This window comes from Phocoena phocoena, chromosome 2 (genome assembly GCF_963924675.1).
Source record: "Phocoena phocoena chromosome 2, mPhoPho1.1, whole genome shotgun sequence".
In the NCBI taxonomy this organism is placed as follows: Eukaryota; Metazoa; Chordata; class Mammalia; order Artiodactyla; family Phocoenidae; genus Phocoena; species Phocoena phocoena.
The window spans coordinates 115304770-115374941 of record NC_089220.1 but is presented as its reverse complement, the minus strand read 5'-3'; the positions used below and the strand labels follow the sequence as shown (position 1 = coordinate 115374941).

Here is a 70172-nt window from a genome sequence, read left to right as displayed (position 1 = left end):
AGACACAGACAGCATGTCCCAGAAAGCTGGGGCAATGAAGCCAACCAGAGGGGCCCAGGTGCTTGATGGTGAGATAGGGCCAAGTGCAGGAGAATCTCAGGCCTGGAACAGCTGGCCCTAGTTCTGGGTGGCAGAGCCCTGGTCAGAAGCCAATCTTCTGGGCCAGGCTGGCTCCTGGTACCCAAAATGGAAGCCAAAGGGGCTGGGCTTAGAGGTGGCCTCTTTAAATTTGTCATCACTCAGATGCCTGAGCCAGAAATGATGCTTTTCCTCTGACCTGGGCAGCAGGGCTGAATTTCAGGGAATCACTGTGAAGTGCTCTGGGCTTTCCCTGGGAGTCCAGGGCCTGGACAGATCCCTCAGGAACTCCTCAGCCAGAAGTCCCTCAGAGCCAACATGGTTGGGAAGCAAAGAAAGGATGGGAGGGAGAAAGGCAGAGAGGAGAGGAAGAGGGGAAAGAGGTACTCTGAGTAGGGAGAAGAGAAGAGAGACAAGGAAGAGGAATCTGCAGAAAAATCCATCTTTATTTCTTTTATCAGCAGTTCCCAAGAGGTGCTTCCCCCTTTCCTTCCTCCAGCAGACACCGTGGACCTTATTGCCTTTTAAGAAAGAGCTTTTCTGCTCAGCTAGAAGGAGTGGTCAGGAGTGTAGGGCTGAACAGCAAGGCTCAGCAAAGCTCCTGAGTACCCCTCTGGGTCTCAGCTACCCCCAGAGGCTTTAGGTCCTAGGGAAAGGTCCTAGAGGATGCCCATCTTAGGGTGGAGAGAGCTGGACCCTGAGACTCTGCAGCTGGCCCTCCTGTCCATACTGGAGACAGAGCTGAATATTTTGGCCTCAGTTTGCTGCCTGTGAAATAGGGATGGTGTGAATAGGGTCCAACCGCTGTTGTCCTAGTGGTTCTCCTGTTGAGGGTTCAGGGCAGTAAAGAAGTGCCTTGCCATCTCCCGCATACTCACTACCCTACCCCAGTCTCCTTTTTACACTAAACTTTCTGTTGTGTTTTCTCATGGGAAGGTCACAAGAGTCCCCAGGGGAAGGCCAAGCAATAGCCAGCATCTCTCCATTTCTGGAAGGATAAGTAGCCAAAAATGGGAGGCTCCCTTGTTCAGAGCTGCTCAGCACATCCCCAGAGAACAGAGTTCTGCCCACTGCACAATTCTGCCCTCTCCTGCAGCCCTGTCCCCACCTCTCTGCGGTCCCGCAACTTGGCATTCCCGACCTAGTCACACATCTTTCACCGAGCATTTCTAGCTTTTGTCATGGGCTAACTTTTTACGCGTTATGCTCAGTCTCTTTGACTAGAGTGCGCTGGCAGGGGTTCGAGGCTGTGTTTCATCATCTCTCTGTTCCACTGTTTTTCTGTGCTCCCACCCCTCACCCCTTCCCCTCCAAGAGCAGCCCCTGCCTGAGGACACAGTGGAACTCTGAAATATTAGGGGAAATGCAGGCTGACTGGTGGAGCATGCTGTGCTGTGAAAAGCTGTTTGGGCCCCATCCTAGCCCTTCTCCCCTTCCTCTCTAGCCTTTCCAGACACCCCTGAGGTCTCTTCAAGGCACACCAAAAGCTGGTTAAGCCCCAGGGTGCTTGGGAAGTAGGGAGGGGAGAGGAGACTGTTCATTAAAATTCACATCAAGAGAAATAACTAATCAGAAGCCGTTTGTTGCTTAATTGGTTTTAAACTTCAGGAAGATTTCTCATTAGCCTAGGGGTGACCTCTGCAGAGCGGCCCATTTGGGAATGGGAGAACAACAAGTGGCAGGGAAGGGAGGAATGAGAGCAGAAGCCCCTTCCCCCGCCCCCTTCTCCCCAGTTGGAAAATCAGAGATGGTTCTGCACTTCCTGCAGCAAGCTCCCAGGGCCAGACTCGGCTTTGCAATCTTGCTTCCTTCAAGGCCCCCTCTTCCAGGAAGCCTCCCCTGACTAGCCAGGGGGATAGCTACCCAGACTTGAGCTCCTTCTGCACTTACAGTCTGTGCCATATAAGATGGGTGCCTTTTTTTTTTTTTTTTTTCTGTACGCGGGCCTCTCACTGTTGTGGCCTCTGCCGTTGCGGAGCACAGGCTCCGGACGCGAAGGCTCAGTGGCCATGGCTCACGGGCCCAGCCGCTCCGCGGCATGTGGGATCTTCCCGGACTGGGGCATGAACCCGTGTCCCCTGCATCGGCAGGCGGACTCTCAACCAATGAGCCACCAGGGAAGCCCCTGGGTGCCTTTTAAAGCAGTTGATTGTGTTTCCCAGCCTGAGAGCTTCCAGAGAGCCGAAGCTTCCTCCCCATTCTCCTCCTCATCTCCTTTCCTTCTACTTCCTCTGCTTCCCTTCCTCCTCCCACTCTTCCCTCTCCTCTCCTTCCTCCTCTTCACCCTTCTCCCTCTGCTCACCCACATTCTCCGCCTTCCTTGTCCTTCCTCCCCAGTCAACTCCCCTTGTGTGGCTAAGGGAGACATCAAGTTAGTGACCGGCACAAAGGGATACTAAAGTCCCTGTTATTTTCATCAGCATTCCAAAAGCTACTTCTCAAGTCTGGCCCCCATCCGACCTCTACCAGATTGCTGCCTTCTGCCCAGGAGGAGGAGGGGGGTTGGAAATCCATTGTACTCAGAGAGATGGAGGAGCTAGAACAACTTTGCTTGCAGAAAAGAAGATTGGGGAGGCCATAATGTCCCTACATATCTGTGAGGGGCTGGCTCAGCAGAGTGAACAGCCTTGTCTTGTGCAGGCCAGGAGGACAGAGCTAAGGCTGGCACTGGACTCAGGGCTGTCAGAGGGACAAAGAATCAGGCCCAATGTAAGGAAGAAGAGTAGTGAACATCCACTGGTTTTCCACAGGCTTCTAGAAACAGCATTCCTCCCTTTGCAGATCCTACCCTTCCACACTCCGCATGGTTCCAACATGGCTACCTTCAAAGTACACTGTCTCCCATCCTCTGGTCATGTGACAAAGCCTGGCCAATCATGATTGTCCATGGCCCTGCCCCCAGTGATTGGCTCAGGATGGGCATGTGACCCAAGGCTGCCCTGTCTTAATCCTCCCCTGGGAATTCATATGTGGTCACTGGGAGAAAGAAGCTCTCTTCTGGTTCACTAAGATGTGATGATATAGCCTGAGAGTTGTTGATTGCCCTCTCCCCAGTCACATGGAAAAACAGAGCCAAGAGCTACAGAGGGAGAGAAGGAAAGTCCTGATAACATTGTTTGGATCTCTAGAGCCCTTGAGGTCACCTCCATTCCTGCCCTTCCCAATTTCTTGGGCCAATAATTCCCTTTTTTGGTGAGCCATTTGAGTTGAATTTCTGTCACTTCAACTCAAAGAGTTCCTGACTGATGTAAGGATTTTCTCACAGTCAGAACTGTGCAAATGGGGGCTGGGCTGCCTCAGGACATGGCAGCTCTCCAGGCAGAGCAGGACAACCTCCTGCCAGGGACACTGTAGAGAAAATTTCTGGATCCAGTTGTGCCAGATAAGAGCTAACATTTATCGAGTGCCTGGTACTTTATAACCATTACCTCAGCTAATCCTCACAACACCCCTATAGGGAGGCATTCTTCCCCCCATTTTATAGATGAGGAAAGAGAGATTCAGGGAGGTTCATCAACTTGTCAAGGAGGCACAGATCCAGGGTGAAGAGCAAGTCTTTCTTGACTTTAGGACTCAGAGGACTATTGCCCACACCCCACCTCAAAGCCTGGCCACCTCTGGAGGGGGCAGATGCGGACCCGGTTTCTGCAGTCAGTTCAGCAGCTCCTAAATAGGACAGTCGATAGAGGCACAGTGCTGTGTCCAGGTGAGCAGAGAGGCACATGGCCCCAGCTGGCTCTGGGGACAGGCTGCTGGCAGAACCACAGGAGTGGAAGAAACCCAGAGGAGGGGGGGGGAGGGCCTCAAGAGAGGGGGCAGGCCAGCAGGAGGCAATTCTTCCTCCAAAGACCTGGATGAGGGGCTCTGCACCCTTTTATGTATCACAGATGCAGGGAACAAAGATACATGTGCAAGTATGTGATGTTTTGCACACAATTTCAGGGGCTTTGGAGACTCCCCTGGAGCAATGGAACCCCAGTAGCCCAGTTAAGAATTCCTGATCAAGAAGCATGAAAAGTGCTCAGGGGCCTGCCCCAGGCCAAGTGGCAGTAGCAATAAAATTTCAGAGTAACGGACCTACCACAGATGATTATTTTAGCCAGCAAGTCTAACTAGGGAAGGTGACCAAATGTCTTTGTCCCATTTCCCTTAGGACCCTGTCCCCCAGTATCTTACTGACCCACAGTTCTCCTACCTCCAAGACTGTTCCTGCCCAGGGGAAGGTGGAGGGATGTATCTGATGAGCTTCTTCAGCCTGAGATGGGGGAGGGCAGCTGAACACCCCCGCATGTTTTCTCAGTCCATGTCTACCCCAACCTGCAGTGCCATGACTTTGACAATCGACCCATTCTCCCCAAAGTTTTGCGAGAAGCAGAGTGACATGGGCAGCATTTCTTCCCTCCAGAATCCAACAGCCAAAGATCCACGGAGTAAGGTCTAGACCTGTGTGGTCCAATAGGGTAGCCACATGTGGTCATTTGAATTAAAATGAATTAAAGTTAAATGAAATTTAAAACTCAGGTTCTCACTCAGTCACACAGGCCACATCTCACATGCTCAATAGCCATGTATGGCTAGTCGCTACTGTACTGGGTAGTATGGATATAGAATATTCCCATCACTGCAGAAAATTCTATCAGACAGCACTGGTTTAGACAAACAGATTCTGAACAAAGACATAGACAGAACCATAATCCAGGTGTCAGGCTGCCTTGGTTCAAATCTGTACTCTACCATTTACTAGCTGAGGATCAGGGTTAGTTCCCTAACTTCTTTGATCTTCAGATTCCTTCTCTCTAAAATGGGGATAATAATAATGCATGCCTCATAGGGTTGTCATGGGCATTAAATGAGATGACCCACATGACAGTTTAGCACGGTGCCCCGCACATAGTCAGATGAACTGGATAGCTTCAGTGTGCCCCTCCAGACCCACTCTCTGCACTTTTCCACCCTACTGTGGAGTGCCTGAGAAGCTGACCTTTTGGACTGCATCAGTGGATTTCCTTGCCCTCTGGCCTCTGGTTGGATTTGGTCATTGGAAGACACCATAGAAGACCAGAGGGCAGGTTGGGGTATTTGTTCCATGGCACCCTCCCTGCCAGGCCACTGTGGGTGGGCTCTGTCCCTCTATGAGAGGCCACAGCTTCTGTCAGGTGGCCCTCCTTTGGAGAGGTCCTCACTCCAGGTTCCAGTAACTGTTCCTTCTTTTGTCCCTTCAGGCCCAGGGTGGAAGCCACTTCCCGTTGTTTCTCAGTGGGCTGCTGCACTGTCCCTTGCTGGTTTCCCTTTGTAAATACTCGCTCTAAATTTTTATTTTGTTCTTTTATTTATTATTTTTTAGCTGCATCGGGTCTTAGTTGTGGCATGTGGGATCTTCGTCGAGGCATGTAGGATCTTTCCTTGCAGCACACAGGCTCCTCTCTAGTTGTGGAGTGAGGGTTTTTTCTCTTCTCTAGTTGTGGCACACAGGCTCCAGGGCACGCGGGCTCTCTAGTTGAGGCGCGCGAGCTCAGTAGTTGTGGTGTGTGGGCTTAGCTGCCCCGTGGCATGTGGGAACCTAGTTTCCTGACCAGGGATAGAACCCACTTCCCCTGCATTGGAAGGCGGATTCTTTACCACTGGACCACCAGGGAAGTCCCCTATAAATACTCTTTATTAACCTGTCCTCCGTGACCTAGTGTGAATACGTCTTCTCTGTCCTGCGGGGCCCCTGACTGACACAGAGGCCCCTGTCTTGGTTAGCCCTCCTGCTAGGGCTAGGAAGGGGAGGAGGAGGACCATGGATGTTCCTCCTTCTCCATCTCTGCCTCTGCCTCCAAACTTTCGTTTCCCAAAAGAGACTGAGTTTCAGGAGCTATCCCGATGAAGTGTGGAAGGAACAGCTCAGGGTGAGCTGATGGGGCAGGAGGGGTGAGTTGTTAGTGAGATGGAGAGGCAGCAATGGGAGGATGGAGGTGAAAAAGGAGAGAAGGGAGATGAGGAGACATCTAGGATCTCCTAGAGAAGCTTTGGCTTCAAAACAAGACAGATTCGGGCTTCCCTGGTGGAGCAGTGGTTGGGAGTCCGCCTGCCGATGCAGGGGACACGGGTTCGTGCCCCAGTCCGGGAAGATCCCACATGCCACGGAGCGGCTAGGCCTGTGAGCCATGGCCGCTGAGCCTGCACATCCAGAGCCTGTGCTCCGCAACGGCAGAGGCCACAACAGTGAGAGGCCCGCGTACCGCAAAAAAAAAAAAAAAACAAAAAACAAGACATATTTGAGGTTGAAGAGCAGAACCCAGTTTGACTGCCTGGGGGTGGGAGGGCCTGCTGAGAGCGCCCTGGAGCTCAGGCCTCTGCTGTGGGGTCCACACCTCCCACACCACATCCCCTCAAACAGGACAGTGGGTCCTTTCCTTCCCAGGGCCTCCCTCTGGAGCCTGACATCCCTGCCTGAGCCCCCTCTATCTGAGCACACTGCCCTGCTTATCTGTCCCCTTAGACTCTGAGCTGTGACTCTTATCTGGATGTCTGGGCCCCTGGAGCCAGGCATTCTCAGAAAAGCAGGAGACAGAGCAGCACAGGAATGCTGGGGGTATGCCCCTAAAGAGACTCTGTCTAACAGGGTGTCTGCTCCCCACCTAAGCTCCCCACAGCCAACCCATCACCCCAAATCTGTGCTTCCCTAGCCAGATGCACCTTCCTCATCATAACTGCCCGTCTCTTCTCTTGTCATGGCACTATCTAATTACCATCATCTCACCAGCATCTAGCAACTTGCTTGACACATAGTAGGTATGCAGCATCTAGTACATGCCCAACCAATATTTATTTATAAGAGAAGCTGCCTTTCCCCTCCCTGCCCAGAGCAGAAGACCCCAATCACACAGGCATGGAGGGTGGGAAGAGCCCTGCAGGGCGGGAGCCAAGAGACCTGAATCACGCTTTCACTCCATCAGCCTGGTGGCTTTGGACACTCCCTTCTCTTTCTGGACCTCAGTTTTCTTATCTGAGGCTTGGACTTGATTGAAGTCTACGGTTCTTGTGCCAAAGAAAGATTTTGTAAAGTATCATGATGAATACATAAAGATGATTAATACATGAAAGTTTTGAATCACAGTCATAAACCTTGGCACGTTAGCCTTTCTTTTCACTCATGGCCAAGAACCATAGGTATTTTTATCTACTCTCCATTCTAAAAAGAGTCCATCTCCTCAACCGTCCATGTAAGGCCTCTGTGCCCACAAAATTAGGTAATTGATTAATTCACTCCCACTCTCGTTTCATTCAACAAATATTTATGGAATGCCTGTCATGAGTCAGGGATGAATCGTGTATTTCCTTCACTGGCTCTGTGGGAAGCTCAGAGAGAGCTAGTAGGTACCAAAGATGGCATAGAATTTCACATGGGCATGGAGGTGAGTCAGGGGAGGGCCCTCCCTCATCACCTGCCCATGTCACTCCTTCTGTTGTTGAGCAAAGGTGCTCTTCTTGGGAGAGATGGCCCTGTGGCACTGAGCAGAGGTCTGGCTGCCTCACAGGCTTCCCATGGGGCAGGTGGTGACATCTGATTCAGGGATTAAAAGTTCAGAAGTCTGGAAAGAGCAGAGGGCCAGGTAACCTCCAGACCTTTCCACATGGCCCAATGGAGAACCACTCATATCCATCAACTACACATACCAGCCAGATGTAGGTAGGAAGTGTCATTAGGTTCCTCTCCAATGGGGCTGACCCAGAGCAGAGCCTCTGAGCCCAGGAACTGCCCAAAGGATTTTCCTGAGTCAGACTCACTGATGCATGGAGGATGGACCAACAACCTAAGGCAGGATGAGCGTGTTCACCATCCAACTCAAGGCTGAATGCTAAATAGGACTCTGGCTAGAACTAAAAGGGCCTTCCCTCTGAGTGCTGGGTTCTGGTCTGGCAGTGTGTCCTTCCCCCACATAGCCATGGAAACTATCTGACAGTGTCCTCGCTCTTCCGTCCACAGTCTGTTGGTACAACCATAGCTTCGTACAATGTGGCAAACACAGCATTCACGTAACCAGAGTCACAGCCACAGCAAACAGCAGTCTATTCCTTCCAAGAATCCCTTGGATATTTCAGCCTTCCTAAAACCTCCTCTCTCTCTTTGGTCTTACGTACAAATGGGCTCAGAATAGTTTGTCTGCAGGGTGAAGAGGAGGGGAAACTTTCATTTATGTCATCCGGATTGAAGATGATGGCTCAAGGGTGGCAGGTTGTCTGTGGAGTCCCAGATGGGGAATGTAGGGCAGCTCCTCCCGACGTGTCCCATGGGCGACACCTAGCAGCACTGGGCTAGGTGCATTGTTAAATGTGGCCAGGTTGTTTCCCCTTTGGAAAGAGAAGCTGCTGAGGGCAGCTGGAGAGAGTACACCCAACCGCATCCACTAGCCCCTCAACAGATTCCTCCCTCAGGCTCAGGTTGGGGTCCTATGGCTGCTTGGCAATCCTTTTACAAAACAAGTGCTATTCAACTTACCAAAAAAAAAAAAAAAAAAAAAAAAAGCAATACAAACACATCATAGAAAATTTAGAAAATAAAGGTAAGTAAAAAGAAAAATCACCCTTGATTCCACATTGCACCACCCAGAAACAGCCACTGCTAACTGGTAGATATTCCTACAATACTAATCTGTCCTTATATAGACATATTACATACTCTTTTCAAAAATCAGATTGTTGGGTTTATACTAGTTTTTCAATTAATGCATCCCAAATACTTTTTCATTTCATCAAATTAATTTTATTTTCCAATATCATTTTGAATGGCTGTATACCATTCTATTACATGAACCTGCTTTATCAAGTTGGGGTATAAATTAGTTAAATATTTCATGAGTATTTTTTTTCTTTTAGCGGCACCATGGGGCTTGCAGGATCTTAGTTCCCCGACCAGGCATTGAACCTGTGCCCCCTGCAGTGGAAGTGCAGAGTCCTTTCCCCATTATAAGTATTTTTAATTAACCACTTAAGACCATCTGAAGCAACAAGAAATACGGTATCTCTCTCTTGAGTTCGTCCTCCACACTGTATTGCTCAAGCACATCCAGGACTTCCTCAAAAGGGCAGTTCATCCAAGGCCAGGTGACAAGAGCGCTGGAGCCTCTAACTAGCTGTGTCTTCTCTTGCTACCCACAACATGTCCCTGTAGAATCTGGTCCTGTATAGTCTCAGTGTCTTTGTCCACCAACGCAGTGATGTTCTCACTGGTTCAGATTTCTAAGAGTTTTCTAAGGTAATTCTCCAACGGAGGAAGACTCCCAATGTTCCAAAGTGCCTAGGATGGAAGGAGCTTCCAGCCCCATATACACACCAGCCAGAAACCTGCCAACTTAGCGCCTGGCACTGAGCTTGGACAATCTGTCAGTTCCCGCCACCAGTGGACCTCATTCAGAACCATCCTTATATAGCAGAGAGGGTCTGACCATGTTGATCCCCAAGGGAAGGGGTGAAGTGTTTCCAATCCTTTCCTTTTGGAGGCTTTTTGCCCTATATGGATTTGCCCACCTCCTTCTCAGCAACCATTCTTGAGAAGTTAAATGAGTTTCCTCAAGTTTCCTCTCTGCACCTCAACTTTTTGCCGGTTTGTCATGCATTCGTTTATTTGCCTCTCATAACAGAACTATCCTTCCTTCTCTTCCAAGCTAAACTCATGTCTTGCGTAGGCTGTTGATACTGCTTCCTTCCCCTCCTATACGTCCTCTCTTTATGATTTATCCTGTCTGTATCATACATCTTCAATCTCTCCCTCTTTACTAAGTTCTTTTCCTCCCCAAACAGACAAATTCCCCAAGACTGCAAAACCGACAAGCAAATAAACCCTTCTCCAACCTTAATTTCCCTGCAGCTATGACCCAACACTCTCCTTACTTTTCTGGCCAAATTGTTTTATTTTATTTTATTGGAGTATCGTTGATTTACAATGTTGTGTTAGTCTCAGGTGTACAGCAAAGTGATTCAGTTATAGGTATACATATATTCATTCTTTTTCAGATTCTTTTCCCATATAGGTTTTTACCCAAACTTCTAAAGAGAAGAAGTGAGAATCTACTGTTACTGTCTTGACTCTTCAAACCCACACAACCTGGGCACCTCAGCCATCATCCACTGGGATCACTTTCTCAGGGGTCAACACTAATCAGGGTCACCATGTATCCCAGTTTACCAGGAATAATCCTGGTTTATCCCTGTTGTCCCAGAGTCTTCTCCAAGTGTCGCAGTTTAAAAACTAAGTGATATGGTCACCTTACCAGTAACCAGCTACAACCAACACAGCCCACAGCTCCATCACAGCCATTCTCCATAAACTACCAGCAACACTGGCCTCTACTGACCATGCCATGCTTGAACCTTCCTCCTCCTCTGGCTTACTTGACACCTCTCCACTGGTTTCTCACTCCTCCTTTCTGTTGTGCTTGCCCTCATCCATATCCACTGCATTCACCTTCCCCATAAATGCTGGAGCTTTGCAAGCTTCTGTTCCTCTCATTTAGCATTTACTCTCCTTCCGAATTTCAGCCACACCCACAGCTTTAGCTCATCATCCCTGCCTTAGCCCTCAATTCAGCGCAAATCTAAAGACTTCTGAGAATCACGGTGGCGTAAATGCAGGTTTACAAAACGAGCCCCTCCCAACTTGACAGAAATGAACAAAGAGAAACAAAAATGAGGGCTGAAACCGTGGTAAGATTCTCCTCAGACACAAAATAAGATTTAAATAGAGACAAACCTTCCTCTTGCCCTGATATAAAGATATATATATTCCCCCTAAATTAATTTATAAATTCAGCACAATCCTAATCAAAGTACCAGTGTGATTTGTAACATGATCAAATAACTGTATAGTTAATCTGGTAAAAGAGATAGCTAAGAGAATTCTAAAAGGGATGAGCAGTAGAGGAGAGAGACTCCTTTATCTGTTTTTAAAAAAGATAATACATTGCAGTAATTTGAGGGGGTTGGGGCAAGGAGTGATACTGGAATGGCAAAAGGAAAGGAAATCATGGAACAGATATAGAATTCAGAAATGTATATAGAAATGTAGTAAATGAGAAAAGAGACACTGCTAATTAATGAGGAAAGATGGTTTATATATGTATATGAAAATGTATTTATGGACAAGAAAATGTAAGTGAATATTTCTGGAGGTGGGGAAGAGCTCTTTAAGTATGTTATCTAGGTCAGAGATCATAAAAGCAAAGTCTGATATGCTTCAATATATAAAACTGAAAAATTTCTGCATGGCAAACACTCCATAACAGAAGTTAAATAACAAATGAGGTGAGGGGGAATAAATATTTGTAGCAATAAATGATAGAAAAGGGAATATTCTCCCCAATATAGAAAGTGCTCTTTCAACTCGATAAAAGAAAAGATGAAAACTGGGCTTCCCAGGTGGTGCAGTGGTTGGGAGTCCGCCTGCCAATGCAGGGGACACAGGTTCAAGCCCTGGTCCGGGAAGATCCCACATGCCATGGGGCGGCTAAGCCTGTGCGCCACAACTACTGAAGCCCGCGAGCCACAACTACTGAAGCCCGTGCACCTGGTGCCCGTGCTCCACAGCGGGAGAGGCCACCACAATGAGAAGCCTGCTCACCGCAATGAAGACCCAATGCAGCCAAAAATAATAAATAAATAAATTAAATAAATTAAGGAAAAAAAAGAGAAGATGAAAACTAAATGAAAACTAAATGGAAAGGGGGAAAGGGGATGAAAAGGGTTTGTAAGTCATTATCTGCTTAATCAGCCACCTTGTATAAAGGCGGGGAGGGTGTAGTCAGCTGGAAGAGCCACAGAGCACAAATGTTATCAAACCCTCCCAGTCTGGGACTATAAATAAAGTTCCATTAACATCCATCACCCAAAGTTCCTGCTGTTTCTCTTCCAGCACCTACAGGACCTCTGCCCTCTTCCTCCTCTGCCACAAGTATTTCTGGGAGCTCCAAAAAGGGAGCCCACATATGCTGAGGCATCACCCCGTCAGCCACAATCCCCATATGGCTTCTCCGGAATTCTTCCTCTCCTGTCCTAGTTCAGTGCCGGCTGCCAGCAAAGCCATTCCAACCGTGACCTGCGTGTGACTACTGCTCTGAGTAGGCACCTCCCTTCTAATGTTCCCAAAGCCACCATTCCCTGGAACCAGAGGGCACTGAGCCCCAGGTAGAGGTGAGGAGGATGCCTCCTCTACCACCCTCTATCCGGCCTCCCTGCTAACACCAAGGGGAGTAATCCAACTCAAGAGGAAGTAGGGTGGGGAAGGGGGGACAGGGACAGAGAGGGAAGAGGAAGAAGGACAGCATGAGTTTCCTATTGCTGCTGTAACAAATGACCACAAACCTGCTGGCTTAAAACAATTACACTTTTATTCTCTCACAGCTCTGGTGGCCAGAAGTCTGAAATCAGTTTCACTGGGCTGAAATCAAGACGCTGGCAGGCTGCACTCCCTCCAGAGGCTCTAGGGGAGAATCCCTGCCTTTTCCACCTTCTAGTGTTGCACTGTGTTTCTTGGCCCTTGGCCCCTTTCTCCATCTTCAAAGCCAGCAAAGTAGCATCATCCTTCAGGGGACACGCTGTCTTTTTGTTCTGTGTCAGATCCCCCTCTGCCTCCCTCTTATAAGGACACTAATGATTGCCTTGAGGGCCTACGCAGGCAATCCAAAACAATCACATCTGCCAAGTGTCTTTTGTCACATAGGTAACATTCAGGGGTTCCAGGGATTAGGACGTGATTATCTTTGGGGACTATCACTCAGATCGCCACAGGGGCAGATGCCTTTTCATCATCCTCCAGACTGCTCATCTCTTTTCTTCCTAGCCCCCAACCACCTTCCCCATTTTAGGAAAATAGCCTCCATGCATATTTATAGATGCAAATAAATGCTAATATTGGGGGGTGTTGTCCATACAAGCAGTATCAGATCCCCAGCCTGGCAAACCAAGTAAGTGCCCGATGATGGGGGTCAGTCCTGGACGTACATGGACAGTGGGTGGCAGGTCAGTGCTACAGAGTGAAGCCTCTGAGAAGGACAAAGCACCCCACCGGCTGATCACAGACAGAGTCACAGCAAAGAGAGGGCTTGGGGCACCAACTGACTGGAGCCCCTTTTCTACAGTCCCGTGGCTGACCTTGTCTGTCTCCCCACCAAGTGCTGATGGTAGCAGCATCTTTACGTTTATACCCTTGTTCCTCTACCTTCCTTGCCATTGTTGCTCCTTCACCAACATGCTGGGCCCAACTCAAGGCTAGAAAAAGATGGACACTGGATGTAGGTTCAGGCTGATATCCAAGAATCAACATAGGATTATAGCCTGGGCCTGACCAGAGAGTCCTAAAACAACCCTAAGGGAGATGGTTCTGAGATGGGCACACATAAACAAACAGGAGACAGGAGTAAGGGAGCACTGTGGGATGGGGTCTGCCTTTGAAATGTGGTGGGCAGTGTTTTAAAGTCATCACCATAATTGTCAACAACTGACATCTCCATAATCACCAGCGCAAGAGTGTCCCCATCACCATAAGCAGAAAGCCTATGAAAGTACAGGGGTGTAGCGTGCCAGGGTAAGGAGGGTACTGATGGGAGGGAAGGCTGGGGAATTACTGTCAGCCAGGCTGAAAAGCAGCTTACTTGCCAGGTTAGAGAGTTTGGGTTCTATTCTAAGTCCAGTGGAAGTCATTGAAGAGTCTTCAGCAGACGTGGCCAGTTTTACATTTTGGAAAACCACTCTGGTAACATCACGGATAATGGATTCTAGCTACACAAGGCTCGAGGCAGGTAGGTCAGTTAGGAGGCTGCTGTCATAGCCTAGGCAAGAAATAATTTAGAGTTGTGTCAGTGGGCATGGTAAGAAGTAGACATATTTGAGAGATATTTATGAAGGAGAAATAGCAAGACTTTTGAATTAATTGGATGTGGGAGGTGAGGGGGTGGAAGATGTCAGGAATGATGCCCAGGTTTCTGGCTTTAGCCACCAGAGGGATGTTGGCATCATTCACTGAGTGGGGAGAACAGGGGGTCTTTGGAGGAGAGCATATGGAGGGGGAGGTGCTTGTAAGACATCCAAGAGGCCATTGATCAAACAGGTCTGGAGTCCAGGGGAGCGGTCTGGGCTGAAGGCAAGGATGGGAAGTGAAGCCAAGGGCCTTGGTGAGAGTGTCCACGGAGCGAGATCACATGAGAAAAGAAAGGGCTCGCAACAGTGTCAGGAATAATGCCAACAGGTGAAGAGCCAGCAGAGGAAACCTTCCTCCTCACATAAGGGAAACTGAGGACTGGCCAGGGATACAGAAAGAAAATCAGAAGAGTATGTATTCCTGAAGTCAAGGGAGGAGAATGGGGGGAGGGGAGGTGGTCAATAGCATCACATAATGCTCAGGGGCCACGTAGGGACAGGAATGCAAGGTGGATTTGGTCTTGCTGAAGACACAATGGGTAGCAAAGCCTGGTTTCCGTGTGCTAAAGAATGAGTGGCAGTTGAGAAAGGAAGGCATGTGAAGCCCACCCTTTTAAGAAGATTAGATGTGATGGGAAGGACAGAAAGGGACAGTGGGGTTCAAGGAGGACCTTTTTTGGAGAGAAAAGATTTGATCAGGTTGAAATGTGGATGGGAAGGATCCTGCAGGAAGAGGTTGGACACTGGGGAGAAGTGGTAACTGATGGACAGGATGAAGACAAGGCAGATAGGAAAATACAATGGGGTTGCCGGGCAGGCAGCACTGAGGCACACTAGATGATGAACTTGAGGAAGAGCAAATCTGGGTGGCTCTGTGATTTTTCCCTGATTGCCTCAGCAGGGCTGCTATAGCCCATGAACCTCAGAGAGGGTTGGTGGTTGCATTGATCCAGGGCTGGAGTTTCCAGGTTGATAAACAAAAAGGATCGTGGGACTGGAACAAGGGAGCAGAGGACACTGGAGGTGAAGGTTGTGGTGATGGATCTTGGAGTCTAAGCTGGGGAAGGAAGGGGCTGAGGCAGGAGGTTGGTGGACAGAGCTTGCTCTACCCTCAAAGAGCAGGTGTAAAGGGGAGACCCAAAGAGGGTGGAAGGAGACGAGGCTGAGGTCGGACTGGGGAGCCTGAATTTCAGATTGTAGAAGATGGAGTAGCGCTAGGTGTTGGCCATGGAGTGGGTAGCTGAAATTGAGAAGAAGGGCTCTGAAAACCCAGTCAGGGCCAAGGTTCAAGCGCAGTCCTCTCCAGGACTTCGGTGGGGAGGAAGCCAGGTGGCAATGATCCCTGGGTGACAGCCATGAGGGTGCCGGGTGTGGGAGCCTCAGAGGAGCAGGTGGGTGGAGGAGTTTTATGGGTGGTAGAGGTCCCAGTGATCTGAGAGAAGCCATCGGGAGTAACCATGTCACTTCCTGACCACGGGGCAGGGGTGGTCTGGGAGAATGAGGAGCCATCCCTCAAGGACAGCAGAGGAGGGGGTCTCTGTGAAGAGGCTGAGGGGCCCGTCCTCTCAAGGGGCCTGGCAGAGAATTTCCTTTCTGAACATGACTCAAGAAGGGTGTGAGACAAGGGGCCATCAGAATAGCCTACAGAGTTAGCACAGCAAGAGACGACAATGACTCCTTGGCCAGAACTGTTTACGACCCACGTTGGTCAGTGAGAGCCTGACTGCACGCTGCAATGACAACCATAGCCCTTGGAATCGTTATAGCTCTTCTGTGCTCTCCTTAGGCAGAAAATGATGTCCTGCTCATCCCCAATTCCTAGTGCCTTGGGAGGTGGGGTGCAGAGAGGAGATGAGTTCCCCAAATGCCCATGGACTGAAGGAATTCTTCCCAGTAAGTCCCAGCCAATTGGAGTACAGGGACCTCTTTTTCACTAAAAAAAAAAACCACTTGACTTTGAAACTTCAAAACACATCTGACATGGGAACAGTTGTGATTGAGAACATTGCTAGTGGTGGATGAGGGTCTGGGTCAGACACAACTGCCTGGCAAACCCTGGCTCTTCCTCTAACCGTGGGAGTCTGGACAAGTTAGTTAACCCCTTTAGCCTCAATTTAATCATCTGTAAAATGGGGATAATACCACTTACCTGACAGGCCTCTAGCAAGGATTACATGAGCTAATCCATACTAAGTACTTGGCATGGTGTCTGGCACAGAGCTAGCTCTCCTTAAATGTTAGTTATCATGACTATGAATTCAATTATGCTTTAAAACAAATGTGTGTTTTTACTCATCACACTAGCACCCACACATGGGGTAAACGGTTGCTCATATACATGGAAGGCGCATTTCTTAGTCAGCAGGCTGTGCTTGGGGAGACTGCGGAGATTCAGGGGCCCCTTGCAATAACTTGGAGCCTCACAGAGCCCCTCGGTCAGTCCATGTTAGCCCCTATCTCACTCTGAGATCTGATCTCTCCCCAGGGCAGGCATTATCGAGGAAACTGAGGCCTAGAAACTTGCCCCTGGACAGACGGGCAGGAGTGCACAGCAGAGCTCGGGGGGGAACCGGCCTCACTCACCTCTCTTGTTTTCTTCCTGTGGCAGCTTCAGCCTGTTGGCATTTCCACAAACGCTGGGACTCGCTGGGCCTATGTGTTTGCAGTGTTGCTGCTATCACTGCCAACTGCGCTGTTGGCCGTGGGAGTGTGGGCCTGGGCTCCAGGAACTGTTGTCCCAACTCTGGTTGTGGTACCAGACTTAGTCACATTTCCTTCTCAGTCCCTACCCAGTCCCTGTCACAACACCTGTCACAGTGAGTGTCACAGCCTTTGTCACAGTCTCTATCACAGCATCTGCCATAAACCCCGTCACAGCCCCCATCACAGTCTCTTTCACAGCCCCGTCACAGTCCCGTCACATTCGCTGCTCAAGTCTCTGTCAGAGTCTCTGCCACAGTCTCTGTCACAGTCTCTGTCAGACTCTCTGTCACAGCCCCTATCACAGCCCCGTCATATTCTGTGCCATAGTCTCTGTCACAGTCTCTCTGTCACAGCCCCTATCACAGCCCTGTCACATTCTCTACCACAGTCCTGTCACAGTCTCTGTCACAGCCCGTATCACAGCCCCGTCACATTCTCTGCCACAGTTTCTGTCACAATCTCTGTCACAGCCCCTGTCATAGCCCCGTCACATTCTCTGCCACAGTCTCTGTCACAGTCTCTGTCACAGTCTCTGTCACAGCCCCTATCACAGCCCTGTCACATACTCTGCCACAGTCTCTGTCCCAGTCTCTGTCCCAGTCTCTGTCACAGCCGTGTCACATTCTCTGTCACAGTCTCTGTCACAGCCCCTATCACAGCCCCGTCACATTCTCTGCCACAGTCCCTGTCACAGTGTCTGTAACAGCCCCTGTCACAGCCCCATCAGATTCTCTGGCACAGTCTCTGGCACAGTCTCTGTCACAGCCCCATCACATTCTCTGGCACAGTCTCTGTCACAGCCCCTAACACAGCCCCGTCACATTCTCTGCCACAGTCTCTGTCACAGCTCCTATCACAGCCCCGTCACATTCACTGCCAGATTCTTTGTCACAGTCTCTGTCACAGCCCCGGTCATAGCCCCATCACATTCTCTGCCACAGTTCCTGTCACAAACTCTGTCACAGCCCCTGTCATAGCCCCATCACATTCTCTGAGACAGTCTGTGTCACAGTCTCTGTCACAGCCCCTGTCATAGCCCCATCACATTCTCTGCCACAGTTCCTGTCACATTCTCTGTCACAGCCCCTGTCATAGCCCCATCACAGCCCCATCACATTCTCTGCCACAGTCTCCATCACAGTCTCTGTCAGAGTCTCTGTCACAGCCCCGTCACATTCTCTGCCACAGTCTCTGTCACAGTGTCTGTAACAGCCCTGTCACGGCCCCATCACATTCTCTGCCACAGTCTCCATCACAGTCTCTGTCAGAGTCTCTGTCACAGCCCCTATCACAGCCCCGTCAGATTCTCTGCCACAGTCTCTGGCACAGCCCCATCACATTCTCTGCCACAGTCTCCATCACAGTCTCTGTCAGAGTCTCTGTCACAGTCCCTATCACAGTCCCGTCACATTCTCTGCCACAGTCTCTGTCACAGTCTCTGTCACAGCCCCGGTCATAGCCCCATCACATTCTCTGCCACAGATCCTGTCACAAACTCTGTCACAGCCCCTGTCATAGCCCCATCACAGCCCCATCACGTTCTCTGCCACAGTCTCTCCCACAGCCCCGTCACATTCTCTGCCACAGTCTCTGTCACAGACTCTGTCACAGCCCCTGTCACAGCCCCTATCACAGCCCCATCACATTCTCTGCCACAGTCTCTGTCAGAGTCTCTGTCCCAGCCCCTATCACAGCCCTGTCAGTCTCTGTCACAGTCTCTGTCACAGCCCCTATCACAGCCCCGTCACATTCTCTGCCACAGTCTCTGTCACAGTCTCTGTCACAGCCCCGGTCATAGCCCCATCACATTCTCTGCCACAGTTCCTGTCACAAACTCTGTCACAGCCCCTGTCATAGCCCCATCACAGCCCCATCACGTTCTCTGCCACAGTCTCTCCCACAGCCCCGTCACATTCTCTGCCACAGTCTCTGTCACAGACTCTGTCACAGCCCCTGTCACAGCCCCTATCACAGCCCCATCACATTCTCTGCCACAGTCTCTGTCAGAGTCTCTGTCACAGCCCCTATCACAGCCCCGTCACATTCTCTGCCACAGTCTCTGTCACAGACTCTGTCACAGCCCCTATCACAGCCCCGTGACATTCTCTGCCACAGTCTCTGTCACAGTCTCTGCCAGAGTCTCTGTCCCAGCCCCTATCACAGCCCCTGTCAGTCTCTGTCACAGTCTCTGTCACAGCCCCTATCACAGCCCCGTCACATTCTCTGCCACAGTCTCTGTCACAGACTCTGTCACAGCCCCTATCACAGCCCCGTGACATTCTCTGCCACAGTCTCTGTCACAGTCTCTGCCAGAGTCTCTGTCCCAGCCCCTATCACAGCCCCTGTCAGTCTCTGTCACAGTCTCTGTCACAGCCCCTATCACAGCCCCGTGACATTCTCTGTCACAGTCTCTGTCAGAGTCTCTGTCCCAGCCCCTATTCCAGCCCCTGTCAGTCTGTCACAGCCTCTCCCTGACTCTTGACTCTGGTCTGGACCCTGCAAGGTGGCCTGTGGGGCTCAGCCTCCAATACACAGCGGTACTGTGTCTTCCTGGAAGGCGTCCAGCAGAAGCCTCATGTAATAGCAGGTTATCCTGATGTGCAGGGCTTGCGGAGGGAGGCTGGGCCATGGGGCTCATACAAAAGATGTGCTATGCAGTGAGCTGGAGAGCAGATCTCCCCAGCAGCCACCCGGCCCTGGCTGTGGCTCACTCCCTGCCCCCCGGGGTCAGGGGTTCAGGTTTCTGACTCTGGGAGGATGACTAAATGGTTTCGTGTGACCCCACTGTGAGCCTCCAAGAGCAAGGACTGCGTCTTATTCTTTTCTCACTTCCTCACTGCCGAGCTGAGAATAGGGCTGGGCTCCCAGGGCACAACCTGATGGTCATGCCCAAGGTCCTGGCTTGTCTTGAGTTGGTTCCAGTCACTTCCCTTTGCCTCCAGAATGAAGCCACCAAGGGTCCTTGTGCTCACTGCTCTGGACCACCAGGGCTATGGTCTCCCAGACCATCCAGTGCATGGGGTCCCCAGTGCCTGGCGCTCCCACCCCTCTGCCTCCACTCTTCCAAACCACATGTGCCTTCTTCAGAGACCAATTCAAACATGACCGTCTCCCCTGCTCCCCTCCTCTATGCCCTTCCCCCTCCATCCTCTGCTCTCCAGCCACTTGTCCACATCACAGGACCCTCACCCCTGCCTTCCAGATGGGAGTTTCTGTACCTGTGTTATTCCAGCCACAGCCTGAGGTGCCTGGAACTTAGGGGCTGGACCTTATAGCATCATACAGAAGGTACTCCACAAGTGAGCTAGATAAATAAACGGGTGAATGATTGAATAAATAAAAGGAGTGATGTGAAACTGGCGGAAGGAGAAAATGTAGAGGGGTGGGGAAGAGGATGGAGGGCGTGTCAGGGAGGACAGCATGGGCAGGGCTTGGTGGGGGGGGAGGAGCCCAGTGCTCATGGGGGGCTGTGAGCCCACTCCGTGGGCCACCTCAGGGTTCCCGAGTGAGCCCCATCTTCCCAGGTCTCCTCACTCCCCCTCCTTCCACCCTCCATCTTGCCCCATTTGCCAAGCCTCTTCCCTCTTCCCCCTCTCCCAGGCCATCCTGTCTCTTCCTTCCCTCCCTAACACCTCCAGCCCAGGCTGTTGAAACCACCCCCCGGGGCCCCTGTCTAAACTCACTTCAGCCCTGATAGATGCTGAATTCCTGACATGCGGCAGAGGAGAGTCTGGTCCTTACTTCTTGGCAGCTCAGCTCAGCCAGCACCTCGGGGGCCTCCTCCTACCCCAAGTGCCTCACTCTCCAACCTGGCTCCGAGTCCAGGTGGCCCAGATGTCCTGGAGCCCCAGCAGGACACAGAGACACAGTCCAGGACTGGCTGAGCTGTCAGCACATCTTTCTTCTGCCTCCCTGGGAGGAGAGGGGCATGGTGTCCCGGCCAGGGTCCTGGCAGAGCGCTGGGGGAACAGCTGGGAGTGCAGGATGGGGAGACTGGAGAGATCAAGGGCAGTGGAGCCAGGGCTGGCCTGGAGATGAAAGCCCTTTGGGCTCTGTTGGGCTCTGGGCACTCCCAGGTGGGGCCCTGCACAGAGGCAGGGGGTGGAGAATAGAACAATATAATAGTTCACACTCGCAGATCCGAAAGAAACCAGGCAGAGCTGAGAAGAAAGCAGACAGTAAGCCCAAAGGGAAATTGAACCTGGGGGGCTTTCTTTCACTAGTGCCCTAATGTCACTGGGGAAGGGTGGGCATGTGGGCTCCCAGGGTACTTTTGCAGCCAGAGTCTGGAGGGGAGGATGTTGGGAAGGAGGGGATCAGAAGGACCCAATACCCTCCCTCTATGGGGACAGCAGACTTTCTCCTAGGGCCGGCTTAGGGCAACAGCTTAGTGGTCCCTTAAGGTGGACCTTTACCCTAGTCCTGCCCTCTGGCGATGCCTCACTTACCCCACTGAGAGAATGCAGCAGGCCTCACCCCTACCAGGCTGTTCCACTCACGGTTTCCCCCGTAACACACACACACACACACACACAACAGTAGAAAACCCTACTAGAAAACCCAGTCCACTTTCCACCTCCTCCAGGAAGCCCACCTTGACCATACATACTCAGGAGGACAATTGCTCTGAGCTTCTGAACCACTTACTCTGACCCTTGACTACAAACCTCTGAGATAGCCTTTTGCTGCTTCGACCAGACTGGGAACTGCCCATGTTCTGCCTTCTCGGCCTCCATCCATGTGTGGCTGTGCTCAGGGACGGAGGCCGAGACTGGGTGGTTGACTTGTTCTTTTCATACATCTACACCCAACTGGGCCAGCTCCCTGTGTGCCCCGTCCCCCTTCCAGTTTCTTCATCAGGAAGCCTCAAGATAGGAAACCCGAGGGAATGTAGTGAATTCTCGGGGGCCTAGTCCCCAGGTCAGGACTCCCAGCAGGAAGTTGATATATCCCTGATCCAGCCCATAGAACAGACCTGCCTCAGAGCAGAGCAGAAGGTGCACTGGGAGGATGATATCTATGCTAAACAGAAAGATGAAGTTGCACCTGTGTCTGGTGGGGGTCTCGAGCACAGGGTCAAGGGTGTGACCTCTGAGTCAGTTCCCTCTGATCCCACTTAGGCAAATGCCCATCCCAGAGAGAAGAAAGTCTGTCTTCTGGACACCTGGCCAGGGCATATAGAGGATGGAGAATTCAAAAAAAGCAATCTTGTATAGCAAGACAACCCTTTCATCCCAACAACAATTAAGATGAACATGACCTCAAATCAGATTCCAAAGGCCAAGTGTCTCCCCCTCTGTTGGCTAACAGTGGTTTCATTCAATATTCCGTTGTTCAGGGTTTATGGAGAACCGACCACACATGAGAAGCCATGCTCACCACATTCGTTTTCTCATGTAGTCTTTACGATAACTTAGGAGATACATATCATTAAACCCATCTTACACACGAGGAAGATTGAGGCATACACAGGCAGTAAATGACAGACATATTTCATTCTAGAGCTTTTGTTTTCCAGTTTCATGCTCTATCAGTTATAGCAGGGGATCCCAGACTTTTGGAATACACAGACCAATAACATTTCAAAAATGACTTTTGGGAACAAACACAGGACTCTATGTCAACTATTTATTTAGCCAAGGACATAAAAAATACCCTCTCCCAGCAGTATGATTTCATAAAAGGACATTTTAACACAGAAAATGCAACAAGGATATAATGGTAGAATAAAGACAGCCTTCTAAGAAAGGACAGTTGGCAATCTTACCCTAAAATATTCTACATTGTTCTCTCTTTTTTGGTTAAATTTCAAGCAGAACTGGCCAAAACCTTGGCATTACACTGTGTGGGAGCCACTGCCCTATCTCAGAGCTGCCTCTTTAAGCAAGAAAAATGCCCTCAGACCACGAGCAAATAAACTTCCAGAATTTCCCATCCCCATCTGCCCATCCAGGTTGCCACCAAGTAAGATCTGAGGATGATATATAATAATCAGCTACATCCCCACCCCACCCCCAGCAGGTCGTCTGAATCTCACTGACATTCAGCGTCCCTGAATGGGAAAGCCCATCTTTCCCAGCCCCTTCTCTCTTAGACCCAGCTCTTTTCTGGGTTTGCATTCCAGGAATAACCAGGCCCCCTGCAGCCCAGCAGGAAGCACATCTGTCTCCCAGAGGTACTCAGTTCCCCATTGCAGCTGATAGCCACAGATCTTCTCCCTATCTCAGTCTAAAGGTAGGGCCTTTCCCTTGCTAGGGCCCCCAGGTCCTGTGTATTGTGTTACAAGACCAACCACAGCAGACCTCAGGCTTTCTAGGCAGTGCTGGAAAGGAGAGGGTGTGAGATCTGAGTGGAACAATGGGGAGAGCATGGAATGGGGGTGCTCCGTTCTTTACTTCCTCTCTGCTTTAGCCATGCCAGACTCAGAACTGCCTCTCCCTCTGGTACGTGGGCCTGTTCCCACTTCATCTGTGTGAGTCAGAGAAGAGCCTGACCTGTGGAGCTCTTGGATGGAGTTCCAGCTCCACCATTTTCTTGCTGTGGGACATTTAGCAAGTCACTTAACCTCTCTGTGCTTTAGTTCTCCTGCTTGCAAACGGGAGTAAGAATGTTAGGTTTAGGGACTTCCCTGGTGGTGCAGTGGTTAAGAATCCTCCTGCCAATGCAGGTGACACAGGTTCGAGCCCTGGTCTGGGAATATCCCACATGCCGCGGAGCAACTAAGCCTGTGTGCCACAACTACTGAGCTTGTGCTCTAGAGCCTGTGAGCCACAACTACTGAAGCCCACGCACCTAGAGCCCGTGCTCCGCCACAAGAGAAGCCACCGCAATGAGAAGCCCGCACACCTCAACAAAGAGCAGCCCCCTCTTGCCACTAGAGAAAGACCATGTGCAGCAACCAAGACCCAACACAGCCAAAAATATAAATAAATTTATATTAAAAAAAAAGAATGTGGGCTTCCCTGGTGGCGCAGTGGTTGAGAGTCCGCCTGCCGATGCAGAGGACACGGGTTCGTGCCCCGGTCCGGGTGGATCCCACATGCCGCGGAGCGGCTGGGCCCGTGAGCCATGGCCGCTGAGCCTGCGTGTCCGGAGCCTGTGCTCTGCAACAGCAGAGGCCACAACAGTGAGAGGCCCGTGTACCGCAAAAAAATAAAATAAAAATAATAAAAAAAAGAATGTTAGGTTGAGCTATGTGAAACTGGAAAAATTTGACCATATTTGGTCCACGAAAATTTCACGTGGTTTAACAAATGAAGTGTGAACTGTAAAGTGCTGGATACATGTCTCTCATCAAATCTGACCCCTCCTCCAGGAAGTCCTCCCTAGCTATCCACAAGCCTCAGTGAGTTCCCCCTCCTCAAATCTCACTGGTTGAGGCATGATTTAGTACACACTTCTTTTCTGTCTTGAGTTTTCTCCTCTTTCCTGAACATGAGTGTAGATTCCTCACAACTTGGATCACATCAAGGGCAAGATCTGGGTCTCCCCCTCCTCTTTCCCCCAGATTGCTAGCATGCCACAGCTATCCTCCATTATGGTTTTCACCGAGAGGAGACAGGAGAGACCAGGTCTCACGAGGGGTTCCCATGTGCCAGCTTTATCAAACGGTCATTTCTTCACCCAAGGGTGGTCCTAGAGGGTCCTGCATGGCTGGTGTTAATTAAATTGAGAGGAAGTGAGGTGCTAGAGGGGGCGGAATTAAGGGACCCTGACCCCTGGCCAGCCTGTGGTACCAGTGTCCCAGGAAGCCGAACCCTGGTTGTATCCACCTTCTACTTCAAGGAGCCCCTTCAGTGGCATTAACTAACTCCCGGGGTCCCTCATTCGTGTGTTGAGTTGACATTTATGGATTTTCTCTCTGCCCCCCCTGAGTTGGTGTGGAGGTCCCTGAGATGAATCAGACCTATCCTCCCCTCAGGGAGTTCAGTCTTGAAGGGGACACAGACTGCACTGTGTAATCAGTGCTCAGGTTGATGGGAGATCCTGGGCCATGGGACCCCAAAGGGGGGACATGGCCAAGATTTGGGTGGCTAGGAAGAGGTTTCTAGAGGAGGAGATGTCCCTACCATGGGTCACTGGGAAGCTTGCCTGAGTTGACTTCCTGATGCTGGGGTAGGGCAGCCTAGTTCTGGCTGACACAGAAGCCCAAAGAAGTGAGTTAAATGGAGGTCTTCCTCCTGTGGCTGGCACACCAGGGCAGGCAGGGCTCACCGCTGGTTAAGAACACTCTTTCTCAAGGAAACCCAAGGACATTCAGGGATTAGGCTCCCAGCATCTGTGCAGAGAACTGTCAGCTCAGAGCTGCTCAAAAGTAGAAAGGCCAGCAAGCAGTGATGTCATCACCCTAGTCATTCCCTCTCCGCATGGGAGGTCCTGTGGTCCAGTGGGTAGAGAGCAGAAAAGCTCCTGCCAGGCTGCCCCCAACCCCCAGTCTTGCTTCCAAAATTTCTGCTCTGAATGGGGTGGGAGAGATGGTCACAAGTGGGCTGAGAATAAAAAATTCTTTGAAGAAAAACTTCATGCTATTCCTCAGAGACATGGCAGGGCTAGGGGACCTTTTTGCCTCCCTCCAGTCAGACTTTGCTGAAAATCCACCTCAACATTAACCCAGACTCCAACCTTCCCCAGCCAACCCCTCTCCTCTAACGACCCATCCCCACTTCTGAGCTAATCTGGCATGTTGGCCCTGACGGGCTCTGAGTAACCCCTGCTTCATCTTGGCAGCCCCCAGGCCTGGGAGAGGGGGTCTGGCAGCCCAGCCTGTGTGGATGGGGGTTGGGCGGTCAGGCTGTCCTAGAGCGCTGGAGAGGGGCAGTGCTGGTGTGATTTGTCCATAAACCCGAGACTGCACACACAGAGGACCACAGCCGGAATCGCTGTTTGGCCTGGGGGGTGGGGGTGAGGAGCGGACTCAAAGGGAGTGGGAGCCGTGCAGCTGCTTGGGGGTAGGGGGCCTGGGTGGAGCAGGAACTCCCCTAGCGTTGGGTGTCACAATTTGGATGAGAACCCAGGGAGAAGGAGGTCCACAGCTAGCCCCAGAGTGCCAGGTCGCCCGGAAGAGCCCGCCTGCTGGCTCCTGCTGCAGCCGGCTAGTCTCCGAAACCCGCATCGGAACCACCCCGGGAGAGGTGCGTGCGGGATCGGACCCCGCATCCGTGGCTGCTGCAGGCTCATTTCCTCGAAGTCTTACCTCGAACGGCTTGGGTCTCACCCGCGTGCCCTGTGCCTCCCGGAGTTCCCCAAGCCCTCCTGGCCGGGTCGCTGCGAGGCTCCGCAGGGGAAAGACCAGCGGGGGATTTGCCCCCTCCTGTGTCACAGGAAAACCCCAGAAGCAGCCCCGACGCAGTGCCTTTCCCGGAAACCCCCCTCTCCAGGCGCGTTGCGGGAAGGCCCGGGGCTCCGCATGCAGACGACCCGCCTCCCCGGAGGAGGGTCGGAGACCCAGCTGAAAAGCATAACCGCCGGGGAGAGGCGGGCCCCGAGCTCGGAGAAGGAGATATCGGGAAATCCCGCCCCACACCCCTGTCTGAAACCTAGGCTTGGGATGCACTCCCCGCCTTTGGCCAAGGAAAGACACTCGAGGGTTGAGGATTAAGGACTCCTCTCACCTCAACCCCTAAGTTCCGGCGAGGGTCCACCCTGCGCCCCCGCGCCGGGCCCGCCTCCCCCCCGCCCCCCCCGCACTCCGGGCCCCCGGTCCCCGGCCCGCGCGCCACTGCCCCTTTAAGAAGCCCAGGTAGGCCGGCCCGGCTGCGGGAGCCGCTCCTATGGCAACCCGCGAGCTGCGGCGGCTTCATGAATATTCCGGGGCGCGGGAGCCGGGCGCTGCCGGAGGGCGCTCCGGGGGAGGCGGCCGCTGATGTAAGCCCGGCGGGCCGCTGGGCTCCGCTCGGCTGCAGCGGGAGCCCCGGGACGGGCCAGCCGGGCTCGGCCAGAGGAAGCAAGGCGAGCTCGCGAGTGACTGGTCACAAAGCCCGGGCGGCGGGACAGACGGACAGCCCGCCTGCCCGCGGGACACACGCCCCAGAGGAGTGCTGGTCGTGCGCTCTGCGCTCCGGAGCGGTTTTCCGAGCGCCGCGGCCGCAGCGCTGCCTCAACCCGCGCCCATTGTTCCCCGCGGGGGCGGGGCGCCTGGAGCCGGGCCGCGCGCCGCGCCCCTGACCGCGGGAGGGAGGGAGGGAGCGAGAGAGAGCGGGGTCCCCGCGCCCAGCCCGGCCCGGGAGGAGGCGCAGCGCGGCGAGCCCCGGGACCCGGAGCCGGACTGGGAGCCTCCCAGCCGCACGCAACCTGCCCAGCATGGGCGCCTGAGGCGGCTCGGCGCCGGCGGCGAAGGACACGTCCCCGCGGGCTGACTGACCGGCGGGCGGACCTGCAGCGGGTCCGCGGCGCCGCACCCGCGCCCCTGCCCCCGGCCCCTGGAGCCATGGACAAGCTGCCGCCGTCCATGCGCAAGAGACTCTACAGCCTTCCGCAGCAGGTGGGGGCCAAGGCGTGGATCATGGACGAAGAAGAGGACGCCGAGGAGGAGGGGGCTGGGGGCCGCCAGGACCCCAGCCGCAGGAGCATCCGGCTGCGGCCGCTGCCTTCGCCCTCGCCCTCGGCGGCCGCGGGCGGCACGGAGCCCCGGGGTGCGGCCCTCGGGGCGGCAGACAGCGAGGGGTCGACCCGCGGCGCGGGCAAGTCTAGCACTAACGGCGACTGCAGGCGCTTCCGCGGGAGCCTGGCATCGCTGGGCAGCCGGGGCGGCGGCGGCGCCGGAGCGGGGGGCGGCAGCAGTCACGGGCACCTGCATGACTCCGCGGAGGAGCGGCGGCTCATCGCCGAGGGCGACGCGTCCCCCGGTGAGGACAGGACGCCCCCGGGCCTGGCGGCCGAGACCGAGCGCTCTGGCGCCTCGGCACAGCCCGCAGCCTCGCCGCCGCCGCCCCAGCAGCCGCCGCAGCCGGTCCCCGCCTCCTGCGAGCAGCCCTCGGTGGACACCGCGATCAAAGTGGAGGGAGGTGCAGCCGCCGGCGACCAGATCCTCCCTGAGGCCGAGGTGCGCCTGGGCCAGGCCGGCTTCATGCAGCGCCAGTTCGGGGCCATGCTCCAGCCCGGGGTCAACAAATTCTCCCTGAGGATGTTCGGCAGCCAGAAGGCGGTGGAGCGCGAGCAGGAGAGGGTTAAGTCGGCCGGGTTTTGGATTATCCACCCCTACAGCGACTTCAGGTAAGGGGGCCTGGCGATGATCCTGTGGGTTGCCTGAGCGGTTGCAGGCATGCTTCCTCTCTCTCGTCCCTGCCTCTCGGCTGGAGTTAACTTTCCTTCCTCGCGCTGGGAGCTTGGGGCGCCTCTCGGCTCTGAGACACCCCCAGACTTCCTCTTGTACCGCTCTGAGAACTTTCCTCTGTGCTCAGGCCTCCCAACCTCGTCCTGTCCGGGGCTGGGCCGCATTAGAGGCAAGCTGAAAAGGTGTTCTGAGCCTGGCCTAGCCCTGCCCGCAGCCAAGATGAGGCTTTACCACCTTAAGCCCCACATTCCACCTCCCTCTTCTGGGCTGCAGAGTCAGGGTGGACATTCTAAAGGCTGCTCCAGGTCTTTAAGCCTGCAGAGCAGGGCGCTGAAGAGAAACAGACCTTTCGGCAGCTGGGTCAGCTCCTTGGGCGCTGACCCCAGGCATTAATATCTGCCTTCTGGTGTCCTGGGAAGCTGCAGCTGGGGAGGGAGAGCTGAGCTCCTGGAGTATTGAAATCCAGGATAAAAGCCTTCTGCACCCACCTTAACCCTGGGCACAGCCCCTCAGGCCAAGTGGTGGGCCAGGAGCAGGCACCCTGGTCAGCTGGCATCTAGACTAGCAGGAGAGCATGACCTTGCTTGTAGTGGTCAGTGATGATGCCTGGTGTCCTGACTGATGAGCAGTCGCCCTGTGACCCTAAGCCCGTCCTGTGCCCCATCCTCACCCCAGCAGCCCAAGCTCCAGCAGCTGCTAGGTCTTTCATGGGTCAGTGGTGGGTCCCCAAACAAATGGTGTGACTACCAGTCAGGGAGAGGGACCCCACCCCCTGAATGCCACTGAAGAGCAGATACTACTTCAGATGCCACTGAAGAGCAGATACTACTCGGGGCCTGTGGGGGTATCTGTGCAAAAAGAGATATTGGTGATTGCCTCTGAAGTTGGGATCAGGGATGCCTCTACCCTAATCAAGATCTTGGGGTCCCTCAGTGCCTCTCTGGGCTTTCCTGATACACAGGATTGAAGTGAGGGTCTGAAAAATGTTTACGCTTTTGAGCTGGGTTTGATTGATCCTCTCTCTCTCTCTGGGCCCTGCCCCCTATTTAGCTCTCTTCCCTGCCTACCCTGCTTACCTGCCAATATAAATGAGCATTTTGCCAACCCAGAGCCCTCTTTGCAAACTTCAGGGAAGCTAGGTTTGTAATGAGAGCATAACCGTTTTCCATCCAATGAGAGAGATTTCTGGTGCTGGGAATGACCAGTCAGGCAACACTCAAGGGCTTAAAATAGGTGGTGAACAGAGGGCCCCTACCTTTTCCTTTTTTGACAGATTGCTCTGCCTAACACTAATATCCAGGGTTCCCATTCCCAGAGGGCATGGGGGGGCGGCCAGAGGACAGACTAAACAGACAGCCACAGTCCTCAAGTTGTGTGAGCCGATGTGAGACCCTCTCATGAGGAACTGTGGCTGGTTCCTGTTGCCAAGTTCCAAAAGTGTGACCTCCCCTCTGGTCAGTACTAGGACCTGAGGATCCCAGCCTGAGCTAGGGAGGAGTGGGCAGGTGCTGTTGTCTCCTGCACCCCCTGGGGGTGCCCTGGGCTCCTCCTCTCTCTGAACTCCCTGGTTGTGATGGCAGGTAGGCCATGTCAATATCAACCTCCCTTCCTTCACTCAGCTCCCCTCTGGCTTTGTTGTCTGAAAGCCTCTGTTCAGGGTTCTCACCACCAACCTCATTGCCTGGGGTGGGAGCCTGCAAGAGGCCAATCCCAGGCATGCCTAGCTTCCGTCGACAACAGGCATTGAGATCAAGCACCTTCTGGGAACTGGCCCTTGCCCTCCCTGTTGCCCCTTACCGTGGATGGTGAAGGTCTGGGGCCTGGCTGATTGCATCTATGGGAACCTCTCCCGCCTTCCTGATCTTACTCTGCCTATCTTGGCCTGTCTATCTGCAGTCCCCTTGCTGCAGAATCTCCTGCTAACTGCAGGCCACCCGGGACATGGCAGAGGGGAGGGTGATAGGGATAGGGAGGTGTGGCTGCAGCAGGATTGATAAACGGGCAACAGAAAAAGGGTCAGGCTGGGCTTTGAATCTGGGTTTGTGCAACAAGCAACAGGAACTGGTAGCTGGAAGCATACACCTTCTGTGTGCAGCCTGATGCTGGGTGAGGTGTAAGAGAAGAAATCCAAGAAAGACTGTCTGTGTGTGGTGTGGAGGGGTTGTGGTCATGCCTCTAGGCCAAAACAGCTGGTCTCATCTTCACAAGGTCAAAGAGGCAAGGACTTGGCCAAGTCTCCTAAGCTTAGAAAACCCACCAACTCAACCCAGCCTTACCTCCCCGCCTCCCCCTCCCCCCAGCCAACCCAGCACCCTAAGGCTCAGTCCCTCAAGTTTCAGCCACTAGCCTTTGGCCTCTATGTGGAGCCAATCCCCACCGTCCAGCTCGGGCTTCGCAAAAGCTTCTGCAAGCATTGCTCAGGCTAGTTGAGGATTTATTCATCATTTTCATGGGCAGGAAGCATTGATCCAACAGAACTGGTTTAATAAAGAATCGCCAGTGGGCTTCCCTGGTGGCGCAGTGGTTGAGAGTCCGCCTGCCGATGCAGGGGACACGGGTTCGTGCCCCATTCCGGGAGGATCCCACATGCCGCGGAGCGGCTGGGCCCGTGAGCCATGGCCGCTGAGCCTGCGCGTCCGGAGCCTGTGCTCCGCAACGGGAGAGGCCACAGCAGTGAGAGGCCCGCGTACCGCAAAAGAAAAAAAAAAAAAAAAGCATCGCCAGCAAACAATGATAGATTGAGTTTGCTGTTTGGAGTTCAGGGCTTGCTGTCACGGGTTGCTTCTGGCATCTCCTGTTCTTGGGGAGGGGAAGGTTGGGTGCCTTTCCCAAGTGCTGGACTGGGCTACACTCTGAGGGACCCATGTAACTCGGGCCACGTATGTAATAGACTTTTCTTGGCTGCCTCTGTTTCTCCTCACCACCCCCTTGATGCACACACGCCATGCCCTGGCTACCCCCATGGCTCCTCCAGGCTCACGAGCATGTCTGGCCTCCCCTCCCCATCCACTCCCCATTTGCCTTTTGAACCTGTATTTAGGGTTTGGTAAGGGAAGGGGCCAGAACGTGCAGCCCCTCAGGATATTGGTCCCCAGGCTCCTGCCCAAGGCTGGTTGGGCTCTTTGGTCCTGGGTGGGTCCTTCATTCCACCTGAGGTATGTCCTAGAAGCCGAGCTTGGTGATGGGAACCTGGAACAAATAAAAAATAGTAACTGTGTGATCTTGATTTTCCAAGAGGAGAGAAAAGGAGTGGGGACCCCCAGTGAAGATGTATCAGGTTTTGTTCCCAGAAGCTGGTCAGGCTTTCAAGCATCAGGCTCAGGGGTTTGTCCTGGGTATGTGACATCTAGGTGTCTGAGCAGGTATCTTGGGGCTGTGGGGTGGACATGGGGGCTGGCAGGGAAGTCCCTCTGTGGGATGTCAGCTCAGGGGCTATTCCTGTGCCCCAGACTCTGGCTTGGCCTTGAGAGTGGAAGCAGGCAGAAGCTTGACCCTGCTTATCCCTCTCCCCCTTCCCTTTCCTAGCCTGAGCCTTCTGAAGCTGTGAGAAAGGGAAGGAAACAGAGGGCCCTAGAGGGTCCTTTACTTGGGGACAGAAACAGCTGGGCTCCGAAATCATGGAAACTGGGCCAGTGGCTCGGTAGGTCCCAGGGTTGGCCTAAAACTAACTTCCTATGCTGGCCCATGGCCCCAGGCACTGCCATTGCCCACCTCCCATCACTCCCCAGCTCTGTCTGCTACGGGGCCCCGCTTGGGTTATGAGCCTTCTCTGACCCTCAGTTTTCCCATCTAGAAAAATGGGAATCCTGTTGCCTATGGCCGTGTCAGACACAAGTTGTCCAACTGTGGTCACCTGGTGGCGGTGAGGTGCACTGTCAGAGACCAGTGATGCAGTCGTGAGCCACACTGCCCTGCCCTCACTGCTCCCTTCCCTTAGTTCTGAGCAGACCAGATGCGCTTCCGACCTTGGCTCAGGCCAGTGGTCCTGAATCTGCCTCAGAAAACTAATTGAGAACCTGCTGGAAACTATAGAGTCTCTATCCAGAAAGATACACGTATCCAGACACACTCAATATGACACTCAACTTCTGGCATCTGTGGAACTGCTAAGTTGAAAGCCATCTAGGTTGTGAACCCCACTCTGGGCTATCCCAGAAGAGAGTCCTGGCCTGGGAGGGGCAGGTGCTAGACTCCCAGAGCCTTCCCTGGGGCCCTGTAGTCTGAGGCTTGGGCTTCCCATTGCCTGCAGGATGGAAATGAAAACGGGGGCAGAGTTAGATGCTTGGAGAAGGAAAGGTGCTCTGCTGGGGGACTAGTCACTTTTCTGTTTCCTCAGTGCCACGCCCATCTCTTTCCCTTTCAACCATGGGAGGGGCTGTTCAGGTAGGTGGTGAGGAGGAAGAAGGCAGCAGCCGGCTCTGGGTCTGGGGGGTTCTGGGGCCTTCCTGGGGGCGTTGCCCGGGAATGTGTTTCTGCTATCAGTGTGAAAAGCCAGGCCAAAAAGGTGCTTCAAGCCCCTGTGGTGCTAGTGGAGGGGGAAGGGCGCCTTGGTGCAGAGAGGAATTCCAAGGTGAGCTGCCTGGGCGGTGCTGTCAGCTGGCACAGTGGGCAGCAGGATTCTCCAGTGATGAGGATGTGCTCAACCTGCTAAGACTGGAGCAGGTGAAGGATGTGCCGGAAGGCCGGCATCCGGCTCGGGGCCGAGGTGTTCCTGGGATGCCAGGTGCACAGAAACCCGATGGGGCCAGAGGGCCAGGACCCTTATATTGCCTGGGTGGAAAGGCCTGGGCTCCACGTTCTCCCCGTTGCAAGGCTTCAGTTCCTGGTCTGGACACTGCATGATGAGGCTGGGGGGCCTCTCCCCTGCCCAGCCCTGCTCCATTTGTTCCCCTAGCTGCTGTAAGCCATGAGGCTTTGGGCTGTCAAGTGGCCTGTCTTACACAGTGCTGGGCTGTCTGCCTTCCATGTGTCCTCCTCTCCCATGCTTTAGGGCCCCCGGGTCTTCTGGGATGCCCTCTCAGGCCACTGCAGCCACCATCGTCCATCTCTCCATCCCTGCCCATTGCATGGCATTAGGATGGAGCTCTGTGTTTGTTACAATGCAGTGTTTCTCACAGTATCATGTCATCCAGCTCCCCTGGGGATCTGTTAAAATACAGATTCTGACTCATTAGGTCAAGGGTGGGGTCTGAGATTCTGCATTCCTATAAGCGCCCAGGTGATGCTGCTGGTGCCCGGCCCAGAACCATGCTTGGAGTACTGAGGTTCAGACCATGTGTTCCACGCTTAGCCTGGGCTCCCTGACTGAATTCCTGGAGGCCAGAGACTCTGCCTTCTCCTCTCGGCCTCTAGCAAAAGCACGACAGGGTGAGTCCTGTGACCTGGGGTGAGCGGCTCTCAGCCACAGAGGTCGGCGCAAACTTGGGGGACTCGGCCTTCCTCCCTTCCCGCTATGCTGCTTGGTCCCTGCCGGTCCTGGATGCTGGCTGTTGTGGTGGGGTGAGCAGGAAGAGGCCAGGGGGCCAGAGGGCCCTCAGTCCATCCTGTCCCACTGCTTTCGCAGCTTCTCTCCATTCAAAGGGCCAGAGGGGTGGCCGGCTGGAGAAGTGGCAGGGAGCGCAGTGACTGCTGTGCCGCGCTGAGATTTCTGGGAAGGAACAGATGTTGTCAGTGAGAGAGTCCAGAGGGGCCGGGCAGGAGAGCTGGTGTGAGGGGGCTCTGACAGTGGCTGGCTGGGAGGAGGACAGAGGCATCCAGTGGGAGCAGCCACCTTAGCACCTTGAGGTTGTGGTGGGGAGGGGGAGGTGTCTGAATCTTAATGCCCCCTCCCCCAGCCCAGACTATGCCTAGCAGCCCCCCTGTGGGCTGGGCTTGCCTGTCACTTCTCTCTGCCCCTGCCCAGCCTGGAAGGCACCAGTCTACATACAGATGACAGGGCTGACAAGTGTCAAAGCAGCCTGAGTGGCCCTTGTGCCTGCCACACACTGGCCACCGTGGGGCAGTTCACCCAGAGCAGAAGGTCCAGCCCCAGTCCCCGGGGGGACTTGTCATGTAACTGAGGAGGCAGCCAGCTCCAGCACACACACACCTCTTGGCTCAAGGGCTCTCAAAAAAGCTGCTGTTTCCAGTTGCTAATTAATAAAAGGGCTACAGAGGCCAGCCAGGCGGTCTTGCTTGGGCCCAGGGGATGTTGAAGAATCCACATTTCCCAGCCAGAGCGGGCTGTGGGGAGGGCAGGGGCACTGCCTTGGCTTCAGAGAGGATGTTCTCTGCCAGCCAGGCTTTACTGAGAAAGCATTGCCAGGGCCCTGGAAATCTGCGATCCCAGAGCCTAGGAGGCCACTCAGAGACACTCTCTATCATCAGCACCTGCCCAGAGGAGGGGTGGGAGGCGGCACAGAGAGGTGGTGATCTCCCCGTCACTGAGGGCGCTCAAGATGGGACAGCAGTACTTACACCAGAGGTCGCTAAGCAGCATCCTGTGGACCAAATGCAGTGCCCAGATGTGTTCTGTTTGGCCAGCTTAGTGTGTCATGACAAGTCTGAGGCAATGTTTAAAACGGAAAGGTGTAAGACGAAAATTTGGCTTTCTAGCTTCTCTTGAAAAATTGGAAACTCTGGCCCCACAGTGCCACCCGCAGCAGGGAGCTGGAGCACACTAGTGGCTTTAAACTGGCTCTTGCTCTCCAGTTGCCCACAGTCCCCCACCTGTCCCTGTGGTCTCTGGCCATTGCCACATCTGCACATTTAGCTGCCTGACCCCTTAGGCTTCTAAGTGATGAAACCGAACAGTGGCTCAAAGCAATAGAGACTAAAGCCAGGTGGACTCACAGATCAATAACCACCATTTATGAACCCTTACCATGTGCCAGACTGTTCTAGGAGCTTCTTTTCTTATGTTTTGTTTATGCTTCATTGTGGCTCGAATAATAGGTTCTATTATCCCCAGTTTACAGATAAGGAAACTGAGGCTCTGATGGAAAAAAACAAACAAACAAAAAGATTTGCCCGAAATCCCACAGCTATGAAGCACCAGAACTGGAATTTGAACGTGTTCTCTAGGACTCAAAACTCATACTTGTCCTTTCTCTCTGTTCCTTCTTTCTTTTCTTTCTTTCTTTGTGTGTGTGTGTGTGTGTGTGTACGTGTGCGCGCGTGTGTGCGTGTGTGTGTGTGTTAGCTTTTAAAAGCTAAATTACCAAAGTAGTTCAAGAAAACATTCTCCTGAGAATGAAAGCATTGCAGATAATTCTGGACACATATTATCTGTGTGGAGGGGCTCAGCGGGCACGGGAAATTTAACAGGTCTCAGAATACCAGATCTGGACAGGGCTTGGCAAAGCTCCTGGCCTAAAGCCTTTATTTTATACATGGGGAGCAGAGCACCAGAGAGGGAAGGTGACTGGCCTAAGGGCGGAGAGTAAGTCCAAGTCAGAGATGAAACCAGAACCCAAGAGGGTCATGTAACATATGGCTCAAAGGTCTTAAGGCTCCACAGTCTACTCCGCCCCCAGCCAGAGGGGTCCAGACATCTAGGTGTCTAGATGACAGAGAAGGCTTCTCCTGAATGGTCTCATCCCTGGAGCTTTGTCTTGTCTCCCCAGCCCCATGCCTGAATTTTGAAGTGTTAGGTATTTTCAGGGTCCCGTCTTAATTTAAGCTCATCAATGAGAAGGGAATCTTTCCATACCTGAAAATGCAGCATCTGGAGGCTGAGACATGCCTGTCCTAACCCCCAACTCTGGGGCTGCTGCTCCTGGGGATCCGGATCAGGATACTTGTCCACCTGCTCCCCCGACACCGCGGCGTGTCCTGGCTGCATGGAGAGCTTTGGGATTTTGGAGCCACATCCAGATGCCATTGACACACCTGTTCCTCGATAGGAGTGTTTGGGGTTTAAAGGGGAAGGGAACAAATAGTCAGTGGTATCTGTGTTCTCTCCACCAGAGAAGTAGGTGGTCATGTGGTCTGTTCATTACATCTATCAGAGAAGTAAGGAAGTGGAGTCAGTCTCTGGTTTAGGGCTCAGTGTGTGTCCAGGGCCGAGACTCAGTCTATGCTCAGGAGCAGGGTTCAGCCTGGGACCGAGGTAAGGCCTTGGTCTGAGGTCAGGAACTGGAGCCCTTGAACAAAAGCTTTGAGCCAAGCCCAGTGCCTCCCTGAGGCACCAGGGCTGGAGGCAGGGTGGGCATGTTGCCCACTCCATCCTATGCCCCCCACCCAGGAAGCCCTCCCTTCCTTTAAGCTCCCTGAGCTCCTACACCTCTTAGCATCCCAGCCAGCTGCCTTTGGTCTTCTTGGGGAGGTAAAGTACAAATTGTAAATACACAGCAGTGCCACCGCTACCAACGCCAGAGCCACCAAATCTCACACGTGACCACTCCTGCCCTGCTCTGGTCTCTTATTGTTTGGGGCTGTGTCTGTCTTTCCAGCCAGGCGGCCAGCTCCTGGCTCCTGCAGAGCGGCACTCTGGGCTGGGCAGAGAGGTGTGCTGGCTTGGTAGAGGGACTCTCTACTCCCCATTGCTCCCCCAGCTCTGGGCTCCCACAAATTGCAGAGCAAGCAGTGGGGCCTCCAGTCTGCTCACCGCAGCTGTGGGGGCCTGGTGATTGGCTGCTGCTGATTTTGTGTCTGTCTAAGCATTTACCCGTGTGGGTGGATGTGTTAATGTCTGCACGAACGAGGATTTCAGAAATTAATACATAATATGGGGCTGGCTAATACACTATCTTCTGGGCTTGGGGAGGGGCAAGCCAAGGGAGGTCGTGCCCTCTGGGAGGCCAGACACTGCATTCCAAGACTGTTTTCACCCATTATGATGGAGGTCACTCCCCACCTGGCAAAGAGGAGAGTAGGACTTCAGCTCCTCTTAGAGTCCCCCAGTCTGATTAGGGGGAGGGCGGACAGGAGGTAGACCAGTTTGGACTGATGGTCAGGGAAGGCTTCTGGAGGAAGCAGAGCTGAGCTAGATTTGAAGGAGAGAACCATTCTGCACACTTTCTTGGAGGCGAGTGTCTGGGAGCTTGAGCCGCCTGGCTTGGGTGGGTGTTGGCAGACACTGAGGATTGCTCAGATTGCTCAGAACCTGCCGTTTTGGACCTGCACTCCTTAAGCTTTGCCCTTGAGGACTCTGACCCCATGATGCTGCCTGAGTACGTGTGTGTGTGTGTGTGTGTGTGTGTGTGTGTGTGTGTGTGTGTTTGCATGTGTTTGTATGCATCTCTCTCTGGCCTCTCGCCCTGGGTCCTTGAAGCCCAGGGGAGCTCTCCCAAGCCCTGGCCCCAGCTGTACAACCTCTGAGAAGACTTCCTTCTTCTGCCATCCTAGGCCCAGAAGGCAGGTGTTATCACTGCAATAATGTCACTGAGTGTGTGGCCTGGAGCCCAGACGTAATTACCCTGTGGTTCCCCATCGCAGGCTGGAGCAGCCCCTGTCAATGATTAAACCGAGTCCCTGACCACTTGATGCCAAACCCAGCCGTGGGCTTCTCCCACCTACAAATTGTCAGATATGATACGGGGCACTTATCCCCTTCCCCAGGGACAGGAAAAGACCCTCACCCTCAGGTCTCATCAGTGCCACTGGCAACTTTTAGGAGAAACTTGGTCCAGCGGGGGAGACTCTGCAGCTGTGGCCTGTCCTCATGCAACATCGGGGCTGGCCCAGCCTGGAGCCCTGGGCCTCTCATCCCAGCGTTCCCAGCTTGTAACTGTCCACCCCTCCCACGCTGAGTTTACCCTCCTGACCCTCATCTGTTCTGCAGTGTGACCTCAGCAAAGTCCTTTCCTCTCTCAGTGTCCAGCGTCAGGGCTCAGTCTGAGGCTGAGAAGGGAGCAAAGCTAGTTGGCCAAATAGGTATTGAACCCGTAATCCTGACCCCATTAGTACACATTGAGCCAGCAGGGCAGGGACAGCACCGCTGACAAGTAGAGCTGATGAGAATCTCCCTCCCTCATTCCTGAGACTCTGTCGAGACCCATCCAGCCGCGATCTTGGATTTACAGGGCCCCTGTGCTCCCAGAGTGGGTGGGGGATTCCTTACCTACTGGCCTCTTTCTGCAGGGTTTCTGCCAGCCCCTGTCTTGGGGCTCAGGGCGGGGGGCTCCCTAGCATGTTGTACACTTATGCTGTAACCCATGAACCCCTGTGGGAGTGGAGATCAGCTTTCTTTGTTCCCTGGGCAAAGGCCCGCACCCACTCCCTCCTCCCAGCCACCTCTTGTAGGGGGCCACTGTCCCCTCCTGGAAGCTCCAACCTGGCCTTGGAAGAGTTCAGATGTGAGGATCTGTGGAGACCACAGGTCACACTGGACAACTATGGTTGGAAGAGTCCAAGGGGAAGACCAGCAGGACCATCACCTTTGGAATTGGCAGGGTTAGGAAATGTGGCAAGCTGTCCATCCTGTCCCAGAGGCTCTGGGGAGTCATCCTCCTGCCATGTTGCGCTGAAGCTTCTGCTGACAGAGCTGAGGGAGCTGGCTGTGAGTAAGAGGCCAGTTGAAGACTTGGTTCTGCCCCATCCAGCTCTGTGGCCTGAGCTGAGCCCTCACCACCCTGGCCTTGCTTTCCTCATCTGAAAACGGGACCAGAGATTGGGTTTTAGCACGACCCCAAATCCGAAATTGGTGGCTGTAGAGTCACCTGGGAGCTTTATGCAATTATGGATGCCTGGGTCTCCGTGGGTGAGGCCCCAGGTAGGTATAAGTTTGGGGAGCACCCAGGTGATTCTGCTTCTGTCACTTTAGGAGCCAATGAGCTGGCACCCGTAGGGCCCCTTCTGCGCTAACAGTCTGCGGTTCTCTGACTGCACTGCATACATCATAGCCCTTCAGTGCTCCCCAGAGCCTGGGAGTGAAATACATCCAAGCCATTCATGATGGGCCCCTCCCCAGGGAGTCGTTCCCTTTTCTTTCTTGCAGGTTGTTAGCAAAGAGAACCATAAAACTCTGGGGCTGGAGGGACCCCAGGGAACACGCCCCTTGCTTAATGTCCTTGTCAGCCTGTGTTTTCCTGGAGGGAAGGTGGAGTCCTGTCCAGCTCATGTCCCCAGAGCCCAGGCACTCCCAGGAGACCCACAGTCTAACAAGAGGGCCACGTAGAGACACTCCCAGAGTCAATATTTAGCCACCTTCTATGGGACAGCCCTCCCCTGGTGTCCTCATTAGCCCTGTGAGGCACCAGTGCTGCTTGGCCGTAGGGAGTTTTGCCCCAAATGCACCCCGTTTCCTCCTTCACAGGAGCACGCCCTTCCCGCAGGAGCAGGTGAGCTCTCCTACCTAATTTCCCCTGAGCTTGTGCTCACCTGCTACTCCACAGCAATATTCCATTTTGGCTTCATTCTCCTAAGTGGGGAGAGCTGTGTTTGAGCCTCTTTTGTTTCTTATAAGCCCAGGTGGAGAAGTTCTCCAATTGCTGGTCCCCTCCACAATTTTCCCCAATAGTCTTGTCAGCTGAGTGAAGCTCAGAGAGGTTAGGCCGCTAGCCAGAGGGAACACAGCATCCTGGCACTTCCGGGCGGCTGTAGAGCAGGTGACCTCTGCTGTATAGTTTGATGTGTGTGTGTGTGTGTGTGTGTGTGTGTGTGTGTGTGTGCACTCTTATGCTAGTGTGTCTCTGTGAGTGCACAGATTTAGGGTCTACAGAGGAGGTCTAAGACCATGGGAGAATCAATGTGTTGACGTCTTGGTGTTCCTTATGGCCAGGCCTGTGCTCAGCTGTGCCATTGAGAAGGTGCAGTTAACGATCCTTTCCCTGAGGAGCTCTTCCTCCACAGCCTTCGTGGATCCCCATGTCCCCAGAAGAGTCCTGACTACTCAGTCTGGCATTCAAGATGGCCCCATCTTTTCTTCAGATCAGTATTGGGTTGGGGGAGGGGGTGTCTTGGTTTTCTGAGATATGCACTCTTCTCTCAGCCAGCTTTCCCTCTGGCCAGCTGCCCTTGGCTGGCCTCTTTAGGCTCTGCACTGCAGAGATCCATGGAATCGGCGTGTCTTTAGAGATTGTCTGGCTCCATCCTCTTATTGTACCAATGGGGACACTGAGGCAGGGATTGTGAGAGCCAGGGCATTGTTCAAGGGCACACAGCAAGTTAAGAGACTGAGTTGGGTAGAACCCAAGACACTCAGGCCCCTGGCCTAGCTTCCTTCTGCTGTGTAGCAGGGACCTCCTTCCTGCAACCACAATGCCAACCTTCCTGACCAGTGGGCACTCTCAGGCCCCCTCCTCTTTGGGGCTTTTGTGCCCAACAAGCCATGCTGCCCCCCACCCCCCAAGACCGAGTGCTCCTTGACGTGGGACCAGTCCACACACTTCTGGATCCCCACAGTCCTCAGACCAGGGCCTGCATCTTAGTGGTTACAGGAATAAGAATAATGATGCTAACAGCCAGTACGTACTGAGTATTTGCATTGTGTAGCATATTATTATCTCACTGAATTCTCTCAGAATCCTGTGGGGTGGGATTAATGTACTCGTTTTGTACATGAGAAGACAGATTGAAGGCTCCCATCCCCGCGCCCCACTGGGTTGCACTTTGAACCATGGGGGTGGGGAGCTGGCCATTTGGAGAGAAGGGGTTTGGAGACTCTGCCATATGGGATTGTAGAAATCACACGCTCCCCAGGCAGGGAACCCCAAACTGAGGATGTGGGAGCCCTTCCCTCGGGATTGGGTGTGACTTGAGGAAAAGAAGTGCAGATTCTGCCAGCATGCCCGGGTGGTTGGGCACAATCCCCACAGCCTCCCTCTGATCCCCAATTAGAGCCCCCAGGTGCCCCTCCTCACCTTGAAGGGCGGTGGCTCTGCAGATCAAAGAGAAGTGGGGACTAGCCTGCGAGCTCGGGAGGCGGGAAGGGGCATCATGGCCCAGTGACAACATCATAGGACTTGGATGCTGTTCGGTTCGGAAAACCGAACTCGGTTTTCCCTTGTAAGTGCCCCTCCCCCATCTGCTGCCTTCATAGTGAAGGTTTTTGAGTTTTATTTTTGGTCTTATTTTTCCTTCCCTTTTTTTGTTTTTGTTTTTCCTGCCATCCCTGTCATAACTTTTTGTGTTAGAGGGTTACATTATCGCCTCCTTTGCCCAAGTTGAAACAGGGACCCATCATTGTGTCTGTTTGCAGGACAGTGCCTTGCTTACGTCACAACCCCCCAGACATTTCCCTGCCCCTCCAAGTACCCTCAAGCTGTGTCCATGAGGGGGTGTGTGGGGGGAAGTGGTGGTGGAAACCAGAGACAGACACCAGTGCTTGGAGGGGTTTTTAAATTATATTTAAAACAATTGTTTCGTATAAATAAAAGAAAATGGGAAGTGAAAAAAACAGATTTCAGAGAGGTTAAGTGATTTGTTCAAGGCCACACAGCTAGGTGTTCAAACACTAGAGTGTTTAACCACTGTACTGTCTGCTACAGCTTAGCTTCTCCAAGTGTGGTCCCTGGGCCAGCAGCCTCAGCATCATCTGGGAGCCTGTTACCAATACAGGTGTCAGCCCTCACCCCACACCCAGAGGATCCGAGTCTGCATCTTGGTTAAGATCCCCCGGTGATTTGTGTGCAGATTAAAGTTTGAAGAAGCACTGTGCTACCTGACTGAAAGATCACAGAAGGGGCAGGCAAGATTCTGGCAGTTCCAGCTCTCACACAGCTCACCTTTTCCTTGGGGAATGGCCGAGACTAGCCCTCACGTTGAGGGACTAGGGCCTCAGCCCAGGACGGTGACTGTCCAGGGAAGAGGCAGGGGTAGAGGGTCATTTTGTTTGGGTCTTCAAAAACAGAAACAAAACCAAATTTTGTTGTTCCGGTAATAGGTCATCCTTATAGAAAAGTGAGAACCTAAAGATACGCCAGACTCCCAACCACCCACCCATAAACCCAGCGCTAGCTAGATGCCCTTGGATCTGAATCTGTTTGGGAGGCCGCTTCAGGCGGCCGAGGGAGCAGCTACCTGGGAGCACTGTGATTCTGAGTCAGATTTTTGAGGTGGGTTAAAAATAGAGCCCTGCAGGCCAGGCGGGGGTGGGAGGCAGACAGCCATTCATCTGCTGTAGGGGGGGAGACGCCAGGGTCGGGGAGGAGCAGTGAGGGGAGGGTGGGCGTTCATTCGCCTCGGAGGCGCGAGCGGAGGGCGGTGGAAGGCAGCGCTTTCCAGCGTGAGGGGGCGGGGAGGCTAAAATGCCAGACTCCTGCGCCCCGCCCCCTCGGGTGGGTGGAGCGTGGGGGGGCGGGGCCGCAGCGCTGCCTCCGAGAAGGATGAAGGAGAGCCTGGACGCGCAGGGGCGGGGAGGGGCTGGTAGACGCTTCCCAGCAGCTTTATTGATTGTGAGGGAGGGAAGGCAAGGAAGGTGGCCCACGTGTGTGCGTTCCCACGTGGGTTTTGTGGGCAGGCACGTGGTCTCCTTTGCCTATTACACCTGCCCTTCAAATGGCCTCCCTCTGTCTCCTCCTCCTTAAGCGCCTCCGGGAAATCTGCTCTTCCTGCCCTCGCGTCGGACAGCACCTTTGTCTACCCCGGGCCGCCTGGGAGTTCCCCGGGGACCCGTGTGTGTCTCTCCCCTGACACACGTTAGAAGACTCTTTACAGCATGGGACACTAGTCGGTGGTTACTGGTGGATTTATTTTTCTGATTAAAAGGTAATATTTGCCCATTATGGGGAATTTAGAACATTAAGGTGTAATGGAGAAAACAAAAATCACCCGTAATCCCACTACGTAGAAATAACAATGTTAACATTTTAGTATATTTTATTTTTATTTTTGCCAGTCTCCACCACCCCTCCCCCCAGCAGCCTTTAATCCACCCATTTATTTAACAGTAAGACAATTTTGCTGAGGACCCCCACTCCTCCCCCTCCGGGCCCAGCTCTGCGTTTACATCTTGGAAAAGGAAGTCATTTCTGCTCTTGGGGAGCACACAGCAGGTTTGGGGAGATGAGACTCATCCTGGGTCCACAAGGTGGGGACGATGTCGGGAGATTCTAGGGGAGAAGTGGAGCTGCCTCCTCTTGCCCTCCCCTCCCCCCCACCTCCTGGATCTCTGGGCCAAGCCTATTGGAGAGAAGGGAGAATCCTCAAAGTCCCCAGAGAGGGGGCATGCCTGTAACAGAGGGGGCTTAGTGTGTTGTGTCACCGTGGGCCTGTGCTGGTCAGGCTGGAAATACAGTCATGGCCTCTGTTGACGTCTGTAGCCTCAGTGTCCCCCCACCAGCCCCCTGTCATCCCACTGTGTCAGAACCCCAACCCCATGTTTCTCCTGGCCTGTCTCTTGTTCATCTACCTCCCCCCGCCGGCCCCCTTCCAACTCCTCCCTCCTCCTCTGTGGCTTTCCCACCATAATCTTCACCAGGTGGGGGCCATTTGCTAGTGGATGTTGCTGGGAGTCTTCATACCTTGTGTGTTCGGATGGGATAAATTCCTCCCTGATCATCGGAGGCCTGTGAAAGCCTTGTGGGAAGGAGCTGGGGTGTCAGAGGGCTGTCCATTTTGTGTAGCTTCTCCTAGGCCTCCTGCCACTCAGCCTTTGGCTCCCAAGGGATTCATTCAATCATTCATTTATTCACGCTTCCACCCATTCTCATATTTCCACCCATTCCCGTGTTTTTTGGACCTTTTTGGGACCTACCTCATAAAAAGCACTGTGCCAAGTTCAGAGAGTCAGGTGGCCACAAGATAGACAAACGTGCAATTCCATCGTAGTGTGATAAACACTATGCTAGGGCAGCACAAACAAGGGGCCCCTGGCCAGATTTCCTAGGAGACAAAGGTGGCCTCCCAGGAGAAGTGACAGCTCCTCTGAACCAAGTGGCCTGGGGTGAGCAGTTGGGGGGGAGGAGAGCTCCAGGCAGATGACAGTATGTAGGAAAGCCCAGAGGAGAAGGGAAGTGCGGTGTGTCTGGGGCACTGAAAGCTGCTGAGTGTGTGTGGAGCAGAGCATCTCACACAGGGGAGGCATGGCGAGAATCAAGGCAAGAGAGGAGGCTGAGTCCAGATCAGGAAGTGCCCAGGAATGACAGTGAGGAACTTGGATTTTAGCTGGGAGTGTGGAAGGACTTTGGGCTTGGCAAAGCGTGGAGAGGTTGTGGACCCTACCCTGGACCCTGAAGTCTGTGGGGTCCTGGGAGAGGCAGAAGCCCGGTTAGGAAGCTGCTGAAGTAAGCCAGGTGGTGAGTTGATGAGCCGTGCCGCATCCCACATGACTGAGTGTTGGAAGGTAAGCGAGATGGGAGAGTCGAGGATAATCCCCAGGTTTCTAGACTAAGCATCTGAATGGCTGGTGGTATCACATGCTGGAAGCACAAGCCCATGGGGGAAGCTGCTAAGTTATATCTGGCTATGTCAAGAGTGAAGTTCCCTTGGGACATCGAGGTGTAGATGTGTAGTCAGCAAGTGAACACATGGCTATGGGGCTCAAGGGAGAGGTCTGGTCTGGAAGCCAGTGGAATAATGAAGCCTTGGGAGTTGGTGAGGTCACCCAGGGAGAGAGTAAGGAGGGAGAGGAGGCGGGGGCCCAAAGGAACAAAAACATTTAAAGGTCATGCAGGGGAAGAGGAGCTCCTGCAACGGGAGGGAAAGGAGAGGCAGAACAAAGAGCAGAGTGAGGTGTCTCAGCAGATATGGCACAGGGCGTCAGATGATGCAGAGGGTCAAGACGGAAACAGACCAGAAAGCATCCGTGGGATTTTGCAGCAGGACGTGTGCATCGGCAGTGTTGCTGGGGGGTTGAGAGGCGTGTTGGGGACGGACGTGGAAGTGAGAGAGTGGGGATGGCGACACGTCTTTCAGGAAGCTTGGTTCTGAGGGGAGAAGAGATAAGACAGTAGGGATTCAGGAGAGATTTTATTTTTTTAAGTGTAGAGAGCTTAAAAGCTGATAGAAAAGGATGAGTAGAGAGGGAGATTGAAGATATGGGCGAGAGGGAGGATAACCTGTAGATTAAGCCTCCTGGGGAGGAAAAAGGGAACAGTGTCAAGAGGGCAGGTGGAAGAGTCACTGATCCCCTTGTGACTGGGGAAGGGAAAAGCGGTGAGGAGGAGACAAGCAAGGGAGTAGTCTGGTGGCGGGAAGAGGACGGGGACATTCTGGGGGCTTCTGTTTTCTCTGTGAAGTAGAAGTGGTGTTATCTGCTGGGAGGGAGGGGGGAAGTGGTAGTTTCAGAGCTCTGAGGAGAGAGGAGATAATTTGGAAAAGCTGCTGTGGGAAGTGGGTGGGAAAGGTCGTTAGGGTCTCCTGGAGGATGGGCTGGTAGAGGTGAGGGCCCAGCTGAGCATGGAAATCTTGATGAGGAAATAGAGGCACAAGGAGCTAAGGCACTTGGTATATAGTAGGACTGGTCTGAGGTCTGAGGTTTTCTGCACAGCCCCCCATGTAAACAGGAAAAGAGCTGATGGTGGTCCTGAGCTAGGACTGTGATCTGGTGAAGTGGGTGCCGGAAGGACGGGGCGAGAGAGGTTGATGAGCAGGACCATTATGCCTGGGGGTGACGGGAGGAGGCAGGAGGGTTCTCATGGGAGAATTAGAGGGTCAGCCAACTTCAGGCTCCTGGGACACTAAAGAAGAGACTTAGCATGATTGGATAAAAGAGCTGGAAGGAAAGGAGGTTAGGGTGAGAGAGAGCATTGAGATTAGAGATGGACCAACTGGAGATAGTGACCCGATCCAGGGTGTGCTCTTAGAATGGACTGGAGTGAAGACACTAGAGGCAAGACTTCAAGCCACTGGGAGGCTGGGTGTTTCTTGTTGGGCTGCTGAGAAGGAGTAGAAGTCACCCATGATGATGGCAGGATTCGGAGTGGAACAGAAGGTTGTAAACCAGGTGCCAGCATCACCAGGGTCCCCAAGGGTGGCAGATGGATGCTGGAAAGATGGGTAGCAAATGACAGGATGCTCAGAGGATCTCATAGATATTCCTACCACAGACAGGAAGGGGCATCGGTGTGGAGCGGGGAGGGTGCTTACTCCACCCTCTGGGGTTTGGGAGAGTGACACAACTAAGGTTCGCTCAAGGGAAAAAGCAGACGGGTTAGGGAGTGAAGAAGGTGGGGATGAAGATGCCATGGAAGAGAGCACAGGAGACAGGTTTGGGAGGGAGGGGTGCAGTAGGAGTCGGCACGGGGTTTGGGAGAGAGAAAATATTACCAACCAGGTTTATATTTGTATAGAGTGGTTAGAAGTGGGACTCTGGAGTAAGGCTGTTTGGGTTTTAATTCCTGATCCACCATATACAGCAAATTTCTCTACTTCTTGTGCCTCAGTCTCCTCAACTGCAAAATGGGCATAATCATAGTATTTACTTCATAGGGTTTTTTTGTTGTTGTTTTTGCGGTACGCGGGCCTCTCACTGCTGTGGCCTCTCCTGTTGCAGAGCACAGGCTCCGGACGCGCAGGCCCAGCGGCCATGGCTCACAGGCCCAGCCGCTCCGCAGCATGTGGGATCCTCCCGGACCGGGGCACGAACCCGCGTCCCCTGCATCGGCAGGCGGACCCCCAACCACCGTGCCACCAGGGAAGCCCTTCATAGGGTTTTTATGAGAATTAAATGAGATAGTCTATATAAGGGACTCAGGTGAGTGCCTGGCAAATAGTAAGTGCCCAACAGATGTTGATGGCTGTCCTCCTTCATTCTCATCGTCTTCATGAGCAGCTTGGGCAGTTATCTATGCTGGGCCTGAAATGGAGGGTGAAGCTCCCAGCTCCCGTCCATTTCTCAGACACAAAAGCCTCCTGGCTTCTTTGTTGAGGGGCTAGAAGGAGAGTTCGGTGGTACCTGATGAAAGGGGCAGGATGTGACGACTGCTAACATAGACACACTGCACAGTTAGGCGAAGCTCGTGGAGAAGGAGGCAATTGAACTGGGCTTTGAATGAGAGAAGGGATTTCAAAAGATGGGGGTTCAAGAGGTAGGGGTGGTTCTCAGGAGGAGGAACCAGGAGGTGGATGGAGATGGGGCCAAAAGTGTCCAGTTGACTCCTGTGAAGGAAGTGGAAGGGAGAAGAGGGAAGTGGGGTCAGGAGGTGCTAGACCAAGGAACTCGAACCTTCTTCTGTAGTCAGTGGGAGTCTCCCAAAGGGGGGTTCAAGCATGGAGTGACATAATCATAATGCTATTTGGCCAGATAACCCAGAGAGTGTGTGGCTTGGAGGGAAAGAGGGAGGAGGCCGAGACCAGGTGGGCGGCAGGGGCAAGGGTCCAGGTGAGGAGTAGTGAGGAACTGATCTAGGACAGAGCAGTTGGGGACCGATTCAGAAGCTGTCATTGAAGAGGCCAGACAAGACTTGGCCACTGCTTGGCCTGCAGGGGTGGGTGGGAGGAAAGAGAAAGCAGCTGAGGATAGCTGTGAGGTTTCCAGCCCAGGTGATTGAAATGCTGACTGTGCCATTCAGCTTTGAGGAGAAAGATGCTGAACTCAGCCTTGGACTTGTTGCGTGGAGGGGCCAGCAGGCCCTCCAGGTGGCAGGTGGGAATGCAGTCTGGTGCTAGGAGCGGTCCGAGTGGGAGCCGTCTGCACAGAGGGAAGGGTATAAGATGGGGCCGTGGGTGTGCTGCTCACCCAGGAGAAAGCACGGGGGACCCCCCCCCCCATCCTGCCGCCAGCACTGCAGGGACACAGGCGTGTCTGGGACGAGGCTCCTGCCCTCAAGGAATCCACAGTTTTCTAGGAGATCCAGAGCCAGGGCTCAGGCTGGACTGTGGCTCCATCAGTGAGAGGTTGGGGAGGCCCAGAAGAGGTAGCACTTCAGGTGAATGTTGAAGGATGGAAAAGATCTTAATGGGCAAAAACCAGACATTCTCTTTCTTACAGCTGACAGGATTCCCAGTGGATATCATTTGTGTCAAAATGTATGCAAGTGGGTGTGCAAGAAAGTATGCCTGTGTGAAAATGGATGCGTGTACAAAGACAAAATTTAACAGGGGTGCGTAGATGAGAGTGTGTGTACAAAAATGTGTTCATGTGTGTGTGAGAGAGAGTGTATGTGCTCAGAGGCAAGCATGGGCAGGTGTGGACAAGAGGAAACTAAAGGAGGTCATCCCTATTCCGGGACTTCCACTTCTTTTTTATAAAAATTTTTTTTGCGGTACGCGGACCTCTCACTGTTGTGGCCTCTCCCGTTGCGGAGCACAGGCTCCGGACGCGCAGGCTCAGCGGCCCAGCTGCTCTGCGGCATGTGGGATCTTCCCGGACCGGGGCACGAACCCGTGTCCCCTGCATCAGCAGGCGGACTCTCAACCACTGTGCCACCAGGGAAGCCCGGGACTTCCACTTCTGCCTCCGTTTTATCACCCTTCACATCCTCTTCAGCCTCCAGGGAAGGAGAGGCCCCTTGGTCTGGTCCTTGAGTCTCCGAGTTCAGGATCAGGAGCCTTGTATCTTCTCTTCCCTCAGCTCCCTTGAGGCCATAACCTTCCACTCAGACCATGAAATGTTCCAGGTATCTGTGTAATGGGCTGTTGGGCTTTTTGCCACCCCCTTCCTTCTGCCCGTGGGCACCCCGCTCCTCCAAAGCTGGCCCACAGGCCACTCCCTCCTGCTGAGAGGCCATCACCTGCCTAGATGGACCTGTTTGTCCAGTTAGAAAGTAAGGTCCAGAATTGAGGGAGAACAGACCTGGGGTCCAGGGACAGGGGCTTCCAGAGCCCAGCTGGTGTCTTGCTGGCTAGGACTTCCTCTCAGCTTAGAGAACACTGGGATGGGGAGGGTCATCTGGCTTTCGGGAAACCAAGGCCTCTAATTCAGGGCTGTGCCAACTCCAGCATGCCTGAGTCGGGCCATCCATTGCTTCCCCGCCAGGGCCTGCCACCTGCCACTATGGATGCGTAGCCTGGATTGTGGGATTTATTCATGAATGATTCTAGGGGTAGTGGGGGCCAGGGGAGCATTGGGCCTCCAGGTTGAGGCTTTGGAAATGTTAACTATTCCCTCCTGGTGGACCTTAGTTTTCCTTTCTGCAGGATGGGTACAACTGATGACTGGGGTGCTGATGACTGCTGATGACTGGGGTGCTTTTAATACTTGAAAGGTGTGTTAGTTTCCCCACCCAGAAAGTACCTTAGAAGGCCTGGCATCAGGAAGATAAGTCCCCTGGAAACCTCTTTGCACCCTTCTCTTCTCCCTTGTCTCTGGGGCAGGGGCTGTACCTGCTGTGGTAGGTTACCTCCACAGTGTAATGCAAACGTGCCAGAAAGGCTTGTCCACCTCCCCGCATCCCACTGAGGTGCCTAAAATCCCAAGAGGTCAGACTCTGGAGTTCCACAGACCTTTCTGAATTAGGGGTCTGCCCCTTACTAGCGGCGTGGTCTTGGGCAGATACTTCTCTCTGAACCTCAGTGTCATCATCTGTAAAATACAGATAATAGCAGCCACCTTAGTGCTGGTGTGAGGAATAAATGAAGTAATGCATTGAAAGCACCAAGTAAGTGCTTGATACATGTGAGTGTTTTGGGGTCTCTTTTTTGTTTTTTTTTGCGGTACGCGGGCCTCTCACTGTTGTGGCCTCTCCCGTTGCGGAGCACAGGCTCCGGACACGCAGGCTCACCGGCCATGGCTCGTTGGCCCAGCTGCTCCGCGGCATGTGGGATCTTCCCGGACTGGGGCACGAACACACGTCCCCTGCATCGGCAGGCGGACTCTCAACCACTGCGTCACCAGGGAAGCCCCTTGGGGTCTTTTTGAATAGAGCCTTTTCAGTCACCAAGGAGCCCCCCATTGAACATGTGCAGGGACATTAAGGAATCACTTGAGATGCTTCTGATCACTGGGACTGAGGGAGAAGAGGGGTCAGAGAGCTGCGGATGCAGTGGGGAGGCTGTTGCTACTTCCCCTGGCTGGGCCAGGACCCTAGGGCTGGCAGGCACGCCGGGAGCTGTCCGTGGTGCTGAACACCATTTATTGCTCTCTGCCGGCCCAGCTTTCAGAAATCTGTGCAACAGTCTGGCAAAGAGTAAGGAAGCATAGTGTAGAAGGCCAAGGTCAGCTCCCAAAGCCCAACTTCTGTTACCTCCTCCAGGAGCACTTTATGACCTCATCCTTCTAGGCCACCAGGAGCCCACCTTTTCAGATGCCTGGGCTGCTGCCTGGGATGGTTTATTACATCATTGCCCAACTTGTCTTCTGTCTCCTGGCTAAGCCTTGGACCATGAGCTCCCTGAGATCAGGGCATCTCTATGCTGAGGTAAATAGGTTCTGCCGTCCAGTTATCCAGGGAATATTGTGGGCCCTTAATTCCACCCCTGGCTGTTCTGGAACCATTATTAAGCTCCCGTCCACCCACCCCCTGTAGATGCTTTGCTTTGGCTCTTCCCTGGAAGATTTCATCTGCCTCCCTCACCTCTTTCCTGTGAATTTTTTGACTTGAATTACTTATTTACTCATTGAAAACTATGGGCTAGGCATAGGTCAGAGCATTTTACAAATATCACTTCATTTTGTTCTTATAACAGTTCCACTAGTTAGGTGAGCAGATGAGGAAACTGAGGCTTGGAGAGATTAAGCAACTTGCTAGCAAATGATGGAACCAGGAATCAAGTTCAGGTGGGTTGGCCTGAGAGCCTGTGCTGCTTTCTTCCCACCATATTATGCTGCGTTTTGAGTATCTCTTTGATGCTCCAGGACAGCGGTGTGCGGGAAGAAGTGCTCCAGTGTTCTGACCCCAGCCCAGATCAGGCACCAGAAAATATTCCTTAGCATCTGGAAACTCATGATTGAAACAGTTAATCGGAATGCAAGGAAATGGGTGTTTTTGCCTCATGTAATTTGGTTTTGTGAAGACCACTAAATGAAAACATTCTCCTGTTAATTACTGTCTCAAATTTGGTCTGTAATTGAGGGAACTAGAGCTTGGGAGAGTGTAGAAACCCGCTGGAGTAGCAGGCCTGCCCGAGTCAGCATTCCAAGCTGCCTTGCACCCGCTCTGTTAATTTTAGAAACTCTCCCAGTCTGGGTGTATTATTAGCTTTATGTACAGAGGCCACAAGGCTCTCAGTGGCCTCTCTATGTCACAATTTTTTTGTTTTGTTTTTCCCAAGAGATTAAATAAAAGGAACGATGGCCATGTGTACATAGGGGTGTTTGCACACCGTGTGTGTGAATGAGGATACCTGTGTATGGCATCTAATGAGTGTCTGCAGCTGTCTTTGAATGGTGTGCATGAGGCTGAGTGGAGAGTGTACACAGCTTGAGAGCAGCTTAGAAGCTGAAACCATTCTCCCAGGGCCCAGAAGTCACTAGCAGGATGTGCTGTGTTCCGTGTAGTGGGTGTGAAGGCTGGGGTGGTTTCTCCCAGATGGCACAGGGGGAGTAGGGCTGACGAAGGGGTGGCGGGCTGTGGGGTAGGGAAGGAGCTAAAGTTGACCTCTTGGCACCAGACTTAGAGTGAAAAGCCTTAGCCCAGTGAGGCTGTGACTTGAAGTCCCGTCTTGATGCCCCGAAGAACTTGGCTTTCAGAGGAGCTGCCGGAAGCTGCCTTTCCGGAAGCCACACTTCCCTGAGCTGTGTGATGTGGGACAACTCTCTCGCCCACCTTCACTGAAGCAGGCCCTGCCCTCTCCTTGACTCAGAGCGCCATTCTGAGTCTGACAAAGAAAGCAATTTGCTGTGAAGTAATTCTTTTCAAACTTGGAACTCTTCAGGCCGGGGCACTTTGGTTTTGCGGTGGGACCCACTGAAGACTCGAGGAAAGCTTATCTTTTTGTCTCCCACTCCCTTCCCCCTGGCTTCCCTGCAGTAGAGCGTTAAAGATGGCTGAAAGGTTATTTCTCTTGGGAGAAGACAGGCTTATTTCTTCCCAACATAATACATTTATCTGTCATTGTGTAACTGTCTAAATTACTAGCAGAGAGAAACAGCTCTGCAGTGCCAGTTTTCAGTTTTAGGGCCAGCCCTGGGGTGGCTGGTTCTTGGGCAGGGTCCCTGGCCATGCCTTCTAGACATAGGGTCTCTGCCTACCTGTGCTACCTGCATACTCCAGAGGGGCCCCTGCTGGGTCAGATAGGAGACCTGTGAGTTGGCTTTTACCTCCTCATACTGCTTAACCTCTCAGAGACTTCACCCTGAGGGTCCCTCCCCACCTCCCCAGGAGATATTAGCAGTTGCTTTGAGGCCTTAGAAGAAGTGATGCTGGAAGCCCCCACTGGTCTCATTCTGTTGCATTGAGTGGTACCTCACTGGTGCCTGAAATCCCCCCGTTAACACTGCCTGTCACTTAGCTGTACACCTGAAACTAACACAACATTGTAAATCAACTATACTCCGATAAAAACGTTTTAAACATTTTATCACAGAAACTTTCGTAACTGAAATAATTATTCTACCAAATAATGTTTAACGGAAACTTTTAAAGAAAAAATGAGAAAATATTTGCAATATTTTATTGTGATTAATGTATTGATTATTCAATCAGTATTTATTTAAATGTGTACTTGAACATCAAAAATATCTACTTTGCTAAATATAAATTATTTGCTGGAAAAAAATAAAATTGTTGAAATATATTTAAAAAAAAAGAAAAACACTGCCTGCATTTGAAGATATCACTGACCTTCCCTACTGCTGTGTTTAGAAGTAAACCTCTGGGGGAGAGAGATGGTCAGACATTTTCTGACTATAGGGGATAGACTAAAGGGAGGCCCCCCGAGAGCCAGTGTGGGAGAAGGCCAGATCAGAATTACAGGACCGAGTGTGGAGGCCCTGCCCCTCATTGCACAGTGGGGAAACTGAGGTCCAGAGTGGGGAGGGCACCTGCCTGTCAGTGACAGAGCTAGGACTGGATCCCATGCCTCCAGCATCCCAGGCTCCTGCTGTGTGTCTGGACCTCCCCTGTTCTCTGGTCACGGTCTGTGGCATGTCTGCCTGCCATCCTGTCTCAGGCCACAGTTGACCCTCAGGGAGGATGGGGCATCCTGGCCTGAGCCTGGGGTGGTGCGGGGTGAATTACTTCTGCTGCTAAAACAGCCTCTCGCCTCTCTCTGGATGTCATTATTTAGTTTGCTTTTCAGCCTCTCACTGGGGCATGGGGATTGGACTAGGAGGCTTGTCATCGGGGATCTCACAGAGGGGCAGGCAGAAGGCATCCCTAAGGATGACTAAGGAGGAGACTGTTTCTATGCCAGTCATGACATCTTGCCCTGGTACCCATGCACCTATCTCCCGCAGGGTCTCAGAACCTCTGAAGACTTCTCTCTCCCACCTTTGCTGTCTCTGAGCTTTCTTTTAGTCTGTAATTCATTCTCTCTCTCCTCCTATGACTGACCTATGTGTCTCTGGGCAGATTTTACTGGGACCTGACCATGTTGCTGCTGATGGTAGGAAACCTGATCATCATTCCTGTGGGCATCACCTTCTTCAAGGATGAGAACACCACACCATGGATTGTCTTCAACGTGGTGTCGGACACGTTCTTCCTCATCGACTTGGTCCTCAACTTCCGCACAGGGATTGTGGTGGAGGACAACACAGAGATCATCCTGGACCCACAGCGGATTAAGATGAAGTACCTCAAAAGCTGGTTCGTGGTGGATTTCATCTCCTCCATCCCCGTGGACTACATCTTCCTCATTGTGGAGACACGCATCGATTCGGAGGTCTACAAGACTGCCCGGGCCCTGCGCATCGTCCGTTTCACCAAGATCCTCAGCCTCCTGCGCCTCTTGCGTCTCTCCCGCCTCATTCGATATATTCACCAGTGGGAAGAGGTGAGTGTTCAGACCCAGACCTCTTCAGGGAAGAGGTATCTTCCCTCTAGGGGAGTGAGGGACCAGCAGGTAACCTCAGATAGTTGGATGTGGGCTGTCGGATTGTAGCAGGCACACCTCTTCCAAGAGGACAAATATTAGTAACTTCTTGACTTCTTATCATGCGCTAGATACTACACGAATCACTTCACAGGCAATATCCCATTTAAGTCTCTAACAACCATAGAGGGTACCACATAGGTAGGTATAAGTACTCATTTTTTACATGAGGACATAGAGAAATATGAAGAGATTTATATAGTGTCACAGAATTATTAATTGGTGGACCTGGACTCCAGAGCCTGCATTGTTAATCACTGCACTGTACTGTGGATGTTGCAAACTCAGAAGCTTGTGGGGGCCAGGCAGGGAATATGAATGGGTGAAAAGGGCCATTTGGAGGACAATAGGGAGTGTGGTGGACTGGGGAAAACTGGAGAACATATCTTCCATCTGTATGAGGCAGCCTCTACTCAGCTCTAGCCACTGTGGCCAAGTGAGAATGGGCTCAGGGTTGCCAGATCTACAGATTTATCATGAGAAGCAGAAATCTGGACTTCTGTGCAAAATTTGTTGGCAACTGTCTTAGGTTGGGTTCTTCTGGTGCAGACCCTGAGATGAGGATTTGTATGAAAGTGATGTCTTTTTTTTGATGGGGAGCAAAGTGTTTCCAGGAAGATCTGGTAAGGGACTGGGGAAGAAGGGCAGGGAAGGGAAGGAAAGGAATAGGAAGGAAAGGAAGGAAGGAAGCCAAACAAGGGTGACACCAAGCAAATCCTGTGGGGAGCTCCAGGATGGTGTACACCACACCTGGGAGTTGCCCCAATCAGGGCAAAGGAGTTGAACTTTTTATATCCCCTCACCTGTCAGTCACTGGCTCAGGACCCTTGCAACCCTGGGTGCTAGCAGGCAAAGTGGTTTCCTGCAGTCAGGCCTCTGATGACGGGCCACAGGTGCTAGCTGTAGGGAGTGCAAGCCTAGTGCTTTCCTGGAGTTGTGTGAGCACAGACTGTAAAGGGATCCTAGGGGCTCTGGGAAGAGCACTGACTATAGAAACTGAATAAAAAATTGTAAAAGAACTAGGTGGCCAACACCATTCTGAACAAACCTAACTCATCTGTGGGCTGAATGCAACCATCTATGGGAGAAAGAGAGGACTGCAGGCTGGGGTTTGAAAAAAGCAGGTGACCTTGTGAGACTTTCCGCTACCACCAAGTACCACTTTTTGGAGGCAGCCGCAGGCAGGCCAGCCTGAATGTACCAGGGTGGGGGGAGATGTGTTCTGTGAGACTGTCCGCCTTGGGGTCTGGAGCGGGCTGTGGCCTGGGGAAGCTTCCGCAGAGGTGCATTTGTTGCCATGGCTCACTGCTAGTCTCCTGGTCTCTGCACGATTGGATGGAAATTCCCACACTCAGGACACGAAGCCCCCACCCCACTCCCAGCAGCAGCCTGGGCCCTGGGCAACAGCACCCATGGCTGAGAGTCGGGGCACTGGCAGATCGCGGTCAGAGGTATCACGAACACCTGTGCTGCATAAGTCCCTACACCAGCCTGGCAGAATCACTTCATGGCAGAAATTCTCTTTGGTTTGGAATTTGCATTATTTCTGCGGATAGGAGGAGCAGTGACTTGTCCAAAGTCACACAGCAGACCTCTGGCAGGGCCAGATCAGACCCCAGTTAGCACTCTTGACTCCCAGCAGGGACCGGGTGTGGTGGAATGCATGTGGGCTTTAGGGCTAGGATGACACGTGAGACCTGAATTAAAATCCAGCTCCACACTGCCAGCTGACTGACCTTGGGGCCACCTTACCCCCTGAGCCTCAGTCTCTTATCGGCAAAGTGGGTAGAAGTCGTACATTCCTCAGTGGATTGCTGTGAGGATTAAAAGAGATGATGTTTGTAAAACCCTTAGTGTGAAACTGGGTGCAGAGAACTGTTTAATAAATGCCCCTCCCCATTCTACAGGGTGTTTACTTTTCTCAAATACTTTCTACCCATAATTTCATTGGTTGCTCAAACCTGGCTGACAAAGTCAACAGGGCAGGATTTATTACCTGTACTTGTCAGGTGAGGAAACCGAGGGTGGAAGGGTCAGCTGCCCCAGTGGTAAGATCTTGACCCAGGCCTCCTGACTCCCAGTTCCCTGCCCTTCCCACTTTCTCAGGTGGCCTGAAAGTAGGCTGCCTGGTCCTGTTACCGCTCCCTCTGTTGGGGACGACTCTCCGTTGAGACTGGGGAGGCAGGCAGTGGAGGGTCGAGGGGTGGGGTGAGTTCTGTGGGACAGACTGGGTTTGAGGAACCTGGGGGACATGTAGGTGCAGAGAGGTTGGATGTGGGTCTGAGCTCAGGGCTGAGAGGGGACAGTGCCTGTTGGGGTGAGGGTGGTGGTGGCCAGGGCCCCTCTGAGTAGCTGCAGAGGGAAGATGGAGGCGTATTTCCTGGAATGCCCTGAGGGGCTTGTCTCTTGGTTTCTGTCCCAAGTGGAAATTCAGAACCTTGTTGGCTCCCTCAGTCCCCGAGAAACTCCCAACCTTCTGTGTGTCTTGGACTTAACAGCTGTACTGCCGTTAAAAGCAGAGTAGTCGCTCTTTCCCTTCTCCAGCGTCGGTTCGTGTCTCCAGGCCCCAGCCCGCTGGGTGCCAGCCTTGCTCCCCACTTACACCTGGGCCCTGGGGGCCATGGTATTTTGGGGAGATTTGGCAGAGTTGCCGGTGGGTGGGCAGGGTGGGCCCTGGGACAGGAGCTAAGTAAGCTCTTCTCTTACTGTCCCCACTGCCCCTCTGGCCTGGCCACCCTCTGGGCTACCCAAAAGTGGCCAGGCACACTCTGACCCTGGACAGAGGCCCCAGGTCAGGGCCCTCAACTGGACATCACTACCCTGTCTTGTGCGCAGGAAGGGAGATCCCAGGAGGCCAGATGGATGACTCCCCACCCCCTCCACACTATACACCCTTATCTTGCCTAGCAGCTGGGAAGGAAGCTGCTTTGAGCTGCTGTCTGCCGGGCACACTGCCCAGCTAGGGGCTCCCCCCAGACTCCTGGGGTTGGATTGGGGTTTCCCAGCTGGCCCCAGGAACCCTGTCTCCAGACCCTCAGTAGCCTGCCCCACCCTCGGGGCTTCTCCCAGCCTCACCTTGGCCTGTAGGCAGCAGCAGGGAGACCTCTGAGGCCTCAGGTCTGCATGAGACCTGGGGAGGGAGGTGTTTCGAAGAGAAGACCCTGCTCTATCTCCTCCTCCAACTCCAGTTCATGTGAATCTCTCCCCTTCTTTAGGCCTCAGTTTCCCCGACTGTCAGATGTACTCTGATGTCCTCAGAGGCTGGGCCTCAGTCCCCACTCCAACCTCCCTCGGCGAGGATCATGTTAGCTGGTCATTCTGAGGACACGGTGGTGGTGCTGGGTGAGGGCTGGAGAGTCGGCCTCCCATGGGGAGGGAAAAGCTTGCCCAAGATCCCCTGGTGAAGCTGCAGAGATGCTGGATTCCTGACCCTCAGCCTTCAGCTGCCTCCCCCAGCTCAGCCCAGCCCAGCCTCCCAGCCGAGAGTTCCCGAACGTTAGTAGCAGCTCTTGGGAGTCAGGGTAGGTGGAGGGTCTCGGCAGGCGTAGACGACTGTCTCAGAGGACGCCAGCCTCTGCCTGCATCCTGGGCGATCTAGGTCAGCATCCTCCCTCCCAAGCCTCTTCCCTCTCTCTGAGGTGTGAGCTTGTTATAGGCATGGAGGCTATTGTTAGAAACCATGGTTGCCCCCCTTTGGATGTTCCCCTGCAGGGCCCAGCACCCCAGTGACCCATCCCAGAAGCCTCTTCTTTCCCTCGGCAGCATCTTGGCGTAATGGGAGGGGCTGGATGCAGGAAGTCAGGCCAGGGGGGCTGTGCAGCCCCCAGTGAAGCTCCTCTCCCTGTGGGCCTCAATTTTTCCACCTCTCTCAGAATCGGGAGTTTGGGACGACACAGAGGCATGGTCCTGGGGGGCAGGAGCTGGTCCTCTCTACGGGCCCTAGGAAGGGACCTAGCGTGACCCTCTAGTTTGTACCCGGGATACACAGGCACCAGCCACTCTCTCAGGACCCGGATGGCTGTTCTCAATGTGGCCGCTTGTTCCTGAGACAAAGGGAGGAGTTTGTTCTTCTTCCCCGAGGAGAAAACAAATCCCAGGAGGGAACTCTAACAAGGCCCCAAGAAGAGGCCTTGGCAGAAACTCCAGTTTCTGGTCTCTCCCCAGGACTGAGAAATCAGCTCTTTATTTTGAGGACTGGGAAAGAGACCGAAGGAAAGGGACCAACGTGTGCTGAGCACCTCCTGTGTGCCAGCTGTGGACATCCTCTCCTGATCCCCAAGACAGCCCTGGGAGCTGGTAGTTATTGACCCATTACACAGATGAGGAAACTGAGGCTCAGAGCAGAGAAGGCACTTGCCCAAGGTGGGAGACGGTGAGAGACGTGTCACCCTGCCGTTACCCTGTGGTTCAGAAACTACAGAAGGGAATAGGAGTAGGAGCTTCCCCCAAGTGCCATGCTGGGCACAGAGAGTGAGCTGTCCAGGCCACCTGCCTGGCAAGCCTTGTGGGGCCCTTGAAATGAAGACAGTCAACCCCGAAAGTCAGAACCAACATCATAAAAGGGGGTTTTAATGAGGTATAAAGAGCAAGACAAATATTTGCACAGTGCAGCTGACTTGCGGGTGGCCTATGGCCCCAGCCCACAGTGGGGACACACAGGTGTTTAGCAACCTCTCCCAGCAACGTCCAGCCTTGCTCTCAGCAACCACCCCTGGGTGCTGTAGAGTGTTGGGGGTGGGGTGAGTGTCCACCGTCTGGGGTACCCTCCTAGCCTGAATGGATGTATCCCCCACCACCTCTTTGCAGAAAGCTCAGACTTTGCCATGCCGGTGCCCCTGGCTTTGTGTGTCTGAGAGCCATCCGCAGTACCCCTCACCACCACCAGAACTACCACCATCCCACCCCTACAGGACACTCCCAGCATCTGCATCCTTCAGCCAATATCAGGCACGCCACCACCACCACGCTCTCTGAGGATACATGAGTCTGTGCCACCTGCAGGAAAAAGCACCTTTTTCTCTTCCTGCAAAAGCAGGTTCCCTGTGGGCTGTGCCTGCCCAGACTGGGGCCTTTTTCGAATGCCACTGTGTATACTCGTGGCAGCCCTGATCACCATCATCCCCACCACTGTCTTCATCACCGTCACCTTCGTCGCTTAAGCACTTCTCAGTTCCTGAGACCCTACCATGTGCTCTGCATACTCGTTGCTGAGATCAGTATAAAGGCAAAATTATACAAGGACCTGATCTTGGAAGAAAATTAGTTACAAAGAAAAGAAAAACAAGGATGATAGAAAAAGGAAAGAACACATTGCATTCAAATGTGCCAACCTTGATCTGGTCTTTAAGACCCAGAGTAATACATAGAAAGGAGCAGTTATTGCAGGCTGTGGAGTCTGGGATGCTTTCTAAAAGTGATCCAAGTCTTCCTTCAGTGTGGTATCTGTTTTTGGCTGTTAGAACAAGATACCACAGGCTGGGGGGCTTAGATGACAAATATTTATTTCTCACAGTTCTGGAGGCTGGAAGGATGAGATCAGGATGCTGTCATGGTCAGGTTCTGGTGAGGGCCCGCTTCCTGGTTTGTAGATGGCCGTCCTCTTTCTGTGTCCTCACGTGGCCACATATCAACTCTCGCGTGTCTCTTCTTGTAAGGGCACTAATTCCATCCATGGGGCCCTACCCTCATGACCTAATCATCTTGCAAAGGCTCCACCTCCTAATACCATTACATTGAGAGTTAGGGCTTCAACATAGGATTTTGGGGAGATTTCAGTTCATACAAGTTGGGAAATGAAGGAACTTAATAATAATGAATCCCCCCCTCCACCACCCACGTATGTGTTCAGGGCCCAGAGCACTTTCTTAGCCAGTTTAATTTCTTGAACAACCCTGAGAAGTGGGGGCAGATGTCTAGCTTTGTTTTAGTTGAGGAGATGCTGAGGTGTGGAGGGAGGTGAGGACAGGTGTTAGCCATCTCTGAGACTAGGTGGTCCCATGTCACTCACCCTCCCCATCCCCCCAGAGTTGGGGAGCTGGTGGCATTCTGGTCAACCAAGACTTCGCAAGGTTAGTGGGCCCAAGGTCATAGAGCTGTTGTGTTCACCTAAGCAGCTGCTTTAGAGACAGAAGTGGGATCTTCCCTTGGAGCCACAGCTGGGGCACTGGTACTCAGGAGCTGCCTGCCCTGCCTGGTCTCTAGTCCCCGCCCCTCCTTATACAGAGATGTGTCTGCTAAGCTGGGCAATGGCATGCTGACAGCCCTGGGGCTGGTTTCTGGGCCCCAGTGGGGCTAGGCTGCCAGGCGCACAGCTCTGTCTACAGTATTACGCTGTGCACCAGGCTTACAGAGGTGAGATGCCGGAGAGTCCCGCCTGGCCCTGGGTCCAGCTTGCTGTGTGGATCTGGCCACATCACTTGGCCACTTTGGGTTTGAGTTGTTTTATTTACAAAACAGAGCTACTGAAAACCACCCTTCCCGCCCTGGGCCAATCTAATAATTTGCAGGCAGCCCTGGGTTCAAATCTGCCCCTTCTGCTGCCGCCATGACCAAGGGCAAGTCCGTTTACTTCTCTGAGCCTGGGTGTAAAAGCCTTAACAACATTTGCAGCAAAGGGTTGTTGTGAGTTTGAATGAGATGATGACTGTGGGACCGTGTGCCCGCCCCCTCACGTTCGGTGTTACTGTCTCTCTGTTGCCGGGGACACAGGGGTGATGGGACAGCTAGAGCTGCCATCCTTCAGGAAACTTTCCAAGGTCTGTTTCATCCTTTCAGCTCGTACATCCAGAGTCATGCTACTAAGGGGGCCACAGGTGGGCACAACCCAAGGGGTGATACACAGTAGTATTCATCTTTGGTTTCTCCAGACCAAGACCCAGGCTAAGCCTATATTTCAGAAGGGGAAACTGAGGTCTCAAGTATCAGAATATCCTGCCACCAGCTACGGGGCTGTTGCTAAAAGACCACTAGACAGGGGTTGAAATATCTAGGGTCTGTTTCTTTGGGTCTCAGGTTCCCCCATCTGAAATGGGCTTAAACTAGGTCTCTGTGGCATTTGACAACTCTTCAGGTTTGGCCCAAAGCCCCTCTCCAGGAAGGCTCTCTACCTGGGAATAATATGGAGGGACCAGAACTAGGGGTGGGGGCACCTCCAGAGTCTCCCAGGCCAGAGGCAAGGCTAGAACTTCCAGAGACCTCTCTCTAGACTTCTTTCCATCTCTGTCCCCTCCCCATCCTGTCACCATGGTGACCCCTGCTGAAACCAGACCAAGAGGCAGCTTGGGGAGGAGGGAGGTGGGGCAGGGATGCTGGGATGTACGCATCCTTGGCCCTGCCCAGCCACACCTCAGCCTCTTGCTCAGAGCCACAGGGGTGGAGATACACGGGTGGCCACGGTTGCTGTACCTTATTAAACTGTACAGGAGAGCATTACTACTCATACACGTTAACTAATCATAAGGATTAATTATTAATAACTTATCAATAATGGTTTGCAATTTGTTGAATACTTCCATACCTAGTACTAAGCACTTTATATGTATAATTTAATCCTTTTGACAACCCACTCAAGGTAAGAAATTTTATCGCCATTTCCCAGATGAGGAAACATGATCAGAGAGGTTCAGGAACTTTCTCAAGGTCACACAAGTAGGAATTGGGTAGGAGTTGGGCCTGGGATCAAGGTCTGTGTGAACTTGGAGCCTAGGTGTCTGTACTGCCCCCCCCTGCAGTTCCATGGCTGCCTTTGGCAGAACCCGCTGCCCCTGGGGGGGGTCCTGAGAGTCTAGTGACAGATTTAGGGAAACACCATGTCCCTGGTGTGACCGCAGACCATAGTACCCTGAGGAGCCTCTGGTGGGCTGGCTCTTCTTCGTGTTGTCCTCACAGCCCAGGTGAGCTGCCCGTTTCCAGGCTGTACGGGGCTCTAGGTGCCCTCCCTTCACGTGTCCGGCCTGGGTGGCTGGACTCCCCATGGGAGCCCACCCCCGTATCTGCACGGATCCCAGGTGGAGTCCCTCTGGAGCCCCACAGCCTGCAGGCTGCTTCTCCCAGGGCCAGCCTGACGCCTTCCCATCCTCGCCACGGCCGGGACCTGCACCGAGCTGGGCGCGCTGCCCGGTATGTGCAGGGCATCAGGGCCTGCAGGCAGCTGCGGGGTCTGCCCGGGAGCGGGCCGGCCCCCAGCTGCTTGGGCCGATTGCTCCCCTCTGCCTGCAGATCTTCCACATGACCTACGACCTGGCCAGCGCCGTGGTGCGCATCGTGAACCTCATCGGCATGATGCTGCTGCTCTGCCACTGGGACGGCTGCCTGCAGTTCCTGGTGCCCATGCTGCAGGACTTCCCTGACGACTGCTGGGTGTCCATCAACAACATGGTGGTGAGTGCCCAGCCCTCGGCCCTCCCTCCAGGGGTGGGGGCAGGGGACCGACGAGGTGCGGATGGGCTGAGCGGGTCCCGGAGGGCCTCGGCGGCGCCCTTGGCTCTGTGCCACTACCTCTGCCGCCTTACAGCCTCCACTGAAGACGGGAGCCTCGCTCTTTGGCGCTGATTGCGCCCAGGGAGACTAAGACCGGGGCTTCCTCAGATTGCATCAGGTGTGGGAATACCGGGCTGGTGGCTCCTGCCCTCCTATCTCTGCTCCCCGAGGCTGACCAACCATTCAAAGCCAGCAGAGTCCTAGGAAGGAGAAACCAGTGAGGGGCACCGTGGGCAGCCCACATGGACTCCCAGATCACACGTGGCTGCCACTTGCTGCTCCAGCAGCAGAGCTGGGCTGTCCCTCTGCACCCTCCTCCTGCCCCACCCCACAGACACACAGCCCCATCCAAGGTGGGGTCCTGAGCAGGGAAGGCAGGTTCGAAGGAGCCAGATCCCCTCCCTCCCCCTCCACCCTGTGGGTGGGCGAGAGGAGCCGTGGGGCAGGGTTCCCCAGCCTCCTGTGAACAGGGCACGCTCCAGGCAGGGTGGCGGGTCCCCTGGGCCTTTCTCTGGCTCTGCGAACCCCTGCGTCCTCTCACTCCCAGTCAGTTTGGTTTGCTCTCTAGGCAAACCCTCAGGGCCCCAGGGGAGGAAAAACTGGCTTTGAAAGAGGTGAAAGAGACCCTGAGGCATCTTTCAGCATCAAACAGGCCTTTGCAAAACAGCCTTTTGATGAGCTAAGTGTAAATGAATCGGCCACGTGGATTGAATTTCCCGGTCCCCAGAGGCTCAGCAGTAAAGCCAGAGCCCTGGCTGGAGGCAGCTGGGGGCTGCCTGGGGATGGGGGGCCCAGGCCCCCTCTATCCCTGGAGATCATTGACCTCCCACTCTCTGGAATGAGAGCCCCTAGACCAGCTCAGCTGTGTCCAGGATGGTCTGAGTGAGCTTGAACTTGGCACGCAGCGCCTGTGCCTTCCTCCAGGTGCCGGGAACAACCTGGTGATTGCGGAAGTGCTTAGGGCTCTGGGCAGGGGTTCTCGGCGTGCAGTAGGGTGGCTTTCCACATTCATGCTAACGCATCTGCCTCTTGAGCAGAGAGCACTGGGGAGGTGGGTTTATCCGGTGGCCCCTTCACTTGGGGCAGTTTCCTCCGTGGGAGGGTGACAGGCCCACACGTGCATTAAATGCAGGAGATGGCCCTTCTGAGCGCAGTGTTCCCGCACTGAGCCTTCCTTGAGACACTGACTGGCTTTGGAGACAAAAATAGCCAGGAGCCTCGCTCCCTTTCTCCCTCCTCCGCCCCCAGCACTGTGTGTGTTTCAGGCCATCCACCTTTGGGGTGGGGGAGGGTAACTAGTGGCCACAGCCCTGGATGGATGCAGGCCGGGTTCACACAGGAGGCGACTCAGCTCCGCAGCTCTTTAACTTTGCTCACCCAAAACGAGGACAGCGTTTCGGCTCAGTCTGCCTGAGCTTGTCCCCCCAGGGGAAGCATATCTGGTTTTATAATTGAGGTCAGTGGGGAAATGGGCTTCACTTGGCAGTAGTTCGGTGCGGGGGATGGAGCTGCTTCGGTGAGCTCAGGACAGCAGGGTGGCCCAGCCTGGAGCCCTGGCTGCTGGGGAGGCTCCAGGCTGCCCCCCGGGCTGAGAGGTCCGGGGCTGTGGAGGTGGTGGGATGTTAGGCTGGTGCCCATCCCTTAGCTGGGGCTTCTGGTCTGAGCCCTGCCCCTCCACTGCCAGAGAAAGGCCTAAGTGAGGGATTCACTTGGTCACCATGGGCAGCTAGTGTGGGCCTCCCTGCCCCTCACCCAAGGCTTTCAGCCAACAGCAAGGTTGTAAGCCCAGGCCTCAGCCACTGGGAAAGTTAGGCTGAGGGGTGAGAGGTAGCAGGGACTTTTCTAGCTCTTCTTGAGAAGGGCCTGCCCGCTCTTTGGCCCAGGTCCCTCCCACCCCTCCCCCAATCTGTCCACCTTTGCGTCTGTCCACAGAACAACTCATGGGGAAAGCAGTACTCCTACGCCCTCTTCAAGGCCATGAGCCACATGCTGTGCATCGGGTACGGCCGGCAGGCCCCGGTGGGCATGTCAGACGTCTGGCTCACCATGCTCAGCATGATCGTGGGGGCCACCTGCTACGCCATGTTCATCGGCCACGCCACCGCCCTCATCCAGTCTCTGGACTCCTCCCGGCGCCAGTACCAGGAGAAGGTAGGCTGGAATGCTGGGGTCCACCCTGGGCTCTCTCAGGAGAACCTGCCCGTCGCTCCTTCCCACAGGGAGCACAGGCTGCCAGCCACCGGGCCCCAGAGGGTCCAGCCCCCTGTGATGGGGGCTCCCGTATGGGTGACAGATGGGGGCGAACCCCTCCTAAGTGAGAACTTCTTCAGCTCCCCAGCCTTAAACCTCTAAATGTCTTTTTATTTGTACCCCGTTTTCCTCCTGCTGAAATTGGGGGCTTGTCTCTCCTGACTGAGGGCCCCTTTCCCTCCTGACCTCCCCACCCCGTGCCCACTATCCCCTCCAGCCTCCTCCTCTCTGAGGGCCTTCCCATCAGCATTGAAACTTGCTCCATCTCTCCCTTTTAAAAAACGTCTGTCCCTCCACCATTAACGGGCTTTGCCTCCAATCTTTTCTGCTGTCTGCCTCTTTTTCATGGACAAATTCCTAAAAACAAACGACCAACCAAAAAGCTCGCATTGTTTATGGCTGCTGAATCCACTTTCTTCTCTCAGCCCACTGAGTCTGAGGTTACCTCTACCCTCCGTGTTGCTGAAGCCAGTGGGTCCTTTGGGGTCCTTGTCTTGCTTGGCCTCTGACAGTTATGACTCCCTGCTTGGCTTCACACTTGTTTCCATGACCACGCACTCTCCATTCTCTTCCCTGCTCTCCTTGGCTGGCTCGTCTTCTCAGTCATCCCACATTGGGCCCCTGGTGGCGTGGGCCCAGCTCTCTGCTTCTCTCTCCCCCATCTTCCTAGGGGCTGCTCTTTTCCCACCTCACCCTCACCCCACGCTCTGTGTCCATCTCAGTGCAGTGGGACCCAAATAGTATAATCAGCCCCCACCTCTTTGGAGCGCTAGTACGTGAAAATAGACTCCCCTGTTTCTGATTGTTCCTGGGGTACAGGGACTTCCCTTACATCTCAGTGTGGGGAACATCTGTTCTTGCCTAATTGTGCCTCCTGTCCCAGCCATGCTTCTGAAGATCCCTGCTCTCCACCCACAATCCAGGGATGGCTGGAGCAGCACCCACCCATCACCCCCGGGGTGGGCAGGAGCATTTCTTATTTGGTGAAGCCCTGGGCACTTAGGTTCACAAATCTCTTGTCCCCAAACCTCTTTTTAAGGCCCCTGCTCTACCCAGCCCCTCTTCTGGGCTGGACTTGCTCTTCAACAAAAGACAGCCTCAGCCGAGGCCATGTTTGGATACATGCCCCACCTGATGGGTCAGGCATCCTGGCTTCAGCCTCCAATCCCTCTAACCGACTGCAGCCCATTCTGCTGCCTCTGCCAGTTTGTTACAACTGATGGGAAACAGCTCCTTCTAGAGTCTGTGGGTGAGGCCTCTCTGGTCCACAGTGTAACACAGAAGAGACTAACGTTTAGAGGAAACTCGATCGACCTCCTGGTCAGTGGGTCTCCTGTATCTGGGAGTTGGACAGTCCCTATTGTCGGCCGGCTATCTTCACAGTATTGAACATGGTGAGGAGTGGACACTCTGATGGCGCCCCTCCTCCACTCCAAGCAGCTGGGAGTCAGGGCCACACCCACACCGAGGACCTCAATCTCACAGGTCGGCCGTAAAGGCCCACAGGGTCTGTGCCAGCTCTGGTCACCAGCAGCCGAGACAGGGTGGTGCGAGCTGGGGCAGTGAGGCCGGCTGGCTAGGGGGTAACGCCCTCTCCCTCTCTCATGGGACTCAGTACAAGCAGGTGGAGCAGTACATGTCCTTCCACAAGCTCCCGCCCGACACCCGGCAGCGCATCCATGACTACTACGAGCACCGCTACCAGGGCAAGATGTTCGACGAGGAGAGCATCCTGGGCGAGCTGAGCGAGCCGCTGCGGGAGGTGAGCTTTGTGGCTGCCGGCCCGGGAGGGGGTCCAGGCCTTCCTGCTGGGCGGCTCCCCTCACCTCCACCTCCCTTTCTCAATCCACCGTGTCTGGGGAGCAGGAGATCATCAACTTTAACTGCCGAAAGCTGGTGGCCTCCATGCCGCTGTTTGCCAACGCGGACCCCAACTTTGTGACCTCCATGCTGACCAAGCTGCGCTTCGAGGTCTTCCAGCCGGGGGACTACATCATCCGCGAAGGCACCATCGGCAAGAAGATGTATTTCATCCAGCACGGGGTGGTCAGCGTGCTCACCAAGGGCAACAAGGAGACCAAGCTGGCGGATGGCTCCTACTTTGGAGGTGAGACAGCCAAGGGGCCCTGGGGGGACGGAGCAATGGGCTGGAGAGACACCGAGGATGACATCGCAGACCCTCACGCCACTGCCTGGAGGCGGGTGTCCGTGAGCCCAGGGCAGGGGTGGTCCCAGAGACGAGAAAGACAGTCTGGTACCCATTTGGTTGGGGGCTGGCATCCCCGATGCGGTCACAGCCTAGGGGTGGGGCCTTGTGAGCCTGTCCAGCTTCTGTCCCAGACAGCAGGGCCCCAGGTCAGGGTGGGGTGGGGGATCCTTTGAAGCCTGCCGGGGACCCCCCTACCGCAACCCCCTCCCCCCCGTGACTCCTGCCATCCTGGCAGAGATCTGCCTGCTGACGCGGGGCCGGCGCACAGCCAGCGTGAGGGCTGACACCTACTGCCGCCTCTACTCGCTGAGCGTGGACAACTTCAACGAGGTCCTGGAGGAGTACCCCATGATGCGGCGGGCCTTCGAGACGGTGGCGCTGGACCGCCTGGACCGCATCGGTGAGGCGGGAGGCGGCCCGGAGGGAGGGTGGATTCCCCCTGCTGCACAGGCCGGGCGGGCTCCCCTCTCCTCCCACCCTACCCTGAGCTCCTGCTCTTGTTCTGTGGCCCAGGCAAGAAGAATTCCATCCTTCTCCACAAAGTCCAGCACGACCTCAACTCAGGCGTCTTCAACTACCAGGAGAACGAGATCATCCAGCAGATCGTACAGCACGACCGGGAGATGGCGCACTGCGCCCACCGCGTCCAGGCCGCCGCCTCTGCCACTCCGACCCCCACGCCCGTCATCTGGACCCCGCTGATCCAGGCGCCGCTGCAGGCCGCCGCCGCCACCACTTCCGTGGCCATCGCGCTCACCCACCACCCGCGCCTGCCCGCCGCCATCTTCCGGCCTCCCCCGGGGCCCGGGCTGGGCGGCCTCGGGGCAGGGCAGACGCCCCGGCACCTGAAGCGGCTGCAGTCCCTGATCCCGTCGGCGCTGGGTTCCGCCTCGCCCGCCAGCAGCCCGTCGCAGGTGGACACGCCGTCTTCCTCCTCCTTCCACATCCAACAGCTGGCTGGATTCTCTGCACCCGCCGGACTGAGCCCGCTCCTGCCCTCGTCCAGCTCTTCCCCGCCGCCTGGGGTGGGCAGCTCCTCCTCCGCACCCACGCCATCTGCTGCGGCGGCCGTGGCCGCCGCCACAGCCGGGTTCGGCCACTTCCACAAGGCGCTGGGAGGCTCCCTGTCCTCCTCGGACTCTCCCCTGCTCACCCCGCTGCAGCCGGGCGCCCGCTCCCCACAGGCCAACCAGCCGGCGCCCCCGCTGCCCGGGGCCCGGGGCGGCCTGGGACTGGCGGAGCACTTCCTGCCACCCCCAGCCTCGGCCAGGTCCCCGTCGTCCAGCCCCGGGCAGCTGGGCCAGCCTCCCGGGGAGCTGTCCCCGGGTCTGGCCACCGGCCCACCAAGTACGCCAGAGACACCCCCGCGGCAGCCTGAGCGGCTGTCCTTTGCGGCAGGGGCCTCAGGGGGGGCCTCTCCTGTAGCCTTTACCCCCCGAGGAGGTCTCAGCCCCCCCGGCCACAGCCCAGGCCCTCCAAGAACTTTCCCAAGTGCCCCTCCCCGGGCATCCGGCTCCCACGGTTCCTTGCTCCTGCCTCCGGCATCCAGCCCCCCGCCACCCCAAGTCCCCCAGCGCCGGGGCACCCCGCCCCTCACCCCGGGCCGCCTCACCCAGGACCTCAAGCTCATCTCAGCCTCTCAGCCGGCCCTACCCCAGGACGGGGCACAGACTCTCCGCAGAGCCTCCCCACACTCCTCTGGGGAGTCCGTGGCTGCCTTCCCACTCTTTCCCAGAGGCGGGGGCGGCAGCGGGGGCAGCGGGGGCCTCGGTCTCCCCGGGAGGCCCTATGGTGCCGTCCCTGGCCAGCACGTCACTCTGCCTCGGAAGACATCCTCAGGTTCTTTGCCACCCCCTATTTCTTTATTTGGGGCAAGAGCCACCTCTTCTGGGGGTCCCCCTCTGACTGCTGCTCCCCAGAGGGAACCTGGGGCCAGGTCTGAGCCAGTGCGCTCTAAACTGCCCTCCAATCTATGAGCTGCATTCCCTCCCTCCCTCCCTCCCTCCTTCTCTCCTCTTTTTTTCTCCTTTCTTTCTTCAGGTTTAACTGTGATTAGGAGATATACCAATAACAATAATAATTATCATTTAAAAACCCACACCAGAAAAACAAAAGAGCAGAAAATAACCAGGTATTCTTAGAGCTATAGAATTTTGGTCACTTGCTTTTATAGACTATTTTAATACTCAGCACTAGAGGGAGGGGGGAGGGGAGCAGGCAGGGCCCAAATGCAAAAGTGAGAGGAAGGCAGGTGGGTTCTCTGGGGCTTGGCAAGGGTGGGGGTGACCCATGTTTGGGATACCTAGAGCAGACTTGTCATTGTATTGATTTTAGGGCAATAGCCACCACCAGGCCCTTAGCTGTGAACCTAGAGCCCCACTCTGCTAGGGGTCATCCCATTCCTCCAGGAAGGGCTGCCCTTGGGTTTGTTCCTGGGGAGCCTCAGTCGCCTGAGTCCTTGGGACAAACGGGCCAGGGCCCTGAGAGTCTTGCATTTTTTTCTACTGCAAACTTAGCAAGATATGTATATGAATATGTATATGTATATATATGTAAGATGTGTATATGTATAGTTATGTAGTGCTCTGTAGAGCCATGTAGATAGCCACTCACACGTGTGCGATCTAGTTTAACCCCATGTTGCCAGGACACCCAGGTCACCTTACATCCAGCAACCTGCCTTGGCCCGCAGGCTGGGCACCACAGGGCCTGGGGGAAGTATTCTCTCCAGTCCTCAGGGAAGAGGACCCCCCGGGCTTCTCAGCAGGCCCCCTCTCTCCCCGTCTCTGGTCTCAAATCCAGTCCCAGCCCGACCTCTTACGTGGAAGAAGAAGACTCCAGGCTGTGCCTCTCCTTTCCTGTAGGGCCTCAAGCACATTCCCATCACCTCTGTGGCCCTCCGTTTTCTCATCTGTACAGGGGGAGGTGAGGGAAGCTTCTATTTATTGCGTCTGCTCTGTGCCAAGCACTGGTTTAGCACTTTACACACGTTAACTTCTTCAATTTTACAAAGGCCAGGAGGTGTAGTTACTTAGATTCTTCCCATTTCACAGATAAGGAAACCAAGTTTTGGTAATTATTCCAGAATCGCATAACTACAAGTGGCAGAGCTGGGACTGATCTGAGATTGTAATCCAGGCCTACCTGAGGCCAAAGCCGATGTTCCTTTCATTAGAAAATTGTGTTGAGGGGCTGAATTCAACAGACCAGAGTTTAGAGGTAATCAGACCTGAATTCGAATCCCAGACCTGCCACTTCTTAGCTGTGTGACCTTGGGCAAGTTATCTGAGCTTTCTGTTACCCCATTTGTAAAATGGGAATACTTACGGTACCACCTCACAAGGACCTATGAGGACCAGATAAGAAAAGTAGTACGTGTGAAATGCCCAGCCCAGCGCCTTGCACATACCATAGTAGGTGCTCAGTAAATCATGTTTCTTCTGCCCCCTCCTCACGTGCCCAGCGCATTGCCCCAGCGAGCTATGGTGAGAGCCTGGGGAGCTTTGGCTG

The 70172-nt window shown here is 54.1% G+C and overlaps 1 protein-coding gene across 1 annotated transcript; it reads left to right on the top strand.

Moving 5' to 3' along the window:
* Positions 1 to 27103: 27103 nt before the first annotated feature.
* HCN4 (hyperpolarization activated cyclic nucleotide gated potassium channel 4) lies at positions 27104 to 68638 on the top strand. The gene is made up of 8 exons (XM_065871398.1): positions 27104 to 27888; positions 53203 to 53626; positions 61943 to 62104; positions 64136 to 64354; positions 66069 to 66215; positions 66320 to 66560; positions 66898 to 67062; positions 67176 to 68638. The coding sequence occupies exons 1-8, from the start codon at positions 27104 to 27106 to the stop codon at positions 68636 to 68638; spliced, it is 3606 nt and encodes a 1201-aa protein (XP_065727470.1).
* Positions 68639 to 70172: the final 1534 nt, after the last annotated feature.

Bases quoted from the DNA above. Each gene is read 5' to 3' on its own strand.
- HCN4 (XM_065871398.1), top strand. From the start codon at position 27,104: ATGGACAAGCTGCCGCCGTCCATGCGCAAGAGACTCTACAGCCTTCCG. The intron at 27,889-53,202 runs GTAAGGGGGCCT...GTCTCTGGGCAG, and splicing joins CACCCCTACAGCGACTTCAG to ATTTTACTGGGACCTGACCA. The intron at 62,105-64,135 runs GTGAGTGCCCAG...GTCTGTCCACAG, and splicing joins TGTCCATCAACAACATGGTG to AACAACTCATGGGGAAAGCA.